We start from the raw sequence: 61,443 nt of genomic DNA, 5'->3' as shown, positions 1-61,443 counted from the left end.
CCATATGACCCTGCATCCCCATACTGGGAATATACCCTGAAGAACTCAAATCACTCTATAAAAAAGATACCTGCACACGTATGTTTATCACACGTTGTTCACAATAGCAAGAAACTGGAAACAACCATGCTGCCCATCGAAAGAGGACTGGATTAAAAAAAGTGGTACATATACACGATGGAATACTACGCAGTCATAAAAAAGAGCAAAATCATGAATTTCGCAGCAACCTGGATGGAACTAGAGTCTATAATACTGAGTGACCTCTCACAGAAACAAAGATCCGAGTATCACATGTTCTCACTCATATAATGGACCTTGAACATCCAATGTAATACTATAAGAAAATGACTGACGGTACTGGGAAACTATGGGGGGGGGAGGGGGATGGGATTAACAGTAGCAAATATCTGTCGGGGGATGGGAAAACACCTCTTATCAACAGGGTGCCTGAATGAAACATAATTGTACCCCTAACCCTTAACTGTACCCCACAAAACCATAATAAAAAATATTGATTAAAAAAAAAAGAATATGTAAATAAAAACCTATAGAGACATATCACTTCATACCTAACTAGGATAGTCATAATAAAAAAAAAACAAGAACAAGTGTTGTTGAGTATGTAATGAACAGAACACTTGTGCATTGCTGGCAGAAATGTGAAACTGAGTAGCCATTGTAGAAAAGTTTGGCAGCTTCTCAAAGGGTTAAAGGGTTAGACACAGAATTATCATATTACCCAGCAATTTCATTCTAAGATACATTTCCAAAATAACTTAAATTAGAGACTCGGGTACTGGTTCATGAATGTTCATAGCAATACAATAGCCAACATAGCATAACAATATGGCTAAAAGGTAGAAACAACCCAAATGTCCATCAACAGAGGAATGGAAAAAGAAATTGTTGAATACAACAGTCCCCTCTTATCCAAGGTTTTATTTTCCATGATTTCAGTTACCTGTGGTCAACCACAATCCAAAAAATACTAAATGGAAAATTACAGGAATAAACAACTTTGTAAGTTTTAAATTGCACAGCATTGTGAATAGCACGATAAATCCTGTACCATCTTATTTCAGTCCACCAGGATGTAAATTATCCCTCTGTTCATCATATCCACACTGTCTACACTACCTACCTGTTACTCACTTAATAGTCAACTGTTGCAGTATAGCAGAGCTTGGGTTCAAGTAACCCTTATTTTATCTAGTAATGGCCCCAAAGCACAAGTAGTGATACTGGCATATTGCCATAATAGTTCTATTTTAGTTACTGTTGTTAATCTCTTACTGTACCTAATTTACAAATTAAGTTTTATCAGAGGTATGTATATGAAAAAACATAGCATATATAGGGCTCGGTAATATTCACAGTGTCAGGCATCTAACGAGGCCTTGGGATGCATCCCTTAAGGATAAGGGAAGACATCTGTATGTAATAAGTTTTGCTTTGAACATAAAAAGGAATGAAGCAAAGATACATGTTATAACATGGATAAAACTTGGTAACATTATTCTAAGAGAAAGGAGCCAGACACAAAATACCATTTGCTGTCTGGTACCATTTATATAAAATATCCACAATAGGCAAATCAATGACAGACAGAAAGCAGAGTAGGTGTTGCCAGGCAATGGGGAGAAGGGAAGAGGGGAGTGATTACTTAATGGTTACAAAATGTTCCTCTGGATCTATGAAAAATGTTTGAAACTAGACAGAGGTAGTAGTTGCATAGTATTGTCAGTGTAATGAACACCACTGATTAAACACTTTAAAAAAAAAAAGTTCACTATATACCATCACACTGGAGATTAAGAAAAGAACAAATGGCCGGGCTGGGTGGCTCAGCCTGTAATCCCGTGCTTTTGGGAGGCTGAGGTGAGTGGATTGCCTGCGCCCGCAGGTTCGAGACACGCCTGGGCAGCGAGACCTCATCTCTACAATAAATAAAAAAATCAGCCGGGTGTGGTAGCTCATGCCTGTAATTCTGGCTACTCGGAAGGCTGAAGCAGAAGGATCGCCGGAGCCCAGCAGGTCAAGGCTGCAGTGGCCGGGAGCGGCCACTGCACTCCAGTCTGGGCGACCAAGTGAGACTCAAAAAAAAAAGAAAAGAACAAATGAACAAAAGTTAAATATAACCACCAAAAAATGTATCAAGTATATAACTTCAAAAATGAACAAAATAGGGAAAGAAAGATGTAAAAATCTTGATCAATAAAATAACCCAGAAAATTTAAAAATAAAAATGAAAAGTACAGTGAAGAGTAAACAAAGCAAGAAGACAGTAACCAGAAATAAGGATCCATCTTAGGATCAAGAGAGTAAAGATTGAATACTTTCCAAGGAATAACAGTTAGACTAAGGATTTTCTTTTTTTAAGTTTTTTGTGTATTTTAATTTTTTTTTAATTTTTATTAATCAATTACATGCTATTTTATTAACAAAGTGCTGGAGATACAATGAGCAATACAATATGAGGACTCTGACTTTAAAAAGCACACATTCTAATGGATACATGTGAGAGAGAAATGGTAAAATAATAACAGTGTTCAGATCTCACTTATGAGTGAGAACGTTGGTATTCAGTCTTTGTTTCTGTGATAGATCACCAAGTATGTTTATCTCCACCTCCGTCCAAAGGGAGGGGTGGGACTGGCAGTCGAGGAAAACTGCTAGAGGAGGGAGAGGCACACCTCATCCACAAGGGTACCTGCATGATCAATGTCTGCATACCTCACCCTGAATTGTACCCCACATCTTTATAATAAATAAATAAATTTTTAAAAAAGAAAGTGGACTGGAGAAAAAAAATGTGGCACGTATATACAATGGAATATTACACACCCATAAAAAAGGACAAAATAATGGACTTCATAGACTGAGAATTTTCAACATTGACAACTGAATCCTGAACACACTGGAATAATACCTTCAAAATGTTACAAGAAAAATGCATGCCAATGTAAACTCTTATTTTTATTCTCTGTAGCACCTATATTCAGGTAATACTACACCATACATTGATTGTCTGCTCTATGAGGACAACGTTATATACATTGCTGTATTTCACATTTCTTTTCTGCTATTAATTTTCCTAAAACCATCCTGATCATAGCACCAACCAAAGCTTATAATCTTATCATTCAAAACATATTTTCAATTGTGCAGAAAGATAAATATTGCATAAAAGATAAAATTTTAGTTTATTTCTTCCCCCCACCTCCATTTATTGTTTTTTTTACCTGATTCATCAACAGTTGATTTTCCTTCTAATTTCAGGAACACCTCATTCAAAGTTGTTATGGAAACACCATAATTCTCAATGCCTCGGTTAGAACATCTATCAAGATCCTTGAAAAGGTCTAAAAGTAGGCACAAAAATAGATGAAAGAATATAATTTATAATGATATTAGTAATAACTGTATTAAAAAAAACAGAAAATATTGTTGAGAAGCTAAATGTACTCATCAGAAGCAAAACTGGGATTTAGATGCTCCTCTATTTCTAAAATAATGTATATTATTATTAGTTACATCTTTTTAAAAAAATCCAAGTTCAATCTAAACCTTTTTTATTCTTAGGAAATTACATACGTATTTTTTGAAAAAAAAATTTAACATATTATTAAATGTTATTCCTGTTATGTTATTAACCCTCAATTAATTACATAATATTTTCTATAGAATAGAGATTTCTTCTTTCATATTCCAATTGTTAGGGAACTATAACAAAAGAATTAACATTTATAAAAATAATTAAGTGCTACTGAATATTTCCTAGTTTACAAATGTACAAATTAAAGGAAAAGACAAAGTATGTCTGTGTAACTTTGTGTGCTTGCTATCTGCCTCTCTCTCTCTCTCTCTCTCTCTCTCTCTCTCTCTCTCTCTCTCTCTGTGTGTGTGTGTGTGTGTGTGTGTGTGTGTGTGTGTGTGTGTGTGTATTTCAGCCTCTCTAACCATGATGTGAAAATTACACAGGAGCCTTTAAAGAGCTTAGATCCTTAAAGGGGTTTAGTAGGTCCTTCTGAAGGATTATTTTAAAATGATGTTGTGAATGATCCTTGAACAGTTCAGGAAAACTGAAAGTTGGATAAAAATAATAAACTAATTCAAATATTGGGAGAGATTTAAGGTTTCAATCTTAATTATGTATTGGATAAAGAAAAATACTGATGTATTCATAGCTTCTAATGAACTCTTACATCAACCTAAGTGGTTGGTTCTTTTTCAATCTTTCTCTAGATTGCTCATCCCCTTTGTAATTAAATAATAAGCAATCAAATAAAACCTCCCTGTGTGGTCTTCATAAACATTTCTGTTTTCATAAGTAATGCATATGTCAAAGATATTGTGTATGCATTGTATGCCATTATTTTACTGATTCTAAGGTGAATACATTTCATCACAATTTACCATATCTGAAATGAGAGGGATCATAAATGATGGTAAATAATATTTTAAATAGCAGCATTATATCTTTCTGTTTCCTTCTTAGTGGTACATCCTATAGTTAAGGGTTTCTTAAACCTGATGCAATACTATACACAGATATTATTCCAGATACCTTATTTATGTTTAATTTATATTCATAATTTGTATTTAATATGTTAATAATAAAATGAAATTACTAAATAATTTAATCTTCATAACCCCTTAGAGTACTATTGGGGTTTTCTTTTTTTACAAATGAGGAAACAGAGGTTCTGGAATTTGAATCTAATCTGGCCCTAGCATCTGAGCTCTGAATCGCTGTCCATGCTTGTCTGGTGCTGTTTCCTTTTGACCACGATTACAGGAGACTTAACAATTCAAGCATGCAACAGTGGCTCCAGTATCCTCCATTAAGAGTTGACAAATTCCTTGAACTTGGTAAGGTAAACACATTTTTATAGGCTATACTTTAAAAAAATAAAAGTAATCTACCTCAAAACTCTTTTAGGAAAGGAGGCAATGCACTGGGAGTTGTGAAAGAAAAGTGCTAATGAAACTGGTTGCTCAGGCTTCTGCAACGATCGCTGAGTTGTGAACCTTAGAATGATGGGAAGCATGCAGGTCTATCTTAATTGTCTTTAATAACTTGGATGATTCCATTATGTGATGGTGCTTATAAACAATCCACCATTGTGTGTTATTCCTTGTGCTCTCCTTCAGTGGCCTGCTACTGCATTCACAGAACTCTCCCTGCTCTGAGTGTGCTCTTTCGTTCATTCCTGAAACCAGTTTCCCAAATAATCTGGATTTTAGTTTGCTGCTAGCCTGCACCTCTTAATCACACATGTTGTGACGCGAAGTCTACTAACACGTACATGCCTTGGTTTACGAATAAGCAGCCGGGGGATAACATCAGAAACTAACATTAGAAGTGACCTCCTGGGGGCTGGGCTCGGTGGCTCAGCCTGTAATTCCAGCGCTTTGGGAGGCCGAGGTGAGTGGAGTGCCTGAGTGCGTGGGTTCAGAACCCGTCTTGGCCACTTGGCGAGACCGCATCTCTACAATAAATCAAAAAATTAGCTGGGTGTGGTAGTGCGTGCCTGTAGTTCCGGCTACTTTGAAGGCTGAGGCAGAAGGTTCGCCAGAGCCCAGAAGGTCAAGGTTGCAGGGGCCGGGAGCGTGCCACTGCGCTGCAGTTGGGGCGATGGAGTGAGATTCCAACTCAAAATAAATAAATAAAAATAATAAATAAAAAAAATAAAAAAGTGACCTCCTTGGGGATGGAAGTATTAAATGAGTTAATGCTTGGCACGTATTAAAACTAACTATCATTCTCATCACCACTGTTATTACTAGTAGCACCATTCCCAAATCATTCTGTGGTTTCTACATTTTGTTACCTGGAAATTTGTTTGTCCTTTCCAAAGGCAAAATATAGACAAATTTGTTCTCACTTTGTGCTGTCAATTTGGCATCGGGTATGTGCTGTTTAACCAGTGATGTTAGACTCTCCGGATCACACATTTCATTCAGATGCACACTAACATTTAAAGAGAGTACGTTAAAGTAGTTTTTATCCTAATCTATTTCTAAAAACAATTTTGCAACTATATACTATGTGCTTGTCACTTCATTAATATTAATCTCTATCATATCTCCGTTAATATGTACGAGACAAAACAAGGTCTAATTTACTGAATGAAGCAAGATGTAAAATCCGATTATAGTCTACACATTTTAATCTGTACAACATGTCAGAGGGACTAATCTAAAAAGTGGTAAGTCAGATGAGATAGCTCAAGGACTCTTGCTTGGAGAAAAGAGATATTAAGCCAGATCTTGGTTGGGGTAGGGTAGAAGAGAATATTTATTTTGGTCACCATCTACTGAAAAGCCCTTACTCAAAGACTCCCTTTGCAGAAATGTATGAATTCTGCAAAAACTAGAACCTGAAAGCTGTTCAGTCAAGAAAATGAGTGGAGAAGAGAGGAAGAGGAGAGGTGGGCAGATCAACAGAAACACAGGCTTATTCCAAGTAGGAGACCTGTAGATGGGAGCACCAGATTAGACTGGAACCCCCTGCTGCTTACAGACTAGGGCACCATTATAGGGTCTGAGGGGAAAACTTTGTGGTTGGCATTGTTAGGGGGGACCTAAGGCTAGTGGTTAAGTCAGTTGGGAGAAAGTCTAGCGATTAGGCTGTTACATATGGCAGGTTGTTTTGTAACTTTGGCCTAGTTGGTAGCTAGTAAAGAGGTGGGGGTTTCTAAGAAGACATTCTCCAGGTTAACAAACACGAGAAAACAAAAATGGGAGATAATTTGGGACAGCCATTAAGAATACGTTCCTTGAATCCTGCCAATGCAGACTCTAGAACTCAGGCAAGTTGTTAGCCATCTCTGAGCATTCATTTTTTTTTGTTGTTGTTGTTTTTTCATCTGTGAGATGAAATAATACCTAGATCTCAAAAAGACTTCCAAAGACTGAATTATAATTTATATATGAGATGGCACAGGGTCTTGCACTAAGTAAGCCCTCTATACATGTTAGCTAATTTTATCATTTTTGTCCAAAATTTATTCAAGTCTAAGCTGGTCTGTCTTTTGATAAGAATATAAAGTTCTCCATTAACTTATTGGATTTTAGAGACTCTATTGTTAGTCATAGCCACTGAGATGTGCTGAGAAGACAGAGTGAAGAGAACATCACAATGGACCAATGACACAAACATAAATAATTGATTTTAAAAAACTATTGTGTCTCCAAGGCCCTGTACTAAGTGCTATCAAGGATGCAAAACAGAAAAAAAGGATGCAAAACAGGAAGAAAACAATAGCTTCCCTAAAGAAGTTGTAACATAATGATAATATAAAGCAATATATTATGGAAGCAGAGAGGGAGAGGGAGGGAGTTAACTTAGATGAGCTATTTGCACCTTGTCAAGCATTTGTTTACTCGGCATTTCTTAGCTGTAATTGCAAAGTAGGTATTATTACCACTATTTTATAAATGAAGTTACTGAGCATCAAAGAAGTTAATTAAGTTTCTTAAGGCAACAATTCAAAAGAGTGCATTTAGGGAGACAGAAAAGAGAATGCTAATTAAGAAAAAAGCATTTAGAAAAAACCTTCAAGAATGGATAAGATTTGGATGGTTTTGAAGGAAGACATGTGAGGTAGACACCCCCTTTTAAGCAGAAACAAGGCAATTAAGCTATGGAGCATACTACAAGAACAGGGAGTGGTTTATTTTAGTTAGAGGATACTGTTCAATTAGATTGCAACAAGCAATAATGATGGAATGGTAGGTTTGATCAGGTTAAGCATTTGCAGTAAATAATGGGGGTTCTATTTGTTTATTCACTGTATGAAGTGACAAATTATTTTAAAGAAATGTTAATATTTTAGTCCAAAGAATAAGAAGCAATTCACATCACATCTGTAACCTTGATCCAAATACTCTACTACTTATAAGCCCAAGAAATTAGCAGATTATTAAAACTGCCTGATGTGGTATTCTCACTGGTCAAAGGAAGTTGATCGTAGCATCTTCTTATATTTATTTAGAGGATTAAATATGGTAATATGAGTATTCTAAATGTATCTTAGCAAGTGCCTAAAACACAGCCAACAATCAATATTAATAGATATTACTTCACAAAGATAATAATTGTTATTGAGAAGAGAAGAAAAAGCAAAGGAATGAGGGAGAAAATGAAGTCTTGGGAAAATAGAGAGGAGGGTATTTAAATGGTCAAGATGAACAAAATAGACATCTAAAATATGATATAATAAAGGGTTGGAATAGCAGTAAATGACCCTTAGCAAGCAATATGTTATGAGAATATTTTGTGAAAATTTTATTTAAGCCGAGGCTAATTATCCTTATCTTTTCAGTGTCTATAACCTCACATATATTTTCTATCTAAAAAAGAGAGCAACTGTGACTTAATGCTAAGACAGCTCTCTTAAAATGAACTTAATAGCAGTATAGCCCGCTTTGCCATATTGATACTGGTATCACCCATCTCCAGCATGTTTCAGCATGCTGTGTCTCCACTGTTAAGGACTATACCTTAAATTGTAGCCAATGCCCCATTTTTTCTTCAGGTCTAGCGAAGAGCCTGCATACTTCAGCCTCCCATTGGATATGAACGCCTTCCGATCTATTTAAGAAAGAACCGAAAGATACATCGCATTGAGTTATTCCTTCACTATTCATAAAAGAGCAAATCCATGAACAAATGATGAATTTTATGAGTGTAACACACTAACATTTACACATTACAGTTCTTGCCATATGTAAACCACTTTCTTTGTCATCCAACAACTGCAATGATAAATTACATTAGTTTATCCTTTAGCATATTGAGAAAAATTATTATGCATATAAAGGATCTGTTTCAATTAACCTGACTTCAATATCCAACACAACAAATTATATCCTTGGGGTCAAGTCCTCTGGGATGCAGACGCTCCTGTCTTGGCCCACGGTGGGCCCGAGGGAGACAAACTGTGGAGCACGCCTCTTCATGTTTCTCACATCCTCCTAACTTCTCAATAAGATACATGAAAAAAAAATTACCAGCCAAGCTGTCAGCCTCATCCATGAACTGCGTACTGAGGAGAATCACCCTGTCTGATCTCCTCTCTCTCAGAAGATCCCATACTCGGTGCTGTGAGAGAAGATCCATGCCAGCAGTTGGTTCATCCAAGAGTAAAACCTGGCCAGCAGAAAAGCATGCAAAATCACTCTTCTCTTCCAGGCAAGATTATTCTAAAAAGGATGGTACTTGTAAAAGTATTTGGGAGAAATACCTTAGTACTTGACACTTTGTCATAGAAGTTCTCTTACATTTGTCATTTGCAAATTAAGCTTGATCTAATAAAATAAGTTCATAGTTTTTAACCCAATTTCATCAGTAAGTTTAGCCTGACTTACCTGAGGATCTCCTAACATGGCAATCCCAAAAGTTAGCTTCCTACTTTGTCCACCACTTAAATTCTGAGCCAAAATATCTTGAATATTTTCCATCTTCAATTCTTGCAAAGCTCGCCGTACCTAGCCAAATAAAGACTGTTTAGTCCAAAGCCTAGAATGATTATCTAAAAAATACGATCGGAGACAGGGGACAAGATGGAGATGTAACTGGTCAGTATGTGTGAGTTCCTGCGTGGGCGAGTGTCCTTAAAGATGAGTCTGCATCCATTTGTGTGTGCAAGTGGGTGAGCAAATGTCTGAATGAAGGGAGACACAGGATCAAGCACTTGGGGCTCCCTTGGAGAAGCAGCTGCAATTTATCACTGTTCTGAATTCAGTGCCCCCCACATGCAGGAACATCTGCCATTCTCAAGGCATCTTTCAGGAAAAGGCAGCAGAGATCAGCTGCCTCTTCACATCTGGCCCACACCACCACCTGTGGCAACAGGCCAGGCACTGGCAGCAGGGATCACGAAGAAAGCAGGGAGGAAATATGGAGCTGAGTCCTGCCTGCGGATAAGATGCAGGCTAATGCCGTTTTCTCTGTCCTGGAACCAGGCAGCGACCTGCTCTAGCTTGCCCAATTCTGAGCAGCCTGTGTCCTGAGACTGAGGGGCAAACTCCACACCCTTCTGCATCGACCATAGTTGGCCCAGAGAGGATACACCAACTGCGTGATACCAGAAAGACAGATTCCCCAACCCCCACACTGAACCAAACACAGATGCTTGCAATCAGGATGGGAGACATAGCAGCAGATGAGTTGGGGTGAATCCGGATCTGAGTCACCCTCCTTCTCCCAGAAGTCCGTGGGGTGTCTGACTCATGTGGAGAGCAGCCTGATTGGTCTGCCTGCTGAGAGCAGAGAGGAGGGTCTAGAGACCCGAGCTCATTCCCTACCATGGCAACAAGTCAAAAGCAGCAGTGTTGGGGATATGCCAGTAAAAAAAAAAAAGAAAGAAAAGAAAAGAAAGAAAACAAAAAAGAAAAGGACCCTAAAGTTCCAGAAACAGTCACAAAAGGGAGTTCTTTGTCCCCACCACTCTCTCTATACATATTTTCTGTGTGTGTCTTCTGATTTGATTTGCCCCTATTTCTCCCTCTTTTTTTGCATATAAGTATATTTATGGGTGAACGCATGGTCAGCTTTTGTTTGTTTTTTGTTTGTTTATCTGTTCATTTGCTTGACTGTCTGTTTTTCTTCTTCTCCCTCTTTTCATCTTCCTTTCCTCTCCCTTCTTTCTTTCTCTGTTCTTTTCCTTCCTCTTATTTCATTCGGTTTCAAGTAGGCATACATATATTCCCACTGCATGGACATATTGTAAGGTGGTGGGAAGCTTGTTCCAGGGGACCCAAATCCTAATCAGAGGATACTGCAATCTGCAGGTAGCTTCTGAGTCATAGCTTTCCCCATTACACCTTAATTTAGTCTCAAAACTGCAAAAAGACAGCACAGTCCTCCACCCTAGCCCAGCTTCAAAACTGAACAAATCCAGAAGTTATACCCAAGGAAGACTAGGGGGATGAGCAAATGGAAGTGAAGGCTACCCCTCTGATAAGGGTGTCATTGAGCAATGGAATTAAAGAAGGGAAAACGGTGGGGGCGGGAGGGAGAAATCCATTATAAATGAAGAAGAATCAATGGAAGAACATAGATACCCCCCAGACCCCTAGAAAGATAGTACCTGAGAATACAGACTTCAGAACTCAAGCAATGAAGAGTCTCCAGAATGATTGATCTCAAACCAAAAATCCATACATCAAGGTATAGAAGGAGAGGATGAATAAAAATGAAGAAAGGCAAGAATAAAGAGTGAAAGAATTGATAACTGAGATGAAGGCAATAAAGAATACAGCAAACAAAATAACAAACTGACAAGCATGGAAAGCAGAATTAACCAAACAGAAGAAAGAATCTCAGAGCTTGAAGATTGAAATATGAAACTAACCTGTTTTTAACTAGATGGTTAAAAACATAGAAAGGAAGCTTAAAAAGACAGAACAAGCCAGGCTCAGTGGCTCAGCCTGTAATCCCGCGCCTTTGGGAGGCTGAGGTGAGGGGATTGCCTGAGTCCGTGGGTTCGAGACCCACCTGGGCAGCGAGACCTCATCTCTACAATAAATCAAAAATTCAGCTGGGCATGGTAGCATATGCCTGTAATTCCAGCTACTCGGAAGGCTGAGGTGGAAGGATTGCTGGAGCCCAGCAGGCGAGGCTGCGGTGGCCGGGAGTGGCCACTGCACTCCAGTCTGGGCGACAGAGAGAGACTCCAACTCAAAAAAAAAAAAAGGCAGAAAAAAGCCTCAACAAGATGTGTGACTATAATAAGAGACCAAACTTACACCTGATCAGCATTCCTGAGGCAGAAAGGGAGACAGAGACCACACTGGAACAAACATTCCATGAGGTCATCCAAGAAAATTTCTCTCATCTTATCAGACACATGACCATCCAAACACAAGAGATTCAGACAACTCCTGCAAGGCATCACATGAAAAGACCACTCCTAGACATATAGCAATTTGGTTACACAAAGTAGATATAAAAGAACAAATCCTAAAGGCAGCATAAGAGATCGTTCAGACTACCTACTGGGGAAGACCAATTAGAATAGCAGCAGACTTATCTATGGTAACACTACAGTCTAGAAGAGACTGCAGACTAATCTTCAAAGTTCTCAAAGATAAACAATTCCAACTAAGAATGTCCTACCCAGCTAAGTTTCATCAGTGACAGAGAAATAAAATCCTTCCCAGACATTCAATCCCTAAGAGTTTATGCTGTCTCCAGATCAGCTTTACAAGAGATGCTTAAGAATGTATTAAGGACTGAAGAAAGAAAAACAAGAATGACCATGCTCTTCCCAAGAATGCAGGAAAATAGAGAATCAACACAGCATGCATTCTGACTGCAAGTTGAAAACACACATATATCAACACAAAAAGCAAAAGAAAACCAACCAACCAACAAGCAAACAACAACAACTATAACAATAAACTTTATAAGTTCCTCGTGACAGATAAACTCTCACATGTCAATAATCAGCTTGAACATGAATGGACTAAATGCACCACTGAAAAGACAAAGAATGGCAAACAGGATTTAAAAAAACACGACCCAACAACATGCTCCAGGAAATGCATCTCATTACAAAGGGCAGTCACATTCAAAGTAAGAAGATGAAAAACAAATGTTCAGGCAAATGGAACACAAAAGAAGGTAGGAGTCATGATCTTAATATTTAAAGCTTAAAACAGCCTTTATGCTATCAAAAATTTTAAAGATATGGAAGGACACTACATAAGATAAAAGGTTCATTCCATCAACAAGAAATATTCATCCTAAATATATATGCACCAACACAGAAGCACCAGATTTTGTAAAGCAGCTACTAAGTAAATTAAAACAAGATATTGACTCTAACACTATGATATCTAGGGATCTAACCTAAACCTTAGTTAAATCATCAAGGCCAAAAATCAACAAGGAGATATGGACCCTCAACTTGACACTTGACCAAAGGAACTTAATAGATAACTACAGAACACTCCACCTAACAACCATAGAATATGCATTTTACTCATCACCACATGGAACGTACTTCAAGATCAATCACATATTTGCCCATAAATCAAGCATAAAAAATTGTCATAATCGAAATACTGCTGTGTACTTTCTCAGACCACAGAGGAATAAAAATAAATATCAACTCCAACAGAATTCCCCTAAAACACACAAAGACATGGACACTAAATAACATGATGCTGAGCAACTCCTGGGTCAACACAGAAATCAAAACAGAGATTAAAAGATTCCTGAAAACCAGTGAAAATAAAGATACACCTTGTCAAACCCTCTGGGATGCCATGAAAGCAGTACTAAGAGGGGGAATTCATATCTCTATGAACATACATCAAGAAAAATAGAAAGACCGCATGTTAACAGTCTAAAAATCCATCTAAGAAAGCTGGAAAGATAAGACCACCAAAACCCTAACTTCAGCAGAAGACTCCAGGTCACCAAAGTAAAAGCCCAAATACAGGACATAGAAAACAAACATATCAGAAAAAAATAATTGAAACAAAAAAGCTGGTTCTTTGAAAGGATAAACAAAATTGATGGACCCCTAGCCAGATTGACCAAGAAAAGGCAAAGTCCATATTTTGTCCTTCTTGAATCCCTATTCTGCTCCACCCACAGCAACTTGGATGGATTTAGAGTCTATAATACTCAGTTAATCTATCATAGAAACAAAGAACTGAGTACCACATGTTCTCACTTGTAAGCAGACCCTGAACATTTATCATACTATAAGAAAGGTATTGGCAGTGGCAGAACAGAACACTGCCAGGGAGGGGGATCACATAACATCAATAAGGGTGCCTGACCTCAAACCAGGCAAAGTGGGGACCAAAGGAATGCCCAAACTCTACCTGTACAGTGATCACTTATCTACCTAATTCTGAATTGTACCCACATCTTTGAAATTTAAAAAATGAAAATGGAAAAAAAAAGTACAATTATTTTTCCTGATCTTTACAACGGCCTTTTTAACCCAACCTGTAGATGATGAATTGTGTAGAAACAACACAAATACATTTATAATTTTTTAGGTAAACAATCTAATTTTCATGTCTGTGTGTCTACATGTTCATATACCTCTTGTTCCACTTCCTGTGGCAGAATTCCTTTTACTTTAGCAAAAAGCCTGAGATTTTCTCTCACAGTGAGAAAGCCGAATTGCACATTGGATTGTGGACAAATTCCCATGAGTTTAGTGACAGTTTCCAGCTCAGCCACTTCTGAAAGTGGGTGATTATAGATAGTGACCGAACCTGTAAGCAAAAAGTTGAGATTTACCATTAGGACAATGTGTCATGCTTCACCAAAGAGGTTGTAGAATGGAATACAATGTATATCAATTATTATATTTATTTCAGCGTCGTTTACCTGTAAGGAGTGCACAGCTGCAATGTTCACAGTGACATCTGATACAGCTGGGATGCCAGTTAGTAACGGAATAATCATAAAGCTACTTATGAAATATTTAAAATGCAAACAATATTTTTCTAAATAAATATAATACAACTCAATTTAAAAAGAGAAACTTCTAAAACTTTACTCTTGAATGCCTGAGTGTAATGAGTAGTTAAAAACTATTAAAGTTAACTTAGGAAACTAATTCATAAAATGCACAGGTAATTCATTTGCTTATGCTATTGTCCTTGGATAACTGTCCTCTCACCTGATGTTGGAACTGACAGCCCACTAAGTATGTTTAGCAGCGTGGTTTTTCCAGCTCCACTGTGACCGAGGAGGGCTGTGATCTGGCCTTCATAGATGTCAAACACCAGACCTGGCATGGTTTCAAAATAAATACACTCAGAGCCTACATATTAACTTTACAGTCTCTAAAATTTTTATAATTTCCTGCAGCATATTCAAAATAAAGTTTGTCTTAAAATTCTTTTAAAGTGATCTCTCAACATTGTATAGTTATAGCCTCATCAATAGGTGATTATGCATTTAACAATGTTTTGGATAAAAGTTGTAGCATTAAGAGGAGACTGTCTAAAGAAATCCAAACCTAAGACTGGAGCATAGGATGAGATGGAAACAAAGAATTTCATGACACCATCATATATCTTCCAAACACAAAAGATTCTTAATAGTACACTACTTCTTAAAATTGTTATGTGTTGTGTTCAAATAAAAGAGCGTCTTGATGTCTGAGACACCCGATCTTAATCCCCACCAAGATGCTACAACAGTGAAGCCGTCACTAAATCAAGCAGCTATATCAAATGGAACGCTATTTTATTACCTCCCAAAGCTTCTACTTTTCCATGCTTTCTTGTATATTCTTTTTTAAGATTTTTGATTCTGAAAAAAAGAGGAAAATGTTTTCAGAAAACTGTAAAAATGAACAGAGGATGGTTAAATCCCGTATTTGAGGCTTGATCAAAGCCTAAAAGAAAACCTGAGGTTTCCTTTCTTTCCTGCAGGCACTGGCAGAAGCATCCAGGCTGTGTCATTCAAAAGAGCATCCCTGACCACTGTACGCTGAACAGGTTAAATATGGAGGGCATAGCTAGCATTCAAACATATGTTGTTATGAGGATTGGGACAGATGACTGGATACAAGGAGACAAAATCGCTGGTGAGGAGACACTAAGGTAGAGGAGAGAAGAGAAACAGCACACCGCAGCAGAGAGATTGGGGCTTTGGCATCAAGCTGTTCTGGGCGGAGTCCTAGTTGTACCACTTGCTAGCTCTGTTACAAACGCCATGTACTCGAAAGTCATTAAGTTCAGTTCTTCAGCAGGAAAATGGGGGTGACAACCTTAACTAACCCACAGGACTGAATGTGGAGTAAATCAGAGAATAAATGTAGAGCACAAAATACTTGGAACACGGTGAAGCTTGAGGAAGGAGAAAGATGGCACGGAAAAGGATTTAAAACAAAGACACATTTTTAAAAGAGTGCATGCAATAAAAGATTTTAAATGAGTAGAAGGTCTAGTGTAAGCCAGATGCTGTGGATTTCATTTGCATTGTTTTCTTGCATTATCACAATTAACCAGACGGTAGGTGAGTTTTTCCTCCAGTTCTTCTTTTTCAGGCATAATTGATATCAGCTTGCTTTATTACTTATTGCATCTAAGCACTATGGGTGATGGGTTTTTTCCATATGTTTTGATGGAGCTTAACTTTAGTGTTTAGGCAGTAGATTCCAGATTAGGTGTTTAGTGTGATAATATTAGGTTGATGCATAAGTTCGTAGTTTTGTTTTTGGCATGGCATCACGGCGGTGCTGGGAGTCTGTTTATCATGTGTCATGTGGAGTGACAATGTTGTGCTTGGGAATATGCCTTGCAATTTGCAGATTTGAAGAAAATTAGTGTTATCTGTGAACTAAAGAAGATGTAGCTCTGTTACAAGTGCCATGTACTCAAAATTCATGAAGTTCACTTTCGACATGTTTTTCTGTTTGAGTTTAACAGAGTAAAGGCAGCAGAGACAGCTCAGAACATTTGCGCTGTCCTGGGAGAAGGCTATTGAGGAAAGTACGGCAAGAAAATGGTTTTGTCATTGCCAAGAGGGCCACTTTGACCTGGGAGATTCTCCACATTCGGGAAGACAGTCAGGCCTGGTGAAGACCATTTAAATACTTTAATCTGGGATGATCAATATCGGTCTACCTGAGAATTGGCAAATGTGGTGAACGGTGACAGTTAATCATCATGTGACATTTACATTCCACAGGCAAGCAAAACATGCTGTGAACGTATGCAGCGGTGTGTGTGTGTGTGTGTTTTGAGTTGGTGTCCCACTCCATCGCCGGGCTGGAGGGCAGTGGCACGCTCACGGCCACCCCGATGTCGACCTGCTGGGCTCTGGTAAGCCTTCCACCTCAGCCTTCCAAGTCGCTGGAACTACACGCTCACACTATCACGCCTGGCTAATTTTTATTATGTATTAATTTATTTATTGATTGTAGAGACGAGGTCTCACCAAGCTGCCCGGGGTTGGTCTCAAAGCCACAGGTCAGACAGTCCATTCACCTCAGCTTCCCAAAGTGCTGGGATTACGGGCTGAGCCACTGAGCCCGGTCAACCCAATATAGCTTGATCGACATTTCATTCTGCCTTATATGCTGAGGAGTGATTATGAACCCAGTTGTCTTGGCCTCTGGGACACAGAGAATGACCCAGAACTTCAGAACGCTATGCACTGGTCTGCTGGATGCCGTCCAGGCCACAGCAGTGAAGCAGAACAGGCAGTCTTGAGCGGCCCCCTGATAGACAAGACCTTCTGCACTGTCCTGACAGGCAGCTATGTGAGATTCTGCTTCCAATTTCTCCCCACTCATGGGAACAATTTGTCTAGAGCATAAGATCGATCTTGTTATCCACAATTCACAAACCTTCAATACCTTCCTCCATGCCCACTGGGCAAATAAAAACACTTTCTTTCATCATCCAAGGCCTTCTGTGACTTCTCTGCCAGAACCTGATTCTGGCCAGCTTAGAGGGAGGTCACAATTCTTGAGAACACGGTACTAACTCATAAGGCTGAGAGAATACTACTCTTCGCATTCTGTTCATATGGGACATATATTTTAAGAAACTAAATATTTAGAGACATTGAGCATCATAAATACTCAGAGCTAAAATACATAGCGGACGAGGTAGATCAGAAAAGTGCCATTCAGGGATGAATGGTGAACAAAATTTGAGCCAAGATCTGCGGCACTAGAGTTTTCTAAGTCGTTGGGACCCAAAGCGACCAGCATTGAACAAAGCATCATCCTAGAGGGAAGATAGGCCTGGCCCTGGCCCTCTAACTTCTCGTATTCCCTTCCCTTCTCTCTGGAATGTCTCTCTCCCCCTCTCTGCATCTCTTGCCTTTTCTCCTCGTCTTATTCCAAGCCAGGAAGCCAGGAAAGGAAAAACGGGAGGGTCAGAGTGAATGACAAAAGAGGGAGGAGCTGAAACCGGGAGAGACCTGGTAGTGTCTGTCACAAAGAGAGTGACAGAGGAAGGGGGAGAAAACCACAAAGAGAAGCACCAAGAGCCAAAAGATAAAAGTGGAAATCGAAGGGCTGCTTATTTGCTGATGGCTATCACACCACCTTGAAACATTCGTGAGTGCAAACGCTGAGAATGGGAGGAAACCAAGTGCTGCGAAGAATGAGAGCAACCTTTCCTGAACACAGCAGGCTGCTGCAGGTGAGCACCAGGGCACAGCAGGAGATGTCTGCGTGAGGGTTTTGCCTGCCTGGATCCCTGGTCTCGGAAGAGCAGTCTCTGGCCTGCTCTCCACTGACGCCTCCGTGTGATTTATGTGTTACCTGATGGCTTCTTTCCCACGAAACTCGGGAGACACTGGTTCGAAAGAGTCATCAGATGCAGGGTCAGACTCTATTTCATTCTCAAGGGCCACATGATGAGTCCTTTGGTGTTGAAACCAGAAAGATTTTTTCAGGAAAAACAAGGGAGGACGTCGGCGTCCGTAGTCAGCTGCAGGAGGCAAACACCAGGTCAGTCATCACTTCGAGGATTAGAGCCACACTAGAGCAACATGTCAGTGCAGCCCCTTTGATAGGAAGCCTGAACCCACGTCATCACATTAAGGTATTAGTGTTTTCATGTGCTTTTGACATACACAGACGGGTGAAGAGAAACTAACTGAAATGTTACCACCTAATACGATGTTTCTAACGTGAGACACTTGTAACATTGTTAGCTAAATAAAAAGCTCCTCAAAACCCAGTGAGTTGTTCCTGGAGGAATTTAAAGCCACTTAACAACTTTCACTTCAATTTTGCCAGATAACTGGAATGTGTTTCCCAGAGGTGCTGGCTACACTGAGAAACAGACATTGTTTCATCAAGCTGATAGGGACTGATGAATTTACAACATAGGGTATCCCTTTTAACTTGGCAGAGACAACAAAATTAGAAGCAACCTCTTAAGAGTGGAAGAAATGAGGGGAATGGGTATTAATGAAGAAACAAAGGAGAGGGCTTTCTGTTGATAATTCTGTTGATAATTCTTATCAGCTTTTGATCATCATTAATCTGAGCAGAAACAGGATAGGAAAAGAACTAGCAAAAGCTAAAAATGACAGAGAAAAGTGCATTATGGATGAGCTATGGAAGTTTTCACCAGACAATACGGTGTGATTGATTAAGCACATTTCTAAATTTACGTGTATTTTTCACATATACTAAATCTTTTTTGGGGGGGTCACTCAATTCATTAGTCCTGTCAGAATGGTCATGAGGCTTCCCGGGATCATTTTCTCCCAGTGAACTCAAGCTAGATGCTACTCCTCAGAACTTCCATCTTAATGGAGCTCACAAGCTATTTGTAACTTCTTTAAAACCTGACCCAGAGTAATTTTCAAACTCAGTAAGTCACAGCTAATGAAATACAATTCTTTTCTGTTCTGAAAATCACTGTAGACAACTGTTGTGCCTTCTTAAAAGGTCTTTTGACATCTATGTTTCTCTAAAATTGCTAGTCGTACTTCATGGATCTTTTCCTCAGTTCTTTATAATAACCTGCATTTCAAAGATGTGTCAATAATGCAAAATAACCTCATTGATAGTAACTGAACATCCTGGTATTAACTTCTTACTCATTTTAATCTTAAATTTGCCCTTACCATGTTCCAACTGCTTTCAAAAGTTGACTATATTCTATGTTAATAGAGCAATTATACTTTTAAAAGTTTTTATTTTCCAAATGTATTTTATTCACAACATTTTATCACATGTCCAAATTCTATGTATTATTATCCTATTACAACATCTTTTTAAACAATAGCTTTTTAATTCTATTTTATTAAAGTATTTTACATACATTTCTAACTCTTTTGCCTTACTGTTTTTATATATCCCATTTTTGATAGCTCTTGGTCAGGTTAAGCATATTCTCTTCCATTTCTAGGTTGGCAAAAACGTTTTTATCCACATTTATGGATATTTGATATTATCAAATTCTAGTTTATATGGATGAAGATAATGACATGATTCTCTTTACTCTATTAATGATAAATTTTCTGCTGAAATAAATTATTCTTGGTTATTATCCATTAATTAATTGAAGTACTGTTGGAGTTGATTTGGTTCTGCTTGCTTAGATTTCATAACCATGTGCAAATGTCAAATTACTCTAAACATTTCTTTTCTCATTTTTCTCACATCATCTTGTCTAGTCTCCAAAAATAAAGTGGGTTCTTTCACTGGCATCCTTCCTATGCAGTGGTTTTGTGATTCCTTCCATTTGGATTAGCGAAGGTACATATTCCAAGTATAAAGGTAAGTATCATAACAATAATGAGAAAACTTGAAATTTTCTATTTTGGAGTTTTTGAAAACATCAGAGAGTCATTATTCTGTATTCATCATGTCAGAAACATAATGAATAAAATGATCAAAAGTCTCTTTCCTTTCCTCTCCCATTTCTCTTCCTGCCTCCTCCCCAAAATTTATCTAGTAGATATAAGGAGTGATTGGCAAACTCCAGAGATGCACATGAAGACCTTGCTTCTCCATAGAAGAGATACTCATTCAACAGGCAATTATAACATTGTTTATTAGTTGCCCACTGTTGTCTGCAAAGTGAGTTAAACAAGGAAGCACTTAAAGATGACTAAGATCAAGTATCAAGAACCAGCATTCTTCATTTAGGTCTGATACAAGCACTCACAGCATAATTAACCATAATCTCTTGCAAGTGTCTTTTTTAAAAGAAGAAACATCCTGAAGTGTTAGAATAGAACAGTCATAGAAAGTAATTCTAGAATCAAAGTGCAGAATATCATTAGGCTTGTCTTAAATATTTTGAAAAAAGATTCTTGCTAATTGAGATTTAATACATTGTAAGGTCATTTTAAAGAAAGGTCATTGATTAAATTTTGTGGAATCACAATTAGGCTAGTACTTACAGGGCAAAACTTTGTCAAAATATAACGTCAATGTCAAATAGAGAAGGGTATCAAGCATCAATATGAAGAAAGTAGCTATGACTAGATGTGGGTTATGTGAAGAATTCGAATGGGCATTAGCATCCACATCGGAGTCCAAACGTAGAAGCTGGAAAAAAAAATGCTGAATTTTTAAAAGATTAACACAGCATCAATAATTATGATTGTCTTATTTTTGCTGGACACTGGGAAACATAACAATGAAATTATCCAACTACAAAGCAACTTGGAAAGTGAATGAAGGTTGGTATTAAGCACTGAGAAACCCACAGGCAGCACCAGGTAAGTCTTGTAGGAGGGGATACAAACTCAGGGAGGGTGGTATTTGAGCTGGACTAATATTAGACTTTGTCAGGCTTAGGTTGGGGACAAAAGTAAGGCATTCTAGACAGGAGATTCCATTTCAGGCTAAAAACATGGAGGGGTGAAAGTACTTCAGTAATTGGGCAGAAGACAGAAAAATAATTTCTTCCTGAACTATTAATGGGTTTATATGTAACAGCCTTTCATCTGACATTTTATAGCTTTGATGTCATAACTAAAATTAACTTTTCTGAGAGGAGGTTCAGTTTGATACAGAAATGGACAATTTAAAATAATTATTTATTCCAAATTCCTGGTTTTCAAATGCTTGTGATAACATTAAGGGTCATGTTTCCTGAGCACTAAATCAAACAAATGTTCATTGGGCAACCACTTAGAAGTAGAAGCTGAACCACATCAATAACAGAGGATCACTCCACGTTTGATGACTTAAGAGAAAACTATGCTGGAGAGAAAAATAAAGACCTCTCCTATCTCTTAAGTGCTCATTTGTACAAAAGTAGGATGACATTTTAATGCTGAGAATATGTTGCATGTATTGTTAGGAGGGAATCTGTGAGAATGATTTGTAAAAAGTGAAATTGTTACCTTAACTCTTACCTGGGCCATCCCAATCGTGAAGGTAAAGGGACTAAGAAGAAAAAAAGCCCATTCCAAAAATACTGGAATATTTGTGTACAATGCTGTGAATCCCAGAATCCCCCAAAAGACAATCAGGAGAAAGACAACCAAGCCAGTAAGGAAAGGTTTCTTTATCAACACGCTCATCAGGAAAGCTAAAGTTATCTGAGAGGAGAAAAAAGAAAAAAAAATAAGCTGGTATATAATTCTTTGAGAATCATCAATTGCACAAAAGAGGGATTTTATATTATAAAAGTATATTTCATCAATTCTCTAACCCTAGATATTGTTTCATGCAAACGCTGCAAGCAACAACTGACTAGAGTCAGTAACAAATGATTGGCAGGAAAGACAGATTGAGATTAAGGTCGCCAACTTACCAAAGACAGGCCGTACAGGAGAAAGAGAATGAAGACCATCACAAAACCAGTTAGGACGATAACGTGTGCGTATTTTACAATAAGAGCCATCAAAGTGGCCACAATAAGGATGTAGCCAGCATACATCAAACCCCAGGACAGCCTAACAGGGAAGCAAGCATTCATTCAGAGTGTTGTTACTTCATCATTTTATTCATACATCTATTCAACAAATGTTCTGTGGAGGTCACCATTTTTTATCAAGAGTAGAGAGAATGTCATAGCTTACAAATCAGAACAATTCCCTGCCTTGGAGCTCATCTAAGACAGGGGATGGTAAGTAATAAACAAGGAAACAGGTGAACTAGATTGCTAGTTGCAAGTGAAGAAAACCTCAGTGACACAGTGGGCACAACTGGCAGAGATTTCCAAGGAGAGCCTTTCGGGGAAGACATCTATGATGATCTGTCTGTTCTGGACAAGTTCTTACAGTCACATGATGGTTGAAACAATATAGACAATAATTATGACAATGAAGCAGAGGTCAGCAAGCCCTTTTCTAAAGAAGCCAGGTTATAAATATCTGAGGCTTTTGCGGGCCACGTGGTTTCCATTGCAACCACTCGGTACTGCCTCTCTGCAGCACAACAGTGGTCATTGACTACATGCAGATGATGTGCGGCTGTGTTCCGAGAAAAATGAATTGGTTGACAGTGATATTATGATTTGGGATATATTTTGATTTTGGATACATTTTGATTTGAGATACCAAATATGGTTGTTCTTTTGATTTTTTCCAAGCATTTAAAAATAGAAAGGTCACTCTATAGAAAAGATACCTGCACACGTATGTTTATCGCAGCATTGTTCACAATAGCAAGAATGTGGAAGCAACCATGCTGTCCATCAAAAGAGAACTGGATTTTAAAAATGTGGTACATATACACGATGGAATATTACGCAGCCATAAAAAAGAACAAAATCATGAATTTCGCAGCAACCTGGATGGAACTAGAGTCTATAATACTGAGTGACCTCTCACAGAAACAAAGATCCGAGTATCACATGTTCTCATTCATATAGTGGACCTTGAACATCCAATGTAATACTACAAGAAAATGACGGACAGTGGTGGAAAACTATGGGGGGGAAGGGAAGGGAGATAGGATTAACGGTAGTAAATATCTGTCTGGGGACGGGGAGACACTTCTTATCAACAAGGGTGCCTGAACGAGGCATGTTTGTATACCTAACCCTTAACTGTACCCCACAATATCATAATAAAAAATATTGATAAAAAAATAGAAAAGTCATTCTCAGTCTGCAGATTGTACAAAAATGGCCTATAGTTTGCCAACTCCCAAAGCTGATGGTTAGATACAGATATAGATGTGTACATGGACATAGGACATAAATAGATACAGATCTATAGCGTCGATGAAGAACTTTTTTTCCTTGACATCAATGCTAAAGAAGCAGGAAGAAAGTTATTTAAAGGGGAAAGGAGAATGTGCTTTCCAATCAGACAGATCTGGTTCCAGTTTTCTCTGCTACATTGTAACTATGTAATTCTGAGAGGCAGTTACTTAATCTCTTCAAACTTCAGTTTTCTCTAATGGATAATAAGAAAATTAAATGAAACTGTGTGTTTTATGGGTTTAATATGGCAGCTTGCTTATAATGGATCCACAATGAACAGTTAGTTTATTTTTTATTTAAAATAGAAAATGCCGTCATGTTGTGGGGTGGTTTGTTTGTAATGGCTGATTGTAATGATTCCCCTTTCACAATACACTTTTGTTCATCTGAAATTATTCATCAATACTCATTCTATAAGGCTTGTCTTAATTTTTTCAAATGCTGTACAAATGAAATACCTTTTCTTTTGAGAGGAAAAAAGCCCTGATATGTAATACTTTCTCACTGGATTTATTTATTTATTTTTAATCATCTTGGTTACTTTGATCTTTGTCGATTTTCATCATTTAAAAAATCTATAGTGGACAAAATTTACTGCATTATGCAATTTTAATACAAAAATGTAACACATATGAAAAAAGGAAAAAAGAAAAACCTCTCAACCCAGACCAACCATCTTTTACATTCGATGTACTGAACACTTCCGTAGAAAAATAAGAAAGCTTGGTATAGATCAGCAGCGTTAAGAATGCATGGCTTTCCTACTCAAGTGTTCAACATTCTTTTAAAGGCTACATAGCACATTCCCAAAGTCTTCTATTGCTCTACATATCTTGTTTAACACTGAGAACAGCATCACTGTGGAAAAGGCAAATTCAAGGTACAAACCATTGCTTTCTGACTCCAGAACTCATGCTGGTGTCGCTGTCTCTGACGCAGCACTTGGCTAAACTCTTCAAAACATCATGCTATTAACTGATGACTCAAACCTTCGTTTCTTTACTTGCCTCTACTGTCCTCTCAGGCTGTAATACTTCCCAGAGCTCTATCAACTGATATCTAAGACAGAATGTTTGCTTTTAAGCGCCATGTAAGCATTTTAAGTACATTTCTTTCTCGCAACCCTCAGGACTTATACAGATTTTTTATTTTATTTTTTTTTTAGTTGGAGTTTCACTCCATCGCCCAGGCTGGATGCCATGGCATGCTCACAGTCACCACAGCCTCGACCTTTTGGACTCAGGCAATCCTTTTGCCTCTGCCTTCCAAGTAGCTGGACTACAGGTGCTCATTACCACGCCCAGCTAATTTTTTTATTTTTATTGTAGGATGGGGTCTCGCCAAGTTGCCCAGGCTGGTCTCGAATACGTGGGCTCAGGCAATCCACTCACCTTGGCCTCCCAAAGTGCTGGGGTGGCAGGCTGAGCCACTGAACCCGGTGAGAGGTAGATATTATTGTCAATGTTTTACGGATTAGAAAACTGAGGTTTAAAGAATTTAAGTAATTTTCCAAGGTGGTAGTACTAATTGCTGACATGGAGACAACCTTTAGCTGGCGGCCCCAGGCCTGTACAGGTTCTCACCACGCTGCTGCTCCATTGCCTCCACTAAGAAAATCCCACTGCCGGAGGAGCATGATAGGCTTCTTTTCTCATGTTCTCAAGGTGACGACTCATTCAATGTGCGTCAAAATCTATGTTTCTAATGTTAAGTATCAAGAACACGTAACTAGTGACTCAGTGTCATCATCTATATCTTTGGTGCCCTGAGTGTTGGCAGACATCTACTGGACCACATTTCCCTTAAGTCAAAGAAGTATGGAAAGTTCCCAGCCTGTACTCATTTGTAATGCATTGCTTTCAGAAAGCAACAGTTTAAACACGATGCCTTATAGGTCTAAAGAGTTCAACCAGCTGAATTGTTCTGTGTATCATGCAACATGTGGAATGGAGTCATGTGATTTACCAGAATGCTGACTCCCGAAGTCCCATCATTGTCATCATTGACTTCATGTATTGTCTTTCTTGTGTAACATTCACTGATACGTTGTATATAAATGCAGAGAAAGAAATAATGCAGAAGAAAATGAAAAAATCAGTTGCAAGTCCTCCTTGGGCAACAGACGGTAACATCTTCATATTTATACCGGTAATTGACATCAGCTCTTCCATCACTGAATGGTTTGTTTTGATCTAAAGAAAGATATCAATGAACAAATTGTTGTCACCAATCTAATTATAGCCTCAGGCTTTTTCTTTAAACTATAAGGAAACGTGCACTCCACACTTAAATGTGTGTATGTATTACACCCTTTGTGATCTGGTCCCTCGTGGTCCCTGAATATCCCAGGTTTTGTCTTGATTTCCTAGAACATTCCTGCCTGCCATGTTCACTGGACAAAATGCTACTTATGTTTTGAGACCAACTGGAATGTCATTTCAATTTGTAAATCTTCCCTGATATTTCTCATCAGAGTACCACCTGCTTTATTGTTTGTGTGGCACACCATTTAAAAATATATGATCGGATCAGGCATGATGGTGCACACCTGTAGTCCCAGCTACTCAGAAGGATGAGGTAGGAGGATTGCTTGAGCCCATGAATTTGAGGCTGCAGTGGACTATGATCGCACCCATGAATAGCCAATGCATTCCAGCCTGGGCACCATAGTGAGAACCCATCTAAAATAATAAAATAAAATAATAAAATAAAACAAAATTTCTACGATAGAACCTAAACTGTTATGATGACTATATATTCATATTTCTCTCTCTCATGGCCAGTATCCCTGGGAAAAGTGCCTGTGTTCTATTCATGTTCTGATCTCCAGTACTCAGCACAAAGGTTTGAACCCAGAAGTTGTTCAATATATTGTGTCTTATTAATGAAGTGAATAAATGATAGGGCAATCCATTACACCACCACCCATTAAAATTTAATTTGTAATACATTTAGGTCTCTTAACTTCATACTCACTTCTATGACAGCAGCATTAATAGCAGCTTGAAAAGCCACAAAGCCTTTTTCCCAGAACATTAAGTCTTCACACATGATTGTTTCTTCGAATGCATCACAACGAGCTTTAGAAGATGAAGACACCCATTATGGTCATCTTTATAGGAAAAATCACAATCTCAATGTTTTGAAATACACTCAAAGTCCATGAGAATATGGTGGTTGATGACTCTTCTCAGGTGAGGTTTGTGGAGCACACCAACGAGAAAAACACCATAACTGCCTCAGTAGTGTTTTTAAGATTTGCTCTCAGTGATTTTTCATTCCATCTTACACTTTTTTTCATTAGTCAAGATTATTTTGTTGAGCTTTGCTCTTCCGTTACTTGTGTCCAGAAAGCACTACACTTTAAAAAAAATGTTTGTGGAGCATTGAGCAAGAGCATTTTGTTGAGGTTTCATTCAGGAACAACAGAGAAATAATAGTGAATGTAATTTCTTCATAGAACAACGTACTTAAGAATATAAATTTTATTGAATAAGAATGAATCTCTTTTGTGATCAGAGGCTGAAAGTGTATGTTGTGGTTGTGTGTTCGTGTAGTTTCACTTCTATCACACATGGCTCCTTGTGGTGACTAACATAATAGCAAAAATAAATGTTTTCTACTAGGAAAGTTACCTGAATGGTTCTTGTGTTCTTTCATCTTGTGGATTCTATGTCTCCAAGAAAACTTCAAACGATATGAGAGGGTGTCAGTGAAGGCAACTTTCACAGCATCTATTGAATAGTTTAAATCCAAAGTATCCATGCTTTTTTCATCAGGCCACCCCATGACGGTGCTTCCTGCCATATGAAAAAAATGAATTAAGTAAGACGGTTTCTATGTGGCCCAAAGATACCAGGCCATGATCAATTATGTTGGCGTTGTCTTATGTTAACGTCATCTCCTCCCTAAAGGCAGTTCTGGGCCTAAATGGAGGCAGGAGTGGCACACATGGATGTTCAATGTTCTAGATAAAATCATTAGTGTTACATGACAAACATTTCTATTACAAATATAGTATGCTTTTCCAAATGTATGCATTTCCATTGGGTTAGGGTTAGGGTTATTTAACAAATAATTTAAAGCACAATGAAGTTGAAATAATGGCAATACCAGTGCCTCTATTTAAACTCATGTACAGACAGACCTAGCTAAAGATCAAATATGTACTATGATTACAGTATAGATTTCCATTTGGCAGTGGTGTCAATGTGGCCAAGTTCCCAAAGACAGCATAATTCTGTTACATTTTGATAGTGCTTTCTTAAGAGATTTGTTAATTCTAAAGTATATAACGTAAATCACTGCCTGTTACTGATCAAACCCAACCGATTTAACCCATATAATTTCCCACCATGCATATTCCCAGTGCAATTCAAGGTGTTCCTTTGTCCTGTTTTCTACAACTCAGTAGCTAGATCCAGACCTTAATCAGATTCAGGTCTAACCTTTTCACCAGGCTGTGGGTGGTGGTGTGCTGTCTTATCAAAGTTCATAATTTCTAATTGTTTATTATTTGAGATGTTAGCAGCTGCTGACATTCAATGTGCAGATCCATTAATTCAATAGGGTTTTTTTAAAAAACAGGAATGTTTTATTTCTATCATTTCTTTTCCATTTATTAGTAGAAAGCAATTTATAAATTAGTACTTTTTCCTCATCTATTTGTCTATGCAATAATAAAGTTCACATAGGGCATATGCTGGTATTTTCATCTTATTTATGAATGCTTATAGTAAGAACCCATTACTATGGATTGTGTAACTCTTATCTGAAATGACTGGGACCAGAAGTGCTTTGGATTTTGAATTTTTTTTTCCTTTTGGCTTCTGCAACATTTGCATATACATAATAAGGTATCTGGCAGATGAGACCCAAGTCTAAACAAAAAATTCATTTGTGTCATATACACCTTATACACATTGCCTGAAGGTAAGTTTATACAACATTTTCAATAATTTTGTGCATGAAACAGAGTTTTGGCTGCATTTTGTCTGTGACTCAACACATGAGATTAGATGTGGAATATTTCACCCATACATCATGTCAGTTCAGAGCATTTCAGATTTTGGATTAGGAATGTCCAACAATCCTCCTTCAAAGTAAACAGTTGATTCTATTTTTCCTTTAGTAACATAATGCCAAAGCATGGACTTTAATATCTATCTGACGAGCTTGAAATCACTGCACTTGTACACACCCAGCTTGTGTCAAGTTGGCTGCTGAGTCGTTTTGGCATGACCTGTCCCTTCTGAATGCTCGCTGGCTGTCTGGAATGACAACATTCTGCACCCTGTAACGTTTCTGTCCTAACCCTCAAAACCTCTTCTCCCCCATACTGAGACTCCTGGGTAACAAGGACACAGCAGTGAGAGCACGAGACTATTGCGTAAGTCCTTGTCGGGACTGCTCCACTTGACACACTCAGTCGTCTCGATAGCATTCTAACACTAAACTACCTGTGTCATTACTGAACATGGTTTTCATTGCTGTTCTCAAATTGGCCATCTCTGCATCTGGAGAATAACTGTTGGTTCTTACAGGGTCTCCTCAGGACCCCCTTGCTTCTATTTGCTCTCTTCCTCTTGCCCCCTCCCCCGCCCCCAGAGAGCTGCTATGCTGATCTTGTGGCTTCTAGCACGTTTCTCCCTCCACTTTCACCGTGGGGTACCGAGAAACACCTTGCCACCTGGTTTTGTTGCAAACATTGCCCGTGTGGTTTTGGTTTGGGTGCCGAGTTTCTCTCAGCTATTATGTATTTGAAGAGATTTAAAAACCATGCTGTCACTTCAGTCCAATCTTTCCAAAAACTCCTCACAAACCTCCATTTAAATAATGGTGGAGTATGTCATTTTGATTAAGTGTTAAGATGAGGACAAACCTGTTAACATAGAATTTCATAAATAAAACACTAGAGAACAGAGAAAACTTCTTTGACGCTGGAAAAGAATATATTGATGTTGTAAATAAACGCTAGAAACTTGAGCATTGAACACGACCTATCAAGGAAACCTCAAATGAATGTCTTTTGCAAAAAATAAAATTATCATGAACTGCCTGAGAACGCACCTTTTATGAAAGGGGCTGAAGCCACTTTGTCCATGATCTCCCGGGCCATTTTGGATTCAGGTGCAAATGCAATCACGTAATTTGAATCATTGAAAGTATCGACATGTCCCAAATCCGTGATGAGCATTTGAGGCGAGTCACGAACGTAATGCAAAGTGGAGGGAAACAGATACACAAACAGCACTAGGAGAAACGAGAAGAACCATTCCTACACAGCAATGAGAAAAACATGAAGCAAATCAATAGGTGTTCGGCCACAGATTAGCCATCCACAAACTATTTAAAACACTTAGTTCTGTTATGCAGCCTGTTTTCCGTTTGCCCTTTCTCCTGGCTTGCACATGGCTTGATTTTGCTTTGTCCTGTAATCTGCACATTTAAAAATTTGCACATCATTCACCAAGACAGAGTTGTAACTTCAATTCCAGTGACTATTGAGGTTGAGTTTATTACACTACAGTGCAAGTGATAAAGCCTGGATTGCCGTGTTAAAACCTGAGTGACGATGATGATGGTGAATCAATGGCAGCTGGCCTGGAATGGCAACCAGCTTCCATCAACAGGAGTAAGGTCCTATTTTGACTTCTGCTTTTGACATTGTCATTGTGACCACATCCTAGAATTGTAAATGCAGCATGATGCGTGTGAAGTCCAGTAATAAGAACCCACTTTATTATTTAGTCATAATTCTAAGCACAAGACCTTTCAAAAGAGGGCAGTGTCCTAGTCCTCATATGTGCTCATATTTCTCATTTCCCCTCTTAACCATGTGTGTTGGTTTAGGTCTATACCAATATCTATCTATTTACATAGAAAAATAGACATAATGTTTCTATAACAGAGGGAAAAGGTTGGAAGTAAGACATCTACACTGAGTTAGATCTCAACTTTTATATTTATATAATCCTTGATCCATGTAGGAATTTTTGTGTACATTATTCACTGCCAGGTCACCATTCAGTACAGATTTGCTGAACACACACACAGTGTCTATAATGTCAACTCTTGGACTATGGGTATTTTATTTGTAACTTTAACTAAATTATCATATTTTTTTCTGAAATTACTGAATTTTCTACACAAAGCACATCAAGTCATTCTTATGATCAGAAGTAAAACTTTTAATAGAATTAAAAGTTTAAAATGACATTTTATTTACATGTTTGTCTATATAACCATCATTTCTTTCAAATTGATACTCTCTGTATCCACAATGAAGTTGTGTAGAAGCACTACAATTTGATTGTCTTTTAAGACTGTTGATTACTTTTGGATGACTTCTGGATTAAATTCTGTCTCTTTCACTTACTTTGGCCCTGAACTTCTATTCCTCTGTCTTCATGAGATTAGAATGTGCTCAGATTCAAAAGTGTTATCTCTGCAGCATAAAAATGCATCTTTATTTTTCAGGGAGTTTCCAAATATGAATTGTTTGAAAAATGCCTTCAGTAGGACAAGCAATAATATACTTTAGATTTTATTTGAACAAAATAAATTATATTTGAAAAAAAAACAAAGACCAGAATTTGAAAAAAAATCTAGCCTTATAATAAGCTACTCATATGAAACTTCCAATAATGAAGATAAGTGTTTATGTTGCCTGAGAAGATCCTTTTTGTCCTCTAAATACAAGAACTCATAGACTCTAAACCATACCAACAAGGTCTGTGCTTTCATCCTCCATTTTTTAAGATAGTTCTTGTAGAGAAGAGCCCATGTTTGCTGGCTCACGTTCATGCATCTCTTGCTCATTTTGATCTGCTTCTTTTAAGAAGAAGAAATTCAGGAAGTAAATGTGAAAATCTGAAGTAGAAAACATTGTGCAATCAAACCAAAATGAAACATCATAACAGCTGTTTCCAATTTCACGCCTAGAGAAGAAGGGAACCAAAAAGCTAAAATAAAGCATATGAAGAGATGTTCAAAATCAATATTGAAATAAATAAAAATTAAAACAACCATACGATGCCATTTTTTCCCCTCATTGGACTGACAAGAATCAAAGGAGTTGAATGTTGCTTTTCCCTTCACAGTTGGCATTGTTAAATTGCCTAACGGGGAGAAAGAAACTTTATGTACTGTTGGTGGGGATGTCACCCTACTAGTCATTTTGGTGATTCATTGCTACTTAGCGGTATCCTTCCATCAACCAATTCTGCTCCTGGGTAAGTATCTCAAGGAAATTCTCACATGGGCTCACAAGGAGACCTGTGCAAGGATGGTCTTTGTAGTATAGATTATTGTGGCAGGGTGCTGTAAAACAAATTGTGATGGGTATGCTCTAAAGGATTTAGGAGCAATGAATTGGTTCCAACCATCCACATGAAGAGATCTTAAAAACATAATGCCAATTAAAAAGAGAGAGAGAGAGAGAGAGAGAGAGAGAGAAAAGAGAAGAGAAGAGAAGGAAAGGTTGAGAGTAAGACTGCAATATCACTCTTGTTAATTCACGCCACACGCAATACACATGTTTCAAAAACATCCAGGAACATGCACCCTTTTGACATGTCCCCTCATTTTTGGACCATTTCTTTTTTGCTAGCACAAAGTGTTCCAGCCTTATCTTATATTTTCCCGAACCCAGCCTTGAAATCAGCCATATCCTCAATAAGCCCTGGTTCTTTTTTTTTAAAATGGAAGTTTTAATTTTGAGCTAATTGTAGATGTGCATACGGTAGTCAGGAATAACAGATCCTGTGCTAATCAGTTACTCCCAATAGTAACATCTTGCTAAATTGTAATACAACATCACTGCCAGAACACTGACATGGATAGAGGCAAGATAGAGAACATTTCGGTCACCACAAGGACACCTCCTGTCCCCTCTTTATAGCCACACCCATCTTCCTCTCTCGCTCTCCCATCTCCCACCAGAGCTCTGGTTCCTTTTAAGGGGGGGTGGCATTTAGAATTCACAACTGGGGGTGTGCTCATGGCTATCGTGGAATTGCTTCCCCCAAGTTCTTCTAGTAGATAAATTCTCTTTCTCTTGATTTATGTGTGTATAGGTATATATAAGTACATGCACACACACTTCCGTCTTTGAAGTCACTTTCCACGACTTCACACCAATACCTCCAATTCCAGTCCAACACCGTAGGGCTCATTCATTCCTTTCCATATTTGTACCTCTCTTCTGCCTGAGAAAACCTGGCTACCATTATCTTAATTTATTTCATCCTTTGATCAACGTCCCTGCATGTAGCCCGTCTGCTCTCCCTTCCCTTGCACGGGTGCCCTCCTTACTCCTAAGGCACTGACACATTTTGCAGGGCTGTCCCTCACAGACACCCTTCTCACACTAGCTCCAGCATACCACCTGGTGTCTCCCCTGCAGGGAGTAGCTGGTATCGCAGGCAACACCTCTATGCCTGGCTGATTTGTTAAAATTTTTGTAGAAATCAATTCTTGTTTTGCCACACCGCTGGGATTGTGGATGTGAGCCACCATGCCTGGCCTGTATATACTTTTTAAGAATAAAAACCTTCAACCCCGATAGATAGATAGATAGATGAAAGAAAGAGAGAAAGAAAGAAAGAACTAAAGGATCAACATCAAGAACAACAAAAGGTTTACCTTTGACAGTGAGAAACAGAAATGGAGATTGGGTGTGAAGAAAGAGTTAGAAATTAAAGAAAATAAATATCCAAAATAAGATAGAAACTACTTGAACCAATCATTCTTGTGCCATGATCTCGAGTACCATTATCTCAACCCTTTATTGACCTTTTATCAGCAAAGTCCCCCAAAAGTGCTAGGATAATAAGGCAAGTAGATAGAACATGTCATGGAAAATTCCGAGAATTTAATATTGTTCATTATGACTGGAAAGAGACAGCCTGGGGTGAGTTTGAGTGCAGGTTAATGAAGAGAAAATATTAATTAACATTTGATAAGGATTTCCTCTGATCTAAGTAATTCCAAATGTTTTATAAGAATTAATTTGTTTAATCTTCACAATAAGCCTTTGCCACAGATCCTGTTATTCTTCCCATAATACGGATGAAGAAAACGAGACCCAGAGAGACAAAGTGACTTGCCCAAAACAGCTAATGGTGGCAGAACCAGGGCTGTAACTCTGGAGACCTTACTCGCAACCAATGAACGGTGCTGTGTAGGCCAGTGATCTGTTCAGTGCGGGAGTTTCTACCAGGTAGTGCAGGCAGTGAGGAGTTGTGGGGGGATTCCCCTCAGGCTGTGGGTGCAGTCCTTCTCAGACACCCTAGGAACCTGGAACACAAGAAAAGGAAGATTACCCTCAAGAGGAAGAGAAATGCAGAAGTTTTAGGAAAAAAAAATGTATTGTAAGAATCAGATGGAAAGTGTTTAAATCTAATATTTAATGACACCAATAAAATTCAAGAAAGAAAGGCAAAAATAAGTAAAAAGCAGATAACTCTCTTAAAACTTTTATTGAAGTCAGTAAATAATACAAAATCTTCCAAAGATATGGAGGAAATTTTGTCATCCTCCCAAATTTTCAAAGAAAAGTAAAACACATGTGAAAGTAATGAAGGATAAAAATGCATATAATGAAGAGAAAAAAATAATGCATAGTAAGACATTTGATAAAGAGATATCCATAAATAAGAAGAAATACATTGTAGACAATGCATTGAATAAAATACATTGTTAAAAGTACAATGAAAATTAGTTTTTCAGGACAGTGAGAGGATATCTATGTTTCCCAAAATGTCTATCCACGTACCAAATATAATAACCTAAAAAGGATAGTTTTGGAATTAAAGGTTAAAAGAAAAAGTCTCTATGAATTAAGTTGGGATTGGGAAGCTCAGGAGGGAGTAAACAGCTTACATAAGAACAAAAATCAGTTGGAGAACTTCCAAGTGGAAGTGAAAAAATGTCATTTGCTCAATTTCCTCTGTAAAAATCTACAAGATGGCCAAAATTAAAAAGAACATTGAAGAAATATTTTTTGTAATAAAATTAGAAAATGTTTTAACCTCAAACCACAGATTTACTCCTCCCCTGAAATGTCAGCCAAATTATTAGACGTTGCTTCAAATTAAGGAGAACACCTGTGAGAGGTCTTCAGTTTTCCTGACCAAAATGTGTATATTAATCTAGAATTATTTGAAAAGCACTAAAACACACGGTATCTCTCCCCTTGTAATGACCTGTGATGATGAAGACAGAACCGTAGGGTCTGGTCCCACACTGTGGAATGTCAGGGAGATGGGGGAAGTAGCATCTACCTTTGTGCAATCTCTTTTTTTCCTCATCTGCTAGTTTAGGATAGAGAAGGATGTGAAACACCTTTACACTGATTGAAACAACAATAATCTAAACAAAATTTCAAACTTATTTTTCTTGGCACTAGCAAAACCCAAAAGATTCACGGAGCCATTGATAAGCTGAATTCCTAAGAACTCAAACCCATGAAAGGTAGAAAGATCCACCAGCACTGTTCCCATATCCATGGCAAGTGATTTCATCTAAAGTATGAATAGACAGAGAAGGTAAGCCTACCAAGAAGAGTATTTGCAAAAGTGGGAGGAAAAAAAACCTATAAAATGTACATAACAGTATGGGTTGGATAGAAAAAGAGAAATCTAAAAGAACCCAAGGTACAAAGAAAATAAAATAGCCTAACTATACTTTCTTCACCTTAGTTTTTTTTTTTTAAGCAACAGTGAAAGAGGACCAGAAAACTAGAAAGACCCTCTAAAGCTCTGTGCATTCTCATGTTGTTTGGATTCAGAGGCCCTGCCAGATTTGGACATAAATTTGACCAAATCTATAGCCCATCCCTTCTCATATCCTATACATATATATGCTTATGTGTCAGTGACATTAACAACACAGGCAACATTGTTATTATAAGGTACTTATACTACCTGTGAAGAGATACAGTATTAGTTAAAAGTAACTTTGATTAGTTGTAAATGTGTATTGCAAACTCCAGGACAGCCATAAAGACAAGTAAAAAAATGAGTAAATATGCTATTCTAATAAAGTACATGGAATCATATAAAAGACTAAAAGTTACAAAAAGCAGGAAAATGTGAATTAAAAATAGGAATAAAGAAAATAATGGAACAAAGGACAACACATAGAAATCACTAACAGGAAGAAAGGCAGAAGACCGCAGCGGAGCCCATTAGACTATGTGAGTCCCAAAGTGAGTGAGTGAGTGTACGGAAAATTTCGCATCTATGTCTGTAAGTGGGCGTGTGAGTGGCTGTCTGAGTGGGAACTCAGGAGCCAGTGGCCAGGGCTGTCCTGGTGAAGCGGCTGGTGTTGCAGCTGTTCTGCTTGGACCTTACTGCTTCCCAGGGTGCAGAAGCTGTGTCATTTCTTAAAAACCAGCAAAGTCATTCCTCACAAGAAGCTGCCGGGAGTCACTGTCGGCTCCAGGCTCTGCCTCACCACTGCAGGGCCTGGCAGACACAGTGAGGTCACAGAGGCCACAATGAGGAAGGCCAGAGGCAGAGCCTCCCTGGAGAAGACAAAACAGGCACCCTGCCGCCATCTTGAAAACTAGGCAGGAAAGTGCTCTGGCTTCCTCACTACGGAGTGACAGACAAGATCTCTGTGACTGGTAGACTGACTACTCAGGAGATAATCATGACCAAGAGGGAATATTCCAAAAGCATAAATATGGAGGAACAGGATGAGTGCTGAGTCTCAGGCGCTCCACCTTCTACCCTGGTTCAGCCAAGGGACAAAGCGTATGACCAGAAAAGAATGGGAAAGACCCCTGAAGAGCTCGGTGGTGACTCCAAAACTGACCCAACCCCATGTTCCCCAGCATTCCTCTGAATGACAGACCCACATGGCTAGGGCACAACTAAGAGGGAATAATCCAGCCAGAGGCTGGACGTCAGCTGAGATAGAAGGACTCTACTCCAGGAAAAGCCTGGCCAGGGTGCCCCCCATCAGTATCTGAAGAAGAGACAATCCCATGCCTTCCCCCTGGAGGGGATCCCCCTGACCACACAAGAGTGGGAAGGGAGGACTGAATCTCCACCCACCCCCACTGTCTCCTCCTCCTTACCCTGGCTGGACACTAGGGAAATTGTGAATAAGACCACAGCTCTGAAGGAGACAGCAGAGGGGCTTACCTGTGAGCAGCTGAGAGGAAAAATGACAGAACCTGGCACAAGAGGGCAGGTTTTCTTTTGTTTTTTTGTGTTTTCTGTTTTTCTATTTTTTTTCTTTTCCCTTTGTGCATGAATGTACATGTGAGTGTTCAATCTGTATTACCCCCATCTTTTAAAAAATTTATTCTTTTTAATCTTTCTTTCATCTTTCTTTTTTTGTGTTCTGTTTATGTGTTTACATGAAAGATTGAGTGTTTATCTTTCGGGCTTTTTTTTGTTCATTTTTGTTCTCTTTTTTTTAGTTTAATGTTTATGTGAATATATGTGCTAGGGTTCAAATTCCTTTTTTTCTTCTCCTTTCATTTCATGTTTTGTGTGTGTGTGTGTGTGCGTGGTTTTCCTTTTTTGGAGTTTGTTTGTTGGTTTCTTTTGCTTTGTTTCTTTCCAGTTTGTTTTGGTTTTTGTTTGTGTGTTTAGTTGTTTTTTGCTTTGGCTTCTGCTTTTGTTTTTCTGTGTTTTTTTGCCCAGCTTATTTCATTCTACTTTCCTCTGTTCCCTTCATTACTATTACTGTATCTTGGATGCAGGGATGCACACATGTAACCACTGCATCATCATAAAGAGTGGTGGTGGAGAGTGGGTCTTAGGGAACCCATACCACAATCTGTGGACATTGGGATTTGCAAGTAGTTTCTGCAAATCCCCAACCTCCAACTTATTCAACTCCCCAAACTCCAAGAGATAGCAAAACTTCCCACCCACAGCCCTGTTTCAAAATAGAACAAATCCAGAACCCTGATCAGGGGAGAATAGAGGACTGAGCAAACATCAGAGGTGTAAACCTCTCCCACTGCCACTGATTAATGGAACTAAAGAGAACAGTAAGAGATCTGACAGAAATGGGGAAAAAAAATCAATGGAAGAGCACAGGTGATTCCAGTGTAACAGAGAAAGTGCTTGAAAAATCAGATCTCAGAACCCAAGCAACAGAAGCCACCAACAACTGGTCCCAGAATACAATGGGGATTAGGGAATGAATGGAAAGAGTGAATAAGACTCAAGAAAGACAAGATGCAACACTGAAAGAACTTGTAACAGAGATTTTGGCAATAAAAAAAATGCATCCAGGAAATGAATAACAAGATGACAGGCATGGAAAGTAGAATTAATCAAGCAGAAGAAAGAGTCTCAAAACTTGAAGACAAAAAACATGGAATTAACTCAATCTGTTAAAAACATAGAGAGAAAACTCAGAAAGAAAGAACAAAGCCTCCAAAAGATGTGCAATTATATCAAGAGGACAGACCTACATCTAATTAGTATCCCAGAAGAAGAAAGTGAAATGGAGAACACCTTGGAGAGAGTATTCCAGGAGGTATCTAAGAAAACATTCTCCATCTCACCAGAGATGGGATCATCCACACACAAGAGATACAAGAACCTCCACAAGACATCAGGTGAGAGAATTAACCCCTAGACACATAGTAATTTACCTACACAAAGTAGGCTCAAAAGAAAAAACCCTAAAGGCAGTAAAAGAGAAAAGTCAGACTACCTGCAGGGGAAAACCAATCAGAATAGCAGCAGACCTATCAGCAGAAACACTACATGCTAGAAGGGACTGGAGTCCAATGCTCAAAGTACTCAAAGATAAACAATTTCAACCAACAATTTTCTACCTAGTCAAACTCAGCTTCATCAACAATGGAGAATAAAAATTCTTCCTAGATATCAAATCACTAAGAGACTTCACAGCTTCCAGACCATCTCTAAAGGAGAAAGGTATTAATCACAGAAGAAAGAAAAAAAAAGCATGACCACACACTTCCCAAAAGAACAGGAGAGCATAGAATCCACAGAGAACACATTGTGACTGCAAACTTGAAAACACACACATATTTCAACCCAAAAGTTAAAAGGAAACAAAGAAAAAAACCTTATAAGAATCTCATGATAGGCACAAACAATCACATTTTAATAATCAGCCTGAACATGAATGAACTAAATGCACCACTGAAAAGACACAGAATGGCAAATTGGATTTAAAAAAAATGACCCAGCCGGGCTTGGTGGCTCAGCCTGTAATCCTGCGCCTTTGGGAGGCTGAGGTGAGTGGATTGCCTGAGCCTGCGGGTTCAAGACCCGCCTGGGCAGCAAGACCTCATTTCTACAATAAATCAAAAAATCAGCCGGGCGTGGTAGCACAAGCCTGTAATACTGGCTACCCGGAAGGCTGAGGCTGAAGGATTGCTGGAGACCAGTGGGTCGAGGCTGTGGTGGCCGGGAGCGGCCACTGCACTCCAGTCTGGGTGACAGAGTAAGACTCCAACTCAAAAAAAAAAAAAAAAAGACCCAATTATTTGCTACATCCAGGAAACTCATTTTATCACAAGGAATGCACACAGACTCAAAATTAGAGGATGGAAAGTGAATTTCCAGATGAATGGATCACAAAAGGAGACAGGAGTCGCAATCTTAATATCAGACAAAACAATCTTTAAGCTATCAAAATTTAAAAAGATATTGGAGGACACAACTTAATGATAGCAGTTTCAATACATCAACAAGAAATATCTAACTTAAACATATACACCCAACATAGGAGCAACAGTATTTATAAAGCAACTAATAAGTAAACTAAAAAAATACATTGGCTCTAACACTATTATAGCTGGGGACATAAATACCCCCCACTAAACCTAGATAGATCATCAAGGCAAAAAAGTCAACAAAGAGATCCAGAACTTCAACTTGACACTTGACCGAATGGACTTAGATATGTACAGAACACTCCACTCAACAACCACAGAATAAACATTCTACTTATCACCACATGGAATGTACTCCAATATCAATCACATCTTCATTCATAAATCAAACATAAACAAATTTTATAAGATTGAAGTACTGCCATGCACTTTCTTAGAAAATAGTGGAATACAAATAAATATCAACACCAACAAAATTCCACCTAAAACCACAAAGACATGGGCACTAAACAGCATGATGCCGATTGACTCCTGGGTCAACACAGAAATCAAAGCATAAATTAAAAATTCCTGGAAACAAATCAAAACAAAGAAACATCTTACCAAAACCTCAGGAATGCCATGAAATCAGTTCTAAGAGGGGAATTTATGTTTCTGTGAACACACATCAAAAAAATGGAGAACAAGTTGACAGACTAGTCAATCACCTAAGGGAGTTGGAAAGACCAGACCACCAAAACCCTAACTTCAGCAGAGGAATCCAGATCACCAAAGTAAAAGTCCAAATACGGGACATAGAAAACAAACATATCATTTTAAAAATCAACAAAATAAAAAACTATTCTTAGAAAGAATAAACAAGATTGATGGGCTCCTAGCCAGAATGACCAAGAAAAAGAGAGACAAATTGCAAATAAACACAATCAGAAATGCAAAAGTTAAAATCACAACTGACCCCAAAGAAATGCAAGATTATCAGAAATTACTATGCACACCTGACAAACTTAATGAAATAGAGGGCTTTCTCCACTTCTGACATCACACAATCTCCCAAGGTTGAAACAAGAAGACATTGAGACACTAAGTAGGCTAATAACAATCCAGGAAATTTACTCCATCATAAGAAAATTACCTACCAAAAAAAAAAAAAAAGCAAAACCCTTTCCAGCAGAATTCTACATAACATATAAGGAGGGCCTGATACCAATCCCTACTGAAAGTGTTCCAGGCAATTGAAAAGGCAGAATTCTCCCCAAATCATTTTATGAAGCTAAAACCATGATGATACCTAAACCAATTAAAGATACAACAACAAAAAAAAGAGAACTACAGGCCAATATTCCTAACGAACATAGACGCAAAAATTCTCAACAGGATTCAAGCAAATTGGATCCAGCAATACTTCTCAACAATTATCACCATTACCAAGTAGGTTTCATCCTCAGGATTCAGGCTAGTTCAATATCCGCAAGACCATAAATGTAATTAAATACATGAACAGATGTAAAAACGAGCACCATATGATTATATCATTAGATGCCAAAACAGCTTTTCACAAAATCCAGCATCCCTTCTTGATAAAAACACTTGAACATCTAGGAATAGAAGAAACATACCTCAAAATAATAAGTGCCATCTACAATAAATCCACAGCCAGGATATTGCTAAATGGACAGAAACTAGAAACATTTCCCCTGAAAACCCGAATAAGACAAGACTGCCCGCTTTTACCCTTCCTGTTCAACGTTGTGTTGGAAGTCCTAGCTAGAGCAATTAGATAAGAGAAGGAAATCAGGGCCATTGAAATATTAAAAGAGGAAGTTAAGTTATTCCTCTTTGCTGACGATATGATTCTATACCTTGAAAATCCAAGGGAATATGTCAAAAACCTCCTTGCACTGATTAAGAACTTTGGCAAAATCTCAGGGTACAAAATAAATTGCTAAAGGCTGTCGCATTCTTATACATCAACCAAAAACAAGCAGAGAACCAAATAAAAAGCGTAATCCCATTAACAATAGCAGTGACACCAAAAATTTAAATACTTCAGGATGTGCCTAACCAGAGAAGTGAAAGACTTTTACAAGGAAAACTATAAAACACTGCTCAAAGAATTCTAAAAAGACACAACAAATGGAAAAATAAAGCTGGGCACTGTGACTCACGCCTATAATCCTGGCACATTGGGAGGTGGAGGTGAGAGAATTGCCTGAGCCTGTGGGTTTGAAGCCAGCCTGGGCAACATGGTGAGACCTTGTTTCTAGAATAAATAAAAAATTAGCTGGATGTGGTGGCGCATGCCTGTAGTTCCAGCTACTTGGAAGACTGAGGTAGAAGGGTCATCTGAGCCCAACAGGTCAAGGCTGCAGTAGCCATGGTCATGCCACTACACTCCAGCCTGGGCAAAGAGTGAGACTCTAAAAAAAAAAAGGGAAAAAATTCCATGCCCATGGATAGGAAGAATCAACATTGCTAAGATAGCCATTCTTCCAAAGGAAATCTACAGATTCCACGCAATACCCATTAAATTGCCAACATCATTATTCTCAGACCTGGAAATGACAGTACAGAGAGCCATATGGAAACATAAATGACCACGAATAGCCAAAACAGTCCTTAGCAAAGGAAACAAAGCAAGAGGTATCACAATTCCAGACTTCAAACTTTACTATAAGGTTACAGTAATCAAAACATCCTGGTATTAGTACAAGAACAGGCATATAATCAATGGAATAAGATAGAGGTTCCAGAAGCAAAACCTCAATTTCTCAACTAGCTCATCTTCAACAAAGCCTCTACCAACAATCACTGGGGAAAGGAGAAACTATGCAGTAAATGGTGCTGGGAAAACTGACTGATCACATGCAGAAGATGAAAACAAGACCTCTACCTATCACCATACACAAAAATCAACTCTAAATGGATTAAAGACTAAACATAAAACCTCAGACATTAAGAATCTTAGAAAACACAGGAGGCACCCGTACAGAAATTGGAGTAGGCAAACAACTTCTGATCAAAACCCCAGATGTCCATGCCATAAGAGATAAAGTAGACAAGTGGAACTTCATCAAACTGAAAAACTTCTGCAAAGCAAAAGAAACCGTCAAGAGAGCGGGGAGACAGCACACAGAATGAGAAAAAATATTTGCCAACTGTATGTCTGACAAAGGCCTAACATCCAGAATCAACAAGGAACATAAATGTGCTGAAAGAAAAAATAAAAACAGTCCCATTAAAAAGTGGGCAAAAGACATGAACAGACACTTCTCAAAAGAAGACATGTGGGTAGCCAAACTCAATAAGCATCATATATTAATTTCAGACAGAAATAATGCTCAACCTCACTAATCATCATATATTAATTTCAGACAGAACAGACTTCTGAAAACAAAGCGGACTTTTCTTTCAAGGTAAAGAAAGTTAACAGAGATAAGAATGACATTACGGCCGAGCTTGGTGGCTCAGCCTGTAATCCCAGCACTTTGGGAGGCCGAGGTGAGTGGATTGCCTGAGCCCGCAGGTTCAAGGCCCGCCTGGGTAACTTGACAAGACCTCATCTCTACAATAAATCAAAAATTAGCCGGGCGTGGTAGCACACGCCTGTAATTCCAGCTACTTGGAAGGCTGAGGCAGAAAGATCGCCAGAGCCCAGCAGGTCGAGGCTGCGGTGGTCGGGAGTGGCCATTGCACTCCAGTCTGGGTGACAGAGTGAGACTCCAACTCAAAAAAAAAAAAAAAATGACATTACATAATAATAAAGGGACAAATTCTCTAAGAAGGCATAACAGTCTTTGACATGTAGGTGCTTGACAAGAGAATGACAAAATACTTGAGGCAAAAACTGATAGAGCTGCAGGGACAAACAGATGATTCCATGATTACAGTTGAAGACTTCAGCACCCTTCTATCAGATAAGGATAGACCAGCAGTCAAAAACACCAGTAAAGACATGGTTGAACACAGTAATACAACCAAAGAGCTGGGAAAAATAAGCATTTATCTATGCCCTACTTCATCCAACAACAGCAGAGTATACCTCCTTCTCAAGCTCACATGCAGCATTCATCAAGATAGACCATATTCTGGATCATAAAACACACTTCAACAAATTTGAAATGATAGAAATCATACAACGTATGCTCTCAGACCACAGTGGAATTAAACTAGAAATCAATAAAAGAAAGATAGCTGAAAAATACCCAAAATACTTGGGGATTATACAATATACTTCTACATTACACAGAAGTCAAAGAAAAAAAAATCTCAAGACAAATTAAAACATATTTTGAACTAAATACAAATGAAAACACAACTTATCAAGATTTGTGGGATATGGTAGGGAAAGTTTATATCATTGAATATATATAAGAAAAGAAGAAAAATCTGAAATCAATCATCTAAACATATACTTTAAGAAATTACAAAAAGAATAGCAAATTAAATTCAAAGTAGGCAAAAGAAAACAAATAGTAAAAATTAGAGTAGAAATCAATGAAATCAAAAGTAGGAAATCAATAGAAAAAATCAAGGAAACCAAAAGCTAGTTCTTTGAGAATGTTGTTACAATTAGTAAGCTTCTACCCAGGCTAAGAATGAAAGAAAGAGAACTCAAATTAATAATATTGGAAATGAAAGAGAAGGCATCATTGTAGATCCCATAGACATTAAGAAGATAATTAAGGCATACTACGGACGACTCTACACCCACAAATCTGATAATCAAGAAGCAATGAGCCAATTCCTTGGAAGACACTATCTGCCAAAATTCACATGAGAAGAAATAGACAATCTGAATAGGCCAGTATCTATTAAAAAAATGGAATCGATAATTAATAATTTTCCAAAGCAGAAAGCATTACTGGTGGTTCACCAGTGAGTGGTTTCATGGGAAATTCTATCAGACAGTCCTCAAAGAAATTGTATCAATGCTCTACAATCTCTGTTAGATGATAGATTTCAGAGAAAATAAGGAAATAAAAGCCTGAATATTTTGCCCTATATATTTCAACTCCTCATCCTTCATTCCTTGGAACGATGACAAAGTCTACTGTACAAAGTGAAACCTAAGTGGATAGGATGTGCTGTGCAGGATAAAGTGAGAAGGAACTGGAGTAGAAGGCTAAGGGCCTTATCATTTTGGCTAGGGGACTGTTATTTTGGAACAGTTGAATCTGTGGTCATGAAGATGTACAGAAATAAAAGCCAGACCTGTATCACACGTTTGGTGGAGATTTTCCCAAGACACTCTCAAGAGGGAGGGAGATTTGAAACTCATCGTTTTTAACTAGCTTTCAGTGGTGTGAAAGCACTTTCTGTTGGGAAAATTTCGTCATGAAAATGCAATTATTGTGGAAAGGTCTGCTGGGTAAAGGGACAGGCATGGAAGTATTAGAGACAGACTTGATTCTTGCAAAGTAGATCTCTCACTTCTACTGCTGGTAGAGAAGAGCATCTAAACTGATTTTCAGGTCCTTGATGGTTTAACTCACCCATGCGCAGGTGGATGTGTGAGGGGTGACATAGGGATAAGGGGTGATGAGCTGAAAATAACAGATAAATAAGTCCTTGAGCAGGTCCCTCATTCTAACAGTACATTATTGAAGTCAAAATAGAGGTAATTATTTGCAGGCAACAATGTCGCTCTGCTGTTGTCAGCGAAAGTCAGTCACCTTTGCCTGCCTTCTTACAGGCTCAGCCCTGGCCTTGGGATAACTCACACAAGGGCCCAGTCCTACACAGAAAGAGAGAGAGCACCCTTCGGGCATACACACAGATCCACCTGTCAATCAGACTGTCACTTCCCAATACACGGGCCAAGTCTTTAGCAAATCTTCATAGAATTATTTGAAAAGACCTGGGTTTCCATGGCAGCGGTGTCCTCCTTCAGTGCCACACTGAACGGGGATGGACATCATAAGGTTTTTGTTTTGTTTTAAAGCAGGATTTATTGAGAGGACAGAAAATCTCTCACAGCGGGAGGGGGCCCGAAAGGGTTGCCCCATAATGTTGTGAATTGGCTCTCAAATCGTTTTACTGATGTGGTTGCTCCTGGATCCTAGACTGAGCAAGCCATGAGGATGCTGACCCCTTCTGGTGTTTGAGGCAGCCCAAATGGGAAGATAACGTGCTCAAGCAGCCCCAGGGAGTTGTTGCCAGAGATGGAGTTTAGGCCTGGCTCCATCATTATCGCAGTGTCTACTGTGCTGCTATTTAAGTCTGAAAGACAAAGAATCGTTGAAGAGAAAAGTAGTGAGCAGAATATGGTCCCGTTCTAATTCTGAAATTTGTGAATCTATGACATTACACGGCAGACATTACACATTAATTAAGGTCGCAGACAGAAGGAAGGATTAGCTGACTTTAAAACAGGGAGATGATGCAGGATTATTTGGGTAGACACAATGTAATCGCAAGGGTCCTAAAAAGTGAAATTGGGAGGCAAAGAGATCAGGGTGAGGCAGTGTCAGAAGGACTCCATCTGCTGTTGCTGGCTTTGAGGAGGCAGGAAAAAGGCCATGGGCCAAAGACTGGATAAGGCTTCTAGAAGCTGTCAAAGGCAAGAAAGCAGATTCTTCCCTCAATCTCTAAAAGGAAACGCAACCCTGTCAAAACCTTGTTGTTAGGCCAGTGAGACCCGCATCGTACTTCCGACCTCCAGAACTGAGATATGATAAATCTGTTTTGTTTTAAGCCACTAGGCTTGTGGTCATTTGTTACAACAGCAACAGAAAGTTGACAAAAGGAGAAAAGAAAAAGGGGGAGTGTGACAGCCTAATTGTTGGGGGTTCCTTTTAGGATGCACCTCATTCACAGAACAGAGGGTTGCATGAATTTGTGTTTACGAATTGTCCAGGAGGGAGCAAAGAGATCCATCAGCAATGTCGATGAGCTCCTAATAATAATGCCATCAGAGCAGGTTGTGACAGTCTGGAAACCCCGACTCACACAGAAGTACAATCTTTCTAACTAAGAAATCAACACTGTGGAGAGCCTCAGTACCTGAAAGTGTTCCTCCTTCTTTCTGTGAACTCATGTCTTATATGTGCTGGAAAATATTTGTGGAACACAAAACAGTTACACAATCTAATTGTCATGAATGTGTTTATTTGTTTCCAAGTGTGTGAAAACTGATTTTTTTCCCCCATTGAACATCTTGGTGTAAATATCAGGAAAAAAATGCTATACACCATCAGAGCATGAAACATTTAGTTAGGTCAAGTGGCACAGGATTGAAAATTGTGTAATTTAGAAATAATAAATTGGTTATAAAAGTAGTAATTTCCCAGTCAGATGAAATTTCTGTTGCTCGGAGTACAAATGTATTGTGCAACAAGTTAGATTAAGATTCTTATGCAGGGTAACAGACAAGGTCAATAAAAATATTTCCCCGAGTTTTCTTGATGAAAATATTCTCAAGCCAATTAAAGACAATTTGAAACTCAGAAACCCATGCATCCTGTACATCCTGCAATGCTTACAACTTTTCTGGAACTAAGTATGAAAATGAACAACAAGTAATAAGTAATTCAAATAACTTTGGAAATAGCTCATACTTGCAAAGAAGCAACATCAAGTTCCTTTCAACTTATCTAGCAGCCTATTCCATAATATATGCTGTCTGTCCAAACATACTTTAGTCATGGGGTAAAAATGGACATGATTAGTTCCCCAACTGGTTATTTAGTTATACAAAATAAAATGCTCAAATGATTTGAAAAGTCAAAATTACTCATTAATCATTTACGGCATTTGGTCATTTCCCCCCAAATGCTCGGCATTCCAATTTCTACTCTTACATTATATTTCTACGTGCAAAATAACCACAATTTTAGAAGTTAACTTACTTTCAGGAAAGTTGGAGGAAAAAATCTAGACACACAGTTCATCCACAGGTCTCTGCATGTCCTGGGTAATAATTCACATTCCTGTTGGGTCACCACTACACCATGCTTTTAATCTCATGTTCGTTGTGAATAGTTATGTTTTAGACTGGTTTCCGAAGAGAATTATGGTCTCAATTCACTCTGCTGCCAAAAACTCTTACACTCACATAGTGATTCCTTTGCTATTTTCCTATTCTTCGTCTCCCACTAGTTTTTCAGCAGGGAGTTTGCGGTTGCAGATGGTTGGCTGGATATATCAAAACATTAGGAACTATCAAACAAGGAGAATCTAGTCTTTCTCCATTGGCTCTTTCATAATAGGCCTTCGTGGGAGAGTTGACCCCAACACAATCTTTCAAATACAGAAAAATAAAAAGCCAGTCTAGAGCAGGGAGGAGCAAAGTGGAAAGAGAATAATTTCTTTATACCAATTGGGTCAAAATGTACCTCAATACCTTCTACAGGTTCTTAAAACCTGAATCTAGGAATTTGGCAGTGAAGCAATATGATTTTTCAGGGTAACAAAATAAACTCTGCGTTTTTAATCAGCATCTCACTCGCATGGTATGCGTGCTAATTGCAGCATCGTTCTTGCAACTGAATGCAGGAGACTCTTTAGAGCAACGTCACATAAATATACCTGCAGGCTTGTCACTTCTGCAACAGGTAGCAGAAAACAAACAACTTTCTCCATAAGCAACCATGGGTTTTGAGCAAATTCTGCTTTCCAGTATTGTTAGAGAAACATCTTTAACAGGCAATAGCTGCCATTCTCCCCCCCCCCCCCCAAGTATCTCAAGTAAGTAGAGACAAGGCTGTTCCAAAATTCTTATAACTCATGGAATTTGTCTTTGGCTGAAGAAGAAAGAAGGGAAAACCCACTCTCTTTCTGCTTGCAATCAGTAGGTCTGTGAAACTCCTCTGCATTATAACTACTTCCTGAACACATGACTAGAGAAACAATAAATGCATGCCATTCTGAAATCAGACTCGCGTTTGTATCCCATTGACAATGATAATCGCCTGAAATCTTCCTTCTCTAGTTTCCACCTCACTATTTTTTCAATTATATTTACTCTTTTACCAATTATGTGAGATCCGGAAACTGCTCAGCAAACAGTCTGTAGAAGCAGGCAGAACTCACAGACAGAATTCACGTTGACTGTCAAATTTAAAAGACTTCTGATTGTTTCTGTATGTCTTCTGTTTTTGGCAGAAAGGACAAAATTATCACATTTAATAACATTTGTCAACATGTTGCTCACAGATAATATAATTAGGAAATTTAATCTCTGTGGCACTGTAACAGGGCAAGCTCACCCTCATTCACCTTCATTCCAATGTTTTCTAGATTAAGAGCGGTTACCTGCTCTTCTAAATAATCTTTAGAATCAGTTTACCAATTAAAAAATAATCCTACAGGCACTATATGAAATGGCACTGATTATAGAATAAAGTAGTCAGTTGCCTATGTCTCTGTTCCTTTGATTATTCTTATTTTAGATGCACACATTTTACAATGTTCCCCTGCCTTTTGCTTCATTTATTTTGCAGCAATATTCTCCAGTGCCAGAAGCCTTATCAGTTTCCTGTGGTGTGCTTTGCATCACCCCAGGACACAACTCTTGAAAATTTTGCTGTTTATCCTGGAGATTCATCACCCTGGGCCCTGTGTGCAGCTCTGCTCAAAAAACCGTACAAAAGCAGAAAACTCAACCTGCAGAGGGAGAAGAATGAAGCGGTCCAGCTGCCTGAGGAAAGGACTGAGAGGGTCTGCTCGCTTCCCGGGGATTGTTCTGTTTTGCTTTCAAATCTTTTTCAGACCCAGCTGCACTGCCTGCACTGGGTCCTATCACATACCCTCACAAATGTGTCTGTTTCTTAAAAATGCAACAAACACATAAAAATCATCTCTAAATGGATCAAAGACCGAAACGTAAACCCTCAAGCCATAAGAATCTTAGAAAATGCAGGAGACACCCTTATAGACATTGGAATAGGCAATAAATTCCTGATCATAATCCCAAAAGCTCATGACATAAGAGATAAGACAGACAAGTGGGATCTCACTAAACTGAAAATCTTCTGCAAAGCAAAAGAAATCAAGAGAGTGGGGAGACAACCACATAAGGGGAAAAAGTATTTGCCAACTCTATATCTGACAAAAATCTAACATCAAGGACTTACAAAGAACTCAAATATCCCAAAGGAAAAAAACAAACATCCCTATTAAAAAGTGGGCAAAATACATGAATAGATACTTCTCAAAAGAAATGCCAACAGATACATGAAAAAACGATCAGCCTCACTAATCATCACTGATTAGTGATGCAAATCAAATCAAAATGCAAATCAAAACTATATCCTAACTTCAGTCAGGATGGCCATCATTCATAGCTCAAAAAACAACAGATGCTGGTGAGGGTGCAGAGGAAAGGGAACGCTTCTACACTGTAGGTGGCAGTGCTAACTAGGTCAACCTCTACTGAAAGCAGTGTGGCAATTTCTAAAAAATCTAAAAATTGACCTTCCATGCGATCCAGCAATCCCCCTTCTGGGAATACACCCAGAGGAATGCAAATCTTTCTACCAAAAAGGTACCTGCTCACACGTGTTTATGGCAGCACTATTCACAATAGCAAAAACATAGAACCAACCGTGCCGCCCATGAAAAGTGAACTGGAAGATGGTACATATACACTGTGGAATATTACATAGCCATAAAAAAGGACAAAATCATGGACTTCACAGCAACTTGGATGGATTTGGAGTCTATCATACTCAGTGATCTATCACAGAAACAAATAACTGAGCACCACATGTTCTCACTCATAAGTGGACTCTGAACATTCACCATAATGCTACAAGAACGGGATTGGACAGTGCCAGGGGTTGGGGGACACATGACATCAATAAGGGTACCTGATCCTAAACCAGGTAAAGTGAGAACCAATGGGGGGTCCAAACGCTACCTGTACATAGACCACTTATGTTCTAATCCTGATTTGCACCCCACATTTTAAAAATAGAATATATTCTGAAATGTCATAAATACATTCACCTTGGTTCTCTTTTGTGCTGTTTTTGCCTTGAAACATCCTATGTGTCCTGTATCCTTTCCCTCTTCTTTTATTTGTGTCTGCATTTCTCAGCCACATTTTGACCAGCCTCTGTTATCTGCCTGCAGGCTATCTCTTGAAACAATTTGATTGTATCTTTCTTTTTACATTTTCTGCACATCTTTTACTTCCCTTGGGCAGGGTGGGGGATGGAAGTCCTTGGGTTCACCGATCCATTTCCTCCAGTCGTCCTCTTTTAGGGTCTCTGTCAATTACGCTTTCCTGTGGTTTTCCACTTCTCCATTTCTACATCAATCACATTTTCTCTGTTCCTTTTGTGAGGTTCCTTTTTCCCCCATCTCCCATATAGAAAGTTCTGGGTTGGTATTTTGGTCTACTGGTGATTGCCCTCAAATGCTCATCTCAAATGTTACCAAACATATTTGAACCTAAGTTACACTGGCGATATAAAAAGTCAGCCCATGTCTCCGTCCACCCTTCTTTGCAACTTCCTGCTCCTCATAGGACACGTTCTTTAGCACATTTGAGCGTAAAACCCTTAGCTCTGTTCCTCACTAACTGTAATGCTGAGACACAAGTTAACTGGAATCTTTACTTTCCTCATCTGTGAAATCCAGAGGATAGAATAAGATCTAACAAAGGTCACTTAAGAATTTTAAAATGTAGCATTTGAAAGGGAGAGGGTCAGTAGGAATTAAAAGAAACAACACACATGAAGTACTTAGTACAGTACCCAGCAGTGAGGGATGACTCATTCGGTATCGATAATTATACACCCCATGGCCTTGTCAAAGCTAAGCATTGCACGTATTTTTATATATAATTTATTTTATTTATTTGATTATAGGAGAAATGACTCAATTATTTCTATATAAGACTTTTTGTCTTCTTTAAAAAATTTTTTAAATTATAAAGATGTGGGGTACATTTCAGGGTTAGGTATACAAACATTGATCATGCAGGTACCCTTGTTGATGAGGTGTGCCTCTCCCTCCCCTGGCAGTTTCCCTCAGCTACCAATCTCACCCCCCTCCCCTGACAGTTTCCCACTACTGCCAATCGCTTTCTTATAGCATTATAATTGTCCAAAGTCCATCTATGAATGAGAACATATGGAACTCTGTTCTTTGTTTCTTTGATAAATCACTGAGTATGATTGACTCTAAATCCATCTAAGTTGCTGCAAAGTCCATATATTTGTCCTTCTTTATGTCTGCATAATATTCCATTGCATATATGCAGCACATTTTTTTTTTATCCAGTCCAGCTTCAGTGGGCAACACAGTAGGTTTCATGTTTTTGCTATTGTGAATAGAGCTGCAATAAACATACATGTGCATCTTTTTGGTAGAATGATTTTAGTTCCTCCGGGTATATTCCCAATAAGGGAATTGCTGGGTCATATGGAAGGTAAATTTCTACATATTTTAAAATTTTACCAACTTGATCAATTTTTTAAAATTCCACCTTGATAAGTTAGCAAACATTTCTTAGCTTACTTGTGATGTCAAGCATATTTTAGCATAATTTTTGACCATTTACAAATTTTTGACAATAATGAATAGCCAGTTTTCTCTATGTTTTTGTTACTCTGTCATTCCATTATTGATTCTACTTTAGTTTTTGACCTTGGCTGAAAATGTTTTATTCACTTTAAAAATAGGATGTTACTGCCTTCTTGCATCTAATATTGCCGATGGAAAATGTTTATGTAATTTTGGTACTCATAAATTTGGAGTATTTTGTTTTTCTGTCTAAGATATTTTTAGGGTTTTCTCTTTAATGACAAGAGCATAATTTCACAACAATGTACTCAAGTATGGGTTTTCTCTTTGGTTTTTGTCTTGCATGGCATTTTGTGGTCACTTGCAAGCAAAGAACTGGGGTCTTTTTTTTTAATTTTGAGAAATTTTTAGCTAATACTTTTGTCAAATATTGCTTCCTGCCTAGTCTCTATATTCTTTTCTCCTGGAGTTTATTAGATATTGAGCTATGCTGCCCTTTGGTCTATCTTTTTTCATCTGCCATCTTGAAATGCGCGAGAAATCCATTTCCATGTCGCATTATCAATCCTCTTTCTCAAGCACAATTCTTATTGTGCCATTCCCATTGCTGCCTTGACTCCGGTCCTGATTGCTTTGCAGACACACAGGGCTCTTTATTATCTGGCGCCTGCTTCCCTCTCTACCGTTTCCTTTTCCTTTCCCTGGGCTCCAACTCCAGTCATGCAATTAGACATCTTGGTTTTTTTTTTAAGTGAATGCACCACGTACTCCTTTCCTTCTCTTTCCTTTCCTGGAATGAACCCCTGCTCTCTGCTGGCCTTCCCCTAACCACCACACCCATCTGACTGGTTCCTGCTTATCCGTCAGATGCCAGCTCGGACCTCTCCCCCTCCGAGGAGCCTTCCCCGCCCTCATCCCTTGTGGGTGGCCTGCCCATCTGGGTGCCCCCACTGCCCTCTGTGGATGCTGTTGCACCTCATCGCACTTGAGACTCATGAAACTCGCCTCTTTCCCATCTTGGATTGTGAACCTCCGAAGGGTACAAATCTTTACTGCTGGGCACCTCACAGAGCCTTGAACATGAAAGTTGCTCAGTACATATGTTTGGAGTCTTAAATGTTAAATGTTGAAGGTGGGGAAGTGAAAAAATTTTAATTTTTTTTAAGAAGCATAGTTAATAAAAGTCATCAGCTGTGTGGGAATCCATAGGAGTTGTTTTGATCAGGGAAGGTTTTCTTTTTAAAATTAGAGTTTAAGATAATATTTAGAAGGGGAAGTGAAGAGAAAAAATGCTGAAAACACAAGATAAATCAAATAACAGATGGAGTGCTGCTCTTTTGGGGGGAGGGGATAAGAGGGATCAGATTGGAAGCAAGATGACAGCATCACCTTGGAAAGGAGAAGGGTCTGTTTTACCACACCACCCCCCACCTCGTAACAAGGCAAGGAAGGAAGTGCCAGTGAAAGCTGAGAGAATTTTTAAATACGGCAACATGAAGTAAAGATGTCAGCCCTGAGAGTTAAGATAATTTTCTGTGAAGTAGAAAGCAGATTCTAAGAATAAATCAACGGATGTGCTGGGCAACTGAGGATACTGTTAGGAGTCTTGAAACAGGTATTAAAAAGAAAGCAGATTATGGTAAGGAACCCTCAAGTCATGTGGAAAGTCCTGATAAGATAGGTAGGGTTTCTTAAGAAAAAAGTAAATTTGTAAAGTGTGTGTCTGGACTGATGGCTCAAAATAACTTATTATAAAAATTCTCTTATCATTGATTCAAATTACTGGTGAATCAAAAAAGGCATCAATAATTACTGAGACTGGTAAACAACAAAAGACTTAAAGACTTGACCAAAAAACTGCTTAAAGTTAGCAAGGAAAAAAAACAGTTATAAAATAAGCTGAGGGCTGGCCATGGTGGTTCAAGTCTGTAATCTCTGCACTTTGGGATGCTGAGGTGAGAGGATTGTCTGAGTCCAGAGGTTTGAGACCAGCCTGGGCAGTTTGGTGAGACATCATCTCTTCAATAAATCAAAAAATTAGTCAGGCATGGTGGCACGTGCCTCTGGTTCCAGCTACTTGGAAGGCTGAGGTGGAAGGATCACCTGAACCCAGCAGGTCTAGGCTGCTGAGGCCATGAGCGTGCCACTGTACTCCAGCCTGGGCGACAGAGTGAGACTATGACTCAATAAAATAAAATAAAATAATATAATATAAGCTGAGTTACTAATATTCACAACACCAGCATCAACACAAAAATGGCAATGCAAAAATCCCCACATTAATTAACATATACGTTGTTGAATTTATAGCACTTTTGCTATTTTTTTCTTTTTTCCTAATGATAATTAATGTTATCAAACATTATTTAATGGTTTTGTTTATATTTTCTAATTTTGAATTTATTTTAAAAAGTTATTGGACCTTAATTTACACGAGCTTAACTATTAAGCCTGGAGGTTCTCAAACATCACCATTACTTATAGTTACATGTCTTTACAAACTATAGAGTTACAGAAGCCATGCAGAGCTCATTGGGTTTGAAAGAACTAAACACTCTGCCATTAAATTTCCTCTCAGCTTCTGGTCAGAGCTATTTGTTATAGTAGCTACCGATTTCTGTGCAGAATACCCAAACAGAAATATGGGGAAGCCTCCGATTCCCTCCTCCTGTAAACCAGGAAATCAGCACCACACTGCACAGTATTTTTGTCCATTAATCCTTTGTGCATTTGCTTTCAGATGTTTTATTGAATCAATATATGTCATTTTTTACGAGGTTTTTCTCCATAGAAGTTACTGACTGTTATGTAAGAGTCTCATGTGCTTAGCCTTTTTATAAACATTCAATGGGAATTTTTTTTTAAAATGTATGTCATCTAAAGCTACTGTCTCTGACATAAAATCATTACTTTTCTGAACCCATCCATAGAGTGTTTTTTGCAAGTTTTCTAGTGCACTTAGCATAAAACTTTAAAAACCTGAAGAAGATATCAAACTAGTTACCTTGCAATCCATCCATCTGCACCAAAATAGCACATAGTGGAATTTTAAAAGATAATAGCAAGACTTCTACAAATTTTTGGACAAAACTAATGTAAATGCTCCCTCAAAAAGAATATAAATAAAATGGATTAAAAAAGTATAACAAAAACAGAGATCACATTCAAAGAAAATATCCAGATGCTGGAAATGAAAGCAAAACTAGAAGAATATTTCTATTTCTATTAAAATATTTCTATTTTAATCCAGTGAGTTTTGGGGTAGCTTGACAAAAGCTGATTGATAAAACTAAAACATAATTCATGTGTAAGAATAAAATAGATACATCTTTACATACAAAAAACCCTAAGATTTCTATTTTATGGATAGCTCTGAAGATCTACTAATAAGTATTCTTCAAGAAGAAAGAAACTGAACCCAGAAAGTAACTGGATGCTAGAAACTAATAAATGTATGCCAAACTCAACAAGTATTGATTATGCAAAGTAATGGTGATAATAACTAATTTCTGCAGTGAGCAGCGTTAAACACAATGACAACTAAAATATTAGACAGTGTTTATATGGGAGAAGAGAGACATGATCTCATGATAAGTTCCCTAGAAACTTAGCTCAGGAATAAACTTCAGGAAGAGGACACAAAGAGTAATCAACCTTAGAACTGCACTCCTCCATATGATGGCCACCAGCCAAGGCAGGTATTCAAATTTCAATTTTAATTAATTTAAAAAATCAATAAAATTCAAAATACAGTTCCTTCACCTCTGGCATGTGAAGAGCTTGGAAGTCATCATTTCCTTATTCTTAGAATAAGGAAAAAAAGCTAAGCAAACTGAAGATCAGTGATGTTCCCTGGACCCATCAGAGATTGAGATTTCAGGGCAAACCACACCCTAAAGTCCAGAGAAACAAGGGATCCCAGAGGGAACTAAAGGATTCTGAATAAGCTAACTATAGATGATTTATCATAGATCTTGGAGCTATAATTCCTCGTACAATTATATTTCAAATATACAATAAAATGATTAATTATATGAAATGCTTATTAAGTAAGAAAAAGTTAAAACACAAATATAAATATAAAAGCTCAGCCAACATGAGCTTACCTGGAGCAGAAGTCACTAGAGCCAGGACTTGGTAGGAATGAATGTGTAAATGGTGGTTTCGATTACCTGCCGGAGGCTGAGTGTGGACTGGAATGAGGGTGGGGTCAGGAGGGTGAGTGGGTGTCACTGTAGGGGGGCAAAGGCTCTAGACCTGGGAGGACTCACCCACCGCAAGAGGCCTGGTACCAAAGCAGGAGGAGGAGGGGAAAGAGCTCTGACTGCCCTCTCCTTCCACCCTCCCATCTCTTGCCACTACTTCCTATTAGATTGATCAAACCCAGTTGGAACCCTGCCATCCAAAAAGCGAATCGGTGATGCAACACACAGTTGTCACCTCTTCTAGAAGGGACGTGAGGGAAACAGAGGGCAAACATAGCACAATATCTGCCTATAACACAGTTGGGAACAGTGTAACTCTTTTTTCCCCTCTTGATCCCTTCCTTTCTTCTATTCTGATCTCTTTTCATCTCTACTCAGCCTGTCCTAGATGTGATCCTGATAAAAAGTCAGGTTAATACCTTCAAAACAACCATGCTACGACAGACAGTTTTAGCAAATTGTGTTCAGTCTAATATTCTTAAAATATTTATACTGCATCTGATATTGGTTATTTGATACATAGTAAACATTTCCAAGAGTTAATGAAATTTGTAATGTATAAAGAATACAAGCAAAGATTTCATTATATTGTTATGTGAAATGGTTATATATGTCGCTATGTTATACACTTGTACAAGACAGGAAAATTTATTGCTTGAGTTTTAGAAGTAATTTAAATAAACTCAACTCTCTCTGTAAAAGAAATTTCCTTTTTTATGGAACTAAAGGATTCTGAATAAGTTAACTATAGATCATTTATCATAGGTCTTGGCGCTATAACTCCTCATACAATTATATTTCAAATATACAATAAAATGATTAATTATATAAAATGTTTATTAAGTAAGAAAAAGTTAAAAAACAAATATAAATATAAAAGAATGAAAATAGTTAACGAAAATAGAATGCAAACATATAAAACTGCAACCTAATTAATTAATTAATTATTTAACTAATTAATTAATTAACTTTAATTTATTGTAGTGATGAGGATCTCATTCTGTTTCCCAGGCTGGTCTCAAACTCCTGGCCTCAAGCAATTCTTCCACCTCTGCCTCCCAAAACACTCAGATTACAGGTCTGAGCCATCATGCATGGTCTGATCATAAATGTAAAGTCAATTAAGACAACTTCAATGTATTTCAACTTCAGAAAATACATATATTTAATTAGGAAATTATGTGTACTATATGACTTCAACTGTATTAAAAGTGCACTAAAAAAAAGAAGGGACTGGGAATAGTGGCTCACGCCTCTAATCCCAGCACTTTGGAAGGATTACTTGAGCCCAGGAGTTCGAGACTAGCCTGCACTTATCTCTACAAAAAAAAAATCAAAAAGTTAGCCAGATATGGTGGCATGCCTATAGTTCCAGCTACTTGGGAGGCCAGGAGCTCAAGCCTTGTCTAAAACTGAGCCCAAGAGGTCAAGGCTGAGGTAAGCCATGATCGTGCCCCTGCACTCCTATCTGGGTGACAGAGTGAGATCCCAACTCAAAAAAGAAAATGTTTTTAAGTGCAGTAAAGAAAGAAAGATATTTTGGCATGGAGATATTTTGGTGATTTTTTAGAAACAGATAGATAAAATCGTCTTATTTATTGTATACAACATGATGATTTAAAGTACATATACATTCTAGAATGCTTACATCTCATAATTATCAAATGCACTGCCTCACAATGCTATCGTTTTGTAGTGACAGCACTTGACACGTGCTCTGTATGCAAGAATGTTTTTTTCAAGTATACAATGTATCATCATTAACAATAGATATCATGCTGCACAAGCGAGCTCTTAAACTTCTTCTTCCTATCTAACTGTAATGATGTATCCCAGGACTAGCACATACCTACCACTGCTGAGGCTTACCACCCCCACCTCATGACCACCATTCTGCTAATTCTATTAGATCAAATAGTTTAGACTCCATATTTAAGTGAGATTGGGTGGTATTCGCCTTCTAGTGGCTGGCTTAGTTCTCTTAACATTATATCCTCTAGGTTCATCCATGTCATCCCAAATGACAGCATTTCCTTATTTTTGAGAGTTGGATCGTATCCTATTGTGTATATATACCGCATTTTCTTTCTCCATTCCTCCACTGCTAAACACTTAGGTTGATTCCATATCTTGGCTGTTGGGACTAGTTCTTCAACGAACATGGGAGTGCAGATGTCTTTTTAACATACTGATTTAGATACCTTTGGATATTTGACCAGTAGGGGGATCATTGGATCATACGGTAATTCTATTTTTATTTCTGGGTTCTATATTCTGTTCCATTGGTTTATGCATCTATGTTTATGGCAGTACCATATCATTTTGAAGACTATGGCTTTGTAGTTTATAATTTTTATTTAAGAGAACGTTCACCTCCTTGGTCAATTCATTCCTAAGTATTATATATATAAATATATATATATAGAAGCTAATGTAAATGAAATTTGATTTATTTTTCAGATAATTTGTTGTCAGTGTATAGAAATGCTATTAATTTTTATATGTTGATTTTGTATCCTGCAACTTTACTGAATTCATTGATTAGTTCTAACAGTTTTTTGTTTTGTTTTTGTTTTAGTCTTTAAGGTTTCTGCTATATAACAGGAAAACGGGAACATTTGGCAGGAACATTTGACATCTTCCTTTCCAACTTGGCTATCTTTTTTTTGGTTTTCTCATCTCTAATTTTTTTCTGGCTCGGGACTGCCAGTACTATGCTGAATAAAAGTGGTGGAAGTGGGCATCCTTGTCTTGTTCCAGATATTAGAGGAAAAGTTTTCAGTTTTTTCTCATTCGGTGTGATGTTAGCTGTGGGTGTGTCATATATGGCCTTTATTGTATGGAGGCACATTTCCTCTATGTTTAGTTTGTTGAGAGTTTTTATTATGAAAGGATGTTGAGGTTTTTTCAAGTGCTTTTGCTGCATCTGTTGACATAATCATAAGATTTTTGCCATTCATTCTGTTTTTCTTTCTTTCTATTTTTATTTATTTTGGTGCTGTGGGGTGCCAGTGAGGAGTAGTCTCCGTGCAGGTGAAGTTTAGGCTGACAGTTGGCCCTTACTCCCCTGGCACTGGACCAGGCAGCCATTGTGCTGTCACGTGCTCCCCATCCACTTCCTTCCCTCCCCAGCCACGCCCTGCAACTGCCAATTCCACCCTTGTGCTGATGTGACTAGTGTTCAGGGCCTGCTTATAAGTGAGAACATAAGGTATTCAGCTCTTTGTTTCTGTGATGGTTCACTTAGTGGGATGGTCTCCAGTTGCATCCAAGTTGCTGCAAAGGCCATGATTTTGTTCTTCTTTGCAGTCGTATAATATTCCATCACGTAGATGTGCCACATTTTCATTATCCAATCCACTTCCTATGGGCATCTGGGTTGATTCCATGTTTTTGCTATTGTGAACAGCGTATCAATAAGCATGTATGTGCAGGCGTCTTTTTGGTAGAGCGATTTATGTTCTTCCGGGTATAGTCCCAGTTGAAGGAATGCTAAATCTTACAAAGTTCAATATTTAGTTCTTTTAGGAATCACCACACTGCTTTCCATAGAGGTTGAACTAGCTTATATTCCTACCAAAAGTGTAGAAGCGTCTCCTTTTCTCTACAGCCATGCCAGCACCTGTTGTTTTTTTGACTATTTAATGATAGCCATCCTTGCCAGAGTTAGTTGGTATCTCACTGTAGCTTCAATTTGTATTCTCTGATGATTAGTGAGGCTGAGCATTTTTTTCACATGTCTGTTGGATACTTGCATGTCATCCTTTAAGAAGTATCACATCCTTTGCCAATTTTTTTTTTAAAGTTTTGATTCAGAACCTCACCCTGTCGCCCAAGCTGGAGTGCAGTGTCACACTCACATCTACCGTAGCTTCAACCTGCTGGGCTCAGGTGATCTTGCCAACTCAACCTTCCAAGTAGCCAGAAGTACAGGCCCACGTGCTACCACTTCCAGCTAGTTTTTTATTTGTTGTAGAGATGAGGTCTCACAAACTTGCCCAGGCTGGCCTAGAACCCCTGAACTCAGGCAATCCTCTCACCTCCACCTTCCAAAGCATTGGGATTACAGGCATGAGCCACCACACCCAACTCTGTGCCTACTTTTTCATGGGGTTGTTTTCGTCCTTTCACTTTGTTTGAGTTCTTTGTAGATTCTGGATGTTAGGGCTCTGTCAAATGCATCACTTGCAAATACGTTTTTCCATCAAGGGTTGTCTCTTTATTTTCTCGATGGGTTTTCAGCTGTGCAAAAGCTTTTCTTTGATGAGGTCCCACTTGTCTATCTTAGATTCTGTAGCACTTGCTTTTGCGGACTTGGTCACGAAATCATTGCCTACTCTGACATCTAGAATGATGTTTCCTACATTTTCTTCTAGGATTCATATAATTTGAGGTTTCACATTTAGGTCTTTGATCCATGTAGCATTGACGTTTGTGTATGGGAATAAGTAGGGGGTCCAGTTTCGTTCTTTTGCATGTGATCAGTCAGTTTTTCCAGTGCCATTTGCTAATATGGTCTGCTTTCCTCAGTGATTGTTGATGATGGCTTTGTGGAAGATTAGTTGTTTGAGATACCGTGCTTTTACTTCTGGAATCCCTGTCCTGTTCCATGGTCTTTATGCATGTTCCTATACCAATACCATGCGTCTTGCTTACTGTAGTCTTATAATAAAGTTTTTTTTCTGGCAGTGTGATACCTCCCACTTTGTTCCTTTTGCCAAGGATTGTTTTGGCTATTTGTGCTCTTTTTTGTTTCCGTAGAAAGTTCTGCATTGTCTTTTCCAGGTCTGTGAAAAATGACATTGGTAATTTGATGGGTATTACATTAAATCTGTAAATTATCTTCTTGATGATATCAATTCTTCCAAACCATGAACATGGCATGTTTTTCCATTTGTTTGTATCATTCTTGATTTCTTTGAGCAGCATTATGTAGTTCTCATTGCAAAGGTCTTTTGCTTCTCTGGTTAGGTGAATGCCAAGGTATTTCATTTGTGTGTGTGTGGTTATTATGAAAGGAATTGTGTTTTTTATTTGGTTCTCAGCCTGCTTTTTGTTGGTGTGTAGAAATGCAACTGTCTTTTTGTACATTGATTTAGTAATGCAAGACTTTACTGAAGTTGTTTATCAGTGTGAGGAAGTTTTTGACAGACTCCCTAGGGTTTTCTAGGTACAGAGTCATATTGTCCATGAAGATGGATAGCATGACTTCCTCTTCTCGTATTTGGATACTCTTGATTTCCTTCTCTTGCCTGATATCTCTGATCAGCACGATGTTGGATAGGAGGGGTGAGAGTGGGCATCCTTGTTTTGTTCCAGTTCCTAGGGGGAATGCATCCAGCCTCTGTCCATTAAGCAAAATGGTGGCTGAAGTTTTATCATAGATGGCTCCTATTATTTTGAGGAATGTTTGTTCTTTGCTTAGGTGTTTGAGGGTTTTTATGAAGAAGAGATCCTGGACTTTGTTGAATAGTTTTCTGAACCTATGGAGATAATCATGTGGTTCTT

At 38.3% G+C, this 61,443-nt stretch overlaps 1 protein-coding gene across 1 annotated transcript; it reads right to left on the bottom strand.

Annotated features, from left to right (window-relative positions):
• Nucleotides 1-3,245: 3,245 nt before the first annotated feature.
• LOC103263352 (ATP-binding cassette sub-family A member 9-like) lies at nucleotides 3,246-47,237 on the bottom strand (the record flags this gene model as incomplete). Its single annotated transcript, XM_008061034.1, has 18 exons — nucleotides 47,103-47,237; nucleotides 31,363-31,467; nucleotides 29,707-29,914; nucleotides 27,273-27,437; nucleotides 26,614-26,717; nucleotides 25,603-25,829; nucleotides 22,240-22,381; nucleotides 21,839-22,024; nucleotides 20,876-21,023; nucleotides 18,273-18,441; nucleotides 15,243-15,301; nucleotides 14,664-14,774; nucleotides 14,078-14,253; nucleotides 9,379-9,498; nucleotides 9,022-9,160; nucleotides 8,512-8,602; nucleotides 5,838-5,977; nucleotides 3,246-3,365 (listed from the first exon to the last, which is right to left on the bottom strand). Coding segments are annotated over exons 2-18 (2,401 nt in total), but the record flags the coding sequence as incomplete, so codon positions are not given.
• Nucleotides 47,238-61,443: the final 14,206 nt, after the last annotated feature.

The sequence above is a fragment of the Carlito syrichta genome, unplaced genomic scaffold (genome assembly GCF_000164805.1).
Source record: "Carlito syrichta isolate Samal-C Ts95f unplaced genomic scaffold, Tarsius_syrichta-2.0.1 Scaffold304923, whole genome shotgun sequence".
NCBI lineage: Eukaryota > Metazoa > Chordata > Mammalia > Primates > Tarsiidae > Carlito > Carlito syrichta.
Note: the sequence above shows the minus strand (reverse complement) of the source record. Positions and strands in the feature narration are given on the sequence as shown.